The 72,089-nt window shown below is 36.3% G+C and overlaps 2 protein-coding genes across 2 annotated transcripts; one reads left to right on the top strand and one right to left on the bottom strand.

The window, feature by feature from the left end:
* Positions 1–17,947: 17,947 nt before the first annotated feature.
* Positions 17,948–21,412, bottom strand: LOC149805016 (uncharacterized). Its single transcript, XM_089946538.1, has 2 exons — positions 19,298–21,412; positions 17,948–18,810 (listed from the first exon to the last, which is right to left on the bottom strand). The coding sequence occupies exons 1-2, from the start codon at positions 19,353–19,355 to the stop codon at positions 18,308–18,310; spliced, it is 561 nt and encodes a 186-aa protein (XP_089802664.1). The 5' UTR covers positions 19,356–21,412; the 3' UTR covers positions 17,948–18,307.
* Positions 21,413–21,562: 150 nt separating this feature from the next.
* Positions 21,563–61,685, top strand: LOC149805015 (galectin-4-like). The gene is made up of 8 exons (XM_089946528.1): positions 21,563–21,732; positions 31,593–31,675; positions 42,162–42,369; positions 44,855–44,977; positions 54,071–54,145; positions 55,205–55,293; positions 56,834–57,053; positions 60,489–61,685. The coding sequence occupies exons 1-8, from the start codon at positions 21,709–21,711 to the stop codon at positions 60,603–60,605; spliced, it is 939 nt and encodes a 312-aa protein (XP_089802654.1). The 5' UTR covers positions 21,563–21,708; the 3' UTR covers positions 60,606–61,685.
* Positions 61,686–72,089: the final 10,404 nt, after the last annotated feature.

The following is a 72,089-nucleotide window of genomic DNA, read 5'->3' as shown; positions in this document are numbered from 1 at the left end:
TGATATATCGATCAGTAACAGTGTAGCTTTGGATGCTGATAAATCGATCAGTAACAGTGTAGCTTTGGGTGCTGATAAATCGATCAGTAACAGTGTAGCTTTGGGTGCTGATATATCGATCAGTAACCGTGTAGCTTTGGATGTTGATCAGTACCAGTATAGCTTTGGGGGTGGGGTGATTTCTTGATCAGTATCAGTCTAGCCTGGGTGATAGCTGGGGTGGGGGCTGATTTATTGATCGGTACTAGTATAGTTTTGGAGGCTGATGTATTGAATTAAGAATTTTGCTAAGTATGTCTTCATTTTCTATTGAACTTTCTGCAAGCCTTTTATATCTCAAACAGTACAGTCTTCTACACTGATTGTGCCCTTTATCCGCCGTCTTACACGTTAAGTTTGAATTCGTCAATATCGGTTCCTGGCTCAATGAATGAACATGCCTTGACTATGTCACTCGTTTTACTCTTCAGGGACAGACAAGGCCAAGTGTTGGTGGATGGGGAGTTCCAAAATTTCAAAAGGGCCCCGACTTAAAAGGCACCAAAGCAAAACCCCATGTGTCAATTTAATCAAATTGTGCACAATAACCAATAAACATGCTCAAAAATAAACCGATGGTCAAATTTCAAATGACAAGTGATGGTACGTTTGTGTGTGAATAAGTTATTTATTCAGCAGGGATGGGGGTGTCCCTCCCTCCAATCAAGACATGCTCTTTCTTTGTGTAGTCCACAATGGGACCTGCCTATCTGATGACCAACAATGACACGGTGTTAATGACCATGATATTACCATCATTCAAATGCATTCCTAATACCATTTTACCTTTTCAGTGCACTACACCTGGTTGTTTTCTACTGTATTATGATTCAGATACTCTGCATCAAGAATTCCAAAGTATTTATACCCCGATTTCATCTTGCCTTCGTTCAATCTCTGGTCATTCGCAAGCTTCACGTAAACTGTTTCCATTCCTTTACCGCGCTTGATATTCAAACTTGCACAGACTAAAACTGGATTTCACTTTCTGCGGATGGGAATCTATTTAAATTATTTATACCGATGGTAAGTGAGTGAATTAGTAACCAATTACTATAAAACTATCTCGGTAACTATGTGTCTATCAAGCTGGCTAAGTAATGAATCCAGGCGCAAATAAAGTTTACTAAGTATTTAAATAAGATTAACAGAAAAGCAAACAAGACAATAAATTAATAAATAGGTTTTAAATACAAAAATAAAATAAAATATAAAGACATGTAAGTAGCGTAATGAACATAAAACGATGAAGTGAGCAATCTCGCAAACAAAACTAAAAAAATAAATAAACAAGAAAACAATAACTCGACTCCTAAACGAAGAAACACTAAAAAATGATCAATTATCATTTATGAATACAGAAAAAACAAGATAATTTAAGACGTTAGCAAGGAAATGATGGAAGAGCGTGGTAAGGAATGTGTGATAATGTGACCTTGAATGCAAGGTTCAATAAAAAAAAGTATATAAGTAGTATATAGGGCCACCCTAGCGTCAATGGACTTACCACGCAAAAACGGTCCATGCACTCTGGCGTCAAGGGGAATTTAACAGGGGGAATTTTAACATGGATGGAACTGTAGAGCGTCAAGGGGGATTGAACATGGAAATTGAACAGGACCGGTGCTTTAGCGTCAATGGGACTTTAACGTTAAAATATGGGGTTTGTACTTTGGCGTCAATGGGAATTGAACATGGGAATGTCACCTGGGGATCAATGGGAATTAAACATTGGTGACGTCATAGGTTTATAGGGTCAAAACCTTTTATAGGGTGAAATGTATTTGTAGGGACAAAGGGTTGATAGGGACAAACAGAGACATACAGAAACAAACAAATACACATCCAAACACACAGAGAAGAGGACAGAAATATTCTAAAGAAAGACTCACAGACAGAATAGAAACTCTAAAAAGAAAAGTCTGTTGTATGGGTTCAAAACATTTATTCAAGTATATACATGGGCACTCTGGCCTGTGCTTTGGTCTAAGCACTATCCATTTAATACATAAACATTTGGACATAAAACAAACCTATTTACGAGTTGTTTAGTTATTGACTCTAGTAAACTGATGTTTAAAATTAACGTTCACTCCTTTCTAAAATCACTTCATATGCAACAAATTTACATTAAATGTTCGTTTATAAGAAAAACTAAAACAAAACAAGTAACAAACAATCAAATAAGAGAAAGTTCATGTTTGTCTCTCTATCCGTCACACACGTTGTTTAAAATCTGGTCAACTACCACTTATGTCCCAGCATAGATGTTTCCCATCACGTACTCCCTTTCAGTCGTAAATCTGCTGTTACGTCCATCGTGCTAGGTACACTTATCGGTAAGCAGATCAAGAGCAGTCATCGTCTTCTTCCCATGGAGGTACAACATATGCCATATGAATAGTCACTTTTCCATCGGTGATGTCCAATGTTTCTCTCATCGACTGCACGTCTTCAATAGCCCTCAAAAGTTTGGAAGAAGTTATTTCTGCAGGTGTGCTAAATTCGAGACATACAGGCGAGTTCAAACTGTCGTGATACATAGATAGGCTCAAACGACCTCGATATTTGGCTTGGCAATGACATTTGAGTTCCTCTAACACTGAGTCAAGTAGATCCGTAATGAAACCTGATACTTCCTCGGCTGGAACGTCAGACGCAAAGTCTTTAAATTTCACCGTGTAGAAGGTAAGTTGTCGTTCTAAATTTTCTCGAGGTCGCAGTCTGAGACATTTGGATGCTAAAATACTCCTTTAGGTCTATTGACTCATTTCCCTTCTTGAACGCACTTTGCTGTGACGGTATGGTGGTGAAAGAGGTCAATGATGTTTGTTCCTTCTCTTTTTCTTTCTGCGTAGAGTTATTCATCTTTCTCGTCGCTTGTCCTCCCAATGAAGTGTCGTTCTTGGAAGTTGTCCCTTTTTATATGCTGACCAATATCAATGTGACCGTACGGCAACGGAAAGTGATTGAGAAGACTCACTCGCATCTGGTACACGATTTGATAGACTTTTTCCAGGGATCGACTGACGATTTGGTGAGTGGGTAAACGTACAATCTTGTTCGGTTGGTGAGTGGTCACTTTAAAGTTTCCATCCTCTCCAGATTGCAAAGCTTCTTTCAATACCCCAAAGTTGACCACTCGACTGGTACGATAATTCAGAGTCAGTCCTTTCACGTTACACTCCGTGTGCACTTCTCTTTGTTTGTCCTGGCATTGGTAGCCGTAATTTTTAGGACTGCCACTCGCGAAACTTAGAATCTTGTCGTCGGGGTGTTCGTCTGTCCAGGCTCCTAAACGGTCTCCTTCGATGTTAGGGTTTTGCTGACCCGGTCGATCGATGTAGATGCAACTGTCCGTGTCAAAGTACAGGACACGATCCCCTAACAGTTCTAAAGCTTCGTACAATTTTAAGCTAGCATGGGCTGTCACATAAGCCGCAATGATGACATTTCCAAATTCGTCGGCTTTTACAAAGTTCAGATCTTATTCGTAATTGACTAAGATCAAATCCTCGCGAACAACGTCCACGTGTTTCATGAATTTGGTTTTGTCGTGAATCATCTGGAAGTAGCGGGAAGGTTCTGTCAAATATTCCGTCTTGGGTAACACGACCGTTGTGCCATTTTACCCCACAAGCAATTTAACATCACTTTGGCAAACGATCGCCTGCCTTCGTTTTTCTCGATGTGGTCTAAAGAGATGCCTTCTTGTGCCCAGTATTTCTCTTTAAATGTCTTTTGATCTTCGGGAGTGTGACACCAGGAAGGATAGCCACTGGTTTCTTGCTTTAGTTTCAAAAAGGCATCCACGTAGTCTGCGAAAATGCCTTTCTGAATGGGGTCACCCTTGTGGTATTGTTCTGTCTTGGGAAAGTGGTAAATTTCGTACACTTCTAACAGTTGATATCCCATGTCCAGAACTTTGAACAATTCTATGCTGACCCAGGTTCCCATCAAGGCGCGTTCTTCCTGGGTGTGCTAGCAAGGTTGATCTTGGTTGCACGTTTCGGCACAAGTACGGCACAAAGGAAACATCAGTTTGCCTTGACAATGGTGAGGTAACACGGGATGGTACAAGTCCGTGGGAGGCAAAACTTTGCACTTGATGAAGCCTTCATATTGTCGAATGTTTTTCAGGTCGATGTATTCCGTTAGCAATTGCGGGTGTCCTGCAGGAAAGTACAATATTTGCACACGTAGGGATACAGCGAACACACGTCCAAGTATTTGATTTCTTCTCCTTTCTCTTCGTCGGCTTGGTACAGCAAACAGGTGGCATTGGTCCTTCCTCCGTACAAACTATCCCTCGGGTTCAGGGGGTCCACCCACTGGTAACTTTCCACGACACGTTTAAATTTAGGATCGGTTTTCAAACGGTGATCGTATTCGTGTTCACTCATTTCCACCACTTGGTATCCTTGCTGTTCTAACTTTAGGCGTCGCTGACAAGTGTCCTGGTACAAGTCTTCCATGGTTCGTTGTAAAAACTGATTTTTAGTGCCACGGTCAGGGTAACAGACGGGACATCCGTGAAATAAACAACCGTTAAACTCGTACACGATCTTGGGGTTTTCTAAGTCCCAGCCATCGACCGAATGCGTTCCGATGGTCTTTTCGCCTCCTCCGTTGCGGGCATGCTGAATCCATTTGTCTTCCTTGTCACACAAGTAATGTAACCAGCGTAGGGCTTTGACCGAGTATTGACGTTTGACATAGTTGGTCGTTTGAGGCCTGATGATAGCAACGGTGTTTTCAGGCATGAATCGTTGCCGGTACACTAAGGAACACGCTTTGGCAATGGTGCAAGCTTCTTTCAAAGGATCGACCCCTCCGTGTTCCATGAACAGTTCTCGAAATTTTCCACAGCAACGCCGTAAAATGTCCACGTCGGAACGAAAATACTTTAGCATTTCTTCCTCAAAGTCAAAAGGGTCTGAGGCGTGAGCCTGGTACCAAGCGTAGAAAGCTTCTCGTTGTTCGGTACGCATGTTGTCAGGGTCGTAATAGTGAGCCTCAGGCAAATGGGGTAGAACGGCGTGTTGATTGGCTTGCGTATTGAAAAAGTGAGGAAAGTACCCTTTAGCCATTTCTGTCATTCCAAACGTTTTAGGCATTCGACTCAAAGGCATGGCCAAATAGCTCATCGAATCTTTAAACTGTACTTGTCCCACTTGCATGAAAATGATTTTGGCTCCGTTCAAAGTGACTTTTGGACGTTCGGTGCCATGTTCTGTATAGTATCTGAGAAGAAACTGTCCATCGTATCCGGAGAAATTGTGAGCCATCACCGTGGCATGGCGATGACAATCTCGGTAACGTTCGATGTCCTCTTGGCTCCATGTCTTGTCGATGGGGTCTAAGACCCATCAGGCGAAATCGGCTAGCGTGTTCGGTCCCCGAAAGATTTTTTCACGTCCTCCAGGAATCTTGCTGCAGTGAGGGCAATAACTGAAGATAGCTTCTTGAATGCACTTCTCGCACGCTCGATGAGCCACGCAGAAATTAGGAATGTGAATACCGGTCTCTTGCATGCATTCGAAATCGAAAAAGATGAAATTGCCTTTCTTCTTCTTCTTGTGACCATCATCTTTCTCTTGTTGGGGTTGGTATTTTTGCATGTAGCATTGGTGTTCCAAGTCCACGATTCGGTGACAAATGTGACATTTTTTCTTTCCTCGATATACGTGTGCCTTGGCACTGTTGGTACATATGCCTTGTCCACACGTAGGGCACAATCTCAGGAGTTGACAAGTACATTTCTGCTGTGAACCTTGCGTCTTCAGATGTTGTTGGTAACAGGCAGGGCTGACAAACGTGCGCAGACAAGCTGGACAATGCACACGTTCTTGCCCTTCGTTCAGACAGGGTTGAGAGGCCAAACATCATGAGCATTTCGATCCACAATGCTTGTGTTGCTCTCAATTGTTATAGCCATAGTCACATTTCTCACAGTAATATCTGCATCCCAGGAATCCGGTTATGGCGGTAATGGTATCGAAATGTTCATCGTGATAATAGACATGAATGTATTTTCCGTCCTTAAAGTCTTGGCCTCGAAACAACAAAGTTCCGCGCACTTCTTGACGGTGCACTTTCAAGGTGTATCGTGGAGGTAGGGCATCTTGCAATTTTTGCATCTCAGGAATGCCACAGGGTGTGTCTTTGGACAGTCCGGCTTGTTGTAACAGGAGTTCTGCTTCATTTCGTTGTTTGGCTCGGTCGGATTGTTGAATAGTTTTCCAGGTTCTTTTCCATTCTACCGTGTCGTTCTTATTCGCATAGGTTCGTCCCACCACGATGGCACGGGCTAAACACATCTGGTCTTGAGGGTTGTTAATTCGGAAGGGGACTTGTTTTGGTGTTGCGAAGGTCGTCCACCAATAAGACCTTTTTGCGTCCAGTCCCTTGAGGAGGAGAGACGTGGGTCACGGACAGTGTGGCTTTTCCATCGGTGATGTCAAACTGGTCATTGGATTGTTGCACGTGTTGAATCTTGTCCATGACTTTGGAAGGGGTCAATTCTGTAGGGCTGCTAAACTCGATCCAAACAGGGGATTTCAAACCGTCGTGTTCTATGGAAAGTCTCAAGCGATCGTATTCTTTCGGTTGACATTGTCTCTTTAGTGTGGTGAGCAAAGAATCCCACACCTCGGTGATGAACCCTTCTGCTTTCTCCAACGGTACGTCGGACTTGAAATCTTTAAACTTCACCGTGTATTTGTAAGCCGTGGTTCTAAATTTTCTAGAGGGGCGCTTTTCCGTCTCTCGAATGTGGTAATACTTTGCGGGTGATACTGGTGGACTTTGGTTTGGAGTAGGCTCTCTATGTCTGGTCGCAGACGTGGAAGGTATTGGTTCAGGTTCGCTCATGTCTTCTATTTGAGCGAACACTTCATTTCATGTGTGAGGCGATACGTCACTTCGCTGCCTCTTACGTTCTTCTTCTGTCTCACTGAAATCGTGCGATCGTTTCATCTCCATTGCTGAATGAGAAATGATTTAACCAAGTTCATTCTCTCCATATATACCCTCTCTACCTCTTGTTGTCACAATGACTTGGTATATTTCACAAGGGCAAGTGAAAGCCAAGCATATAGGAACCCAACGACAGCGGTGCGTCTTAAACACCTCAGGCATCTTGACGACCCTTCGATTCAAACCCTACCACGAAAGAAAACAGCTGCAAGAAAAAAATCCAGACAGTTGGTGTCTTCAAGAGAGCTAGAGACGGTGGCACTGTGTCGCTGGGACACGTACGTACTCCAGAAAACTAAGCCATTCGACAACAATGTCTCCTTCTTTCAGTCACTTCTACTTTGTCGCTGACTACGATTCTACCAACCCTGTTTTAACACACGTTTTTCTTCATCTGATATTTTTAAAAATATACTAAACTCATTTTTAAAAGAACTACCCTTTTTCGACAGCAGTGACGGCATCTCCTCCTGCTGTTACCACTGTTGCTGCACAAAGGTGATCTTTCCTTAAGATCAAAATATGAGACAGAGCAAGTAAGTTGTGAAGTTGAGCGGAGGTGTCCAAACAACAACTGTCAAACCCCTATGTTCCATTTCTGTTTGTGATAATAACTTCTGATACTTCACATTTTCTAAAGTGGAAATCTTTACAAACCGTACAAAAGTTATATGACTTCGGCTTCTGACAGTTGCACAGATTCTTCACTTTATAAGTGTATCCAATTTTTACCATTTTCCAAAACACACACACACACTTGCAACGTGACCAGAAATCTGTACTTCTTTATTTGTGGATATCCCACAGACCCGTCCTAGCATATAAAGCTGGTTAAGAACTGTAGGAATATCACCTCATTTTTTCAGAAATATCAAAGCTTTTATGTGTATCTTCCCTGTTCCACCCTTTATTAGTGCTTAGGTATGTTCCCTAAAGACACAAACAATCTGGAATAAAATTAAATTTTGAATTAATGTTTCTTTCTGTTTATACCTTTTTTTCAAGTTGTTGGTGCATGGCAGATTACATCCAAATACCTTCTCAGAGTGAGAGGCATTTCTACACATGTCATTGCCTTTGTTAAATTCGGTTTTGTTGGTTAATCATTGTTAATCTTTAATTTTATATTTAGACTTTTTTTATAGAAGATGCAAGATTATTTATTGTTGTAACGGTATTTATGTTGTTTAGTCTGTTGCTGCGAAAGAAAATATCTATAGCAAAGTGCTTAAGTTTGTTCATTTTTTTTATTTCAAGCTCTACAAAAGGTACCGAGTTTGTCTTGCAAAGGGATTGAAAGTTACGCGGACGTGAAGGAAAACATCTTTGTTACTACAGTTTGCTGTCTTTGTGTTCGTTCTAATCATTCTTGTCTTATATCTTTGTGTTTTTTAGATAATTGAGACAACCATACATTCTATGTGAAATATGTTCTTTGTCCTATAATACTGCAAGAACATATTTCACATAGAATGTATGGTTGTCTCAGTTATCTTTGTCCTATAATACCGCAAGAATAACGGAACCAAAAATGGTGTCCTACGTTTTCTTTCTTCTTTACCATTCTTTCTTTCTCTCTCCACTGTAATGTTAAGTCTATCTGTCCATCTCTCAAAACACTCCAGACTAAAGTACTGCCCGTTCTACTGTCACCCAAGGCAGTTACACTTGTATGCGTGTGCGTGCGTGTGTTAGCTTTCGTTTACACACATATCGTTTGTACGAACATTTAATAACAAAGAAATAGCACCATTGACGTAAACCATTTAATGTAACCGTGTAGGTGTATGTCATCGTTCTAAATTTTCCTACAATTCACTTATGGGTCTACTAGATTGTGTAAAATGATCTTCATGAGGTATCAAACAAATTTATTTCTTCTCTGGTCGTGTTGTTTCTGTCATCCTACTGGATTTACCACCGTAGTTCTCTCAATTTTTTGATGCACTAAGGGCGGAGAAAAAAAAATACAGCACCATAACGCTCCTTGTTCTATCCACAGTCTAAACTGAGAAAACATTGTTACATTTTTATTTTTTTCTGAACCCATGTTTTGGCTTTAGAATTCAGAGTTAACCATGGGCAGGGTTATACAGTGCAGTGCCACTCGCGTCATTCTTGAACACTGTTACATTTTTTTCCGAACATGTATTTTGGTTTTAGATTTCAGAGTTAACCATAGGCAGGGTTATACAGTGCAATGTCACTCGCGTCATTCTCGAAAAAGCATTGTGCTTGTTTCCTTTCTTGAGAAACGGTAGATCTAATGATAGAATTGTTTCCGTGACACATTGCAGTGCCAAAATAAAGAGAAAGCTACGATGCCTGATTTGTACAAGTTCGTCAACTCAAAATTTTATTTCATCCAACGATTTACTGATTTACAATTTGTAAGGATGTAAGTGTTTGAAAAAAAAATGACATGACAAACGGAACAGTTCACAGAAATAAGGTGACTATTGATCACAATTTTGGAGAGGTATCTTCAAACAGGCACAGATACCCTTAAGATTTCAATCAAAACTACAATGACGGAGAGAGAGAGAGAGAACGTATTTCCTACTTTAAACATATCACGACACGTACGTTTGTTTTTATGGTATATTTTCCTTACGAAAGTTTCAAAGAAACACTCATTCCACTTACGTAAAATAAGATAAGAATTCTTTATTTCAGACTACATAGTCCATGCATCTAAATTAAAATATAGATATAAAGTAAAATCATTGAAAAGATAAAAGAACATATAAAACATAACATAATCACATCCATAAAAATACACCATTAAAAAATATCACAAGAGTGAACTGAAGACGCATGTGATTAAAAATTGACCACAGAATGGTAGATCCAAACAAGTCGTGATGTATTTCGTAATATGACTAACATAATTTCCATGAGTCGCCCATGGCGTGATCGTTTGTGTGTTAGTTTTATTGTTTGTGAAGTGACTAGTGGTCAGGTACAGGTAAACGCTTCTGATCATCTCGCGGTGCGAATAACAACTGAAACCAATTTGAAGCTAAGGCGGTGGAAAATATCGGTTAGCCAGTGAAGTCACTTACAATGTGTAACACATTGTTTGGTTGTAAATTCAGGGCAAGTAGTGTAGCGGCCAGCCGCAGAATAAAAAAAAAAAAAGTCCGATCTTGTCCCTGTGCGAAAAGGTACTGTAGTCAATTCGAAGCGAACACGGTCAGAAAATAAGTCTAGCCAATGAAATCGTTTATGATGAGTGATGCATTGTTTTTTTCTAAGGTAGTGTGGCAAAATAATGCCAACGCAAGAGCGTTGTTACCGTTTCAGTGCAGACAGATTGGAGTCTAAACTTACAATCCCATTCTTGCGTATTGTACGATTTCTTCTTGCCACATCAAATATTAAACGACCAGAGTACTGGTTCGCGTTTTGAAACTGACAAACATTTTTAATCTTCCTCAAACATTTTGACAATCACACTCACATCAATAGAGACAGAAGTGTTACAGTACCGGGTGTTAGTTTTTGTTGTTTTTTTTTGTTTTTTTTGCCCCCCCCCCCCACTTCAACCTAGTGAATTTGGGGTTTGCATGAAGTAAATAAACTAAAGTACAGTGAACCTCAAGGATGATAACCCAAGCTGTATGTCCATCGATGCATGTATTTACATCGGAAGAAATATTATCTAAAAAATATAAAGATATAAGACAAGAATGATTAGAACGAACACAAAGACAGCAAACTGTAGTAACAAAGATGTTTTCCTTCACGTCCGCGTAACTTAAAGTTTCAATCCCTTTGCAAGACAAACTCGGTACCTTTTGTAGAGCTTGAAATTAAACAAAATGAACAAATTTAAGCACTTTGCTATAGATATTTTCTTTCGCAACAACAGACTAAACAACATAAATACCGTTACAACGATAAATAATCTTGCATCTTCTATAAAAAACAAAAGAAATACGTCAAAATATAGAATTAAAGATTAACGATGATTAACCAACAAAACCGAATTTAACAAAGGCAATGACATGTGTAGAAATGCCTCTCACTCTGAGAAGGTATTTGGATGTAATCTACCATGCACCAACAACTTGAAAAAAATGTATAAACAGAAAGAAACCTTAGTTCAAAATTTAATTTTATTCCAGATTGTTTGTGTCTTTAGGGAACATACCTAAGCACTAATAAAGGGTGGAACAGGGAAGATACACATAAAAGCTTTGATATTTCTGAAAAAATGAGGTGATATTCCTACAGTTCTTAACCAGCTTTATATGCTAGGACGGGTCTGTGGGATATCCACAAATAAAGAAGTACAGATTTCTGGTCACGCTGCAAGTGTGTGTGTGTGTGTGTGTGTGTGTTTTGGAAAATGGTAAAAATTGGATACACAGTTTTCTCGTGACACTTATAAAGTGAAGAGTCTGTGCAACTGTCAGAAGCCGAAGTCATATAACTTTTGTACGGTTTGTAAAGATTTCCACTTTAGAAAATGTGAAGTATCAGAAGTTATTATCACAAACAGAAATGGAACATAGGGGTTTGATAGTTGTTGTTTGGACACCTCCGCTCAACTTCACAACTTACTTGCTCTGTCTCATATTTTGATCTTAAGGAAAGATCACCTTTGTGCAGCAACAGTGGTAACAGCAGGAGGAGACGCCGTCACTGCTGTCGAAAAAAGGTAGTTCTTTTAAAAATGAGTTTAGTATATTTTTTAAAAATATCAGATGAAGAAAAAATTGTTAAAACAGGGTTGGTAGAATCGTAGTCAGCGACAAAGTAGAAGTGACTGAGAGAAGGAGACATCGTTGTCGAATGGCTTAGTTTTCTGGAGTACGTACGTGTCCCAGCGACACAGTGCCACCGTCTCTAGCTCTCTTGAAGACACCAACTGTCTGGGTTTTTTTCTTCCAACTGTTTTCTTTCGTGGTAGGGTTTGAATCGAAGGGTCGTCAAGATGCATGAGGTGTTTAAGACGCACTGCTGTCGTTGGGTTCCTATATGCTTGGCTTTCACTTGCCCTTGTGAAATATACCAAGTCATTGTGACAACAAGAGGTAGAGAGGGTATATATGGAGAGAATGAACTTGGTTAAATCATTTTTCAATCAGCAATGGAGATGAAACGATCGCACGATTTCAGTGAGAGAGAAGAAGAACGTAAGAGGCAGCGAAGTTACGTATCGCCTCACACATGAAATGAAGTGTTCGCTCAAATAGAAGACATGAGCGAACCTGAACCAATACCTTCCACGCCTGCGACCAGACATAGAGAGCCTACTCCAAACCAAAGTCCACCAGTATCACCCGCAAAGTATTACCACATTCGAGAGACGGAAAAGCGCCCCTCTAGAAAATTTAGAACCACGGCTTACAAATACACGGTGAAGTTTAAAGATTTCAAGTCCGACGTACCGTTGGAGAAAGCAGAAGGGTTCATCACCGAGGTGTGGGATTCTTTGCTCACCACACTAAAGAGACAATGTCAACCGAAAGAATACGATCGCTTGAGACTTTCCATAGAACACGACGGTTTGAAATCCCCTGTTTGGATCGAGTTTAGCAGCCCTACAGAATTGACCCCTTCCAAAGTCATGGACAAGATTCAACACGTGCAACAATCCAATGACCAGTTTGACATCACCGATGGAAAAGCCACACTGTCCGTGACCCACGTCTCTCCTCCTCAAGGGACTGGACGCAAAAAGGTCTTATTGGTGGACGACCTTCGCAACACCAAAACAAGTCCCCTTCCGAATTAACAACCCTCAAGACCAGATGTGTTTAGCCCGTGCCATCGTGGTGGGACGAACCTATGCGAATAAGAACGACACGGTAGAATGGAAAAGAACCTGGAAAACTATTCAACAATCCGACCGAGCCAAACAACGAAATGAAGCAGAACTCCTGTTACAACAAGCCGGACTGTCCAAAGACACACCCTGTGGCATTCCTGAGATGCAAAAATTGCAAGATGCCCTACCTCCACGATACACCTTGAAAGTGCACCGTCAAGAAGTGCGCGGAACTTTGTTGTTTCGAGGCCAAGACTTTAAGGACGGAAAATACATTCATGTCTATTATCACGATGAACATTTCGATACCATTACCGCCATAACCGGATTCCTGGGATGCAGATATTACTGTGAGAAATGTGACTATGGCTATAACAATTGAGAGCAACACAAGCATTGTGGATCGAAATGCTCATGATGTTTGGCCTCTCAACCCTGTCTGAACGAAGGGCAAGAACGAGTGCATTGTCCAGCTTGTCTGCGCACGTTTGTCAGCCCTGCCTGTTACCAACAACATCTGAAGACGCAAGGTTCACTGCAGAAATGTACTTGTCAACTCCTGAGACTGTGCCCTACGTGTGGACAAGGCATATGTACCAACAGTGCCAAGGCACACGTATATCGAGGAAAGAAAAAATGTCACATTTGTCACCGAATCGTGGACTTGGAACACCAAAGCTACATGCAAACATACCAACCCCAACAAGAGAAAGATGATGGTCACAAGAAGAAGAAGAAAGGCAATTTCATCTAATTCGATTTCGAATGCATGCAAGAGACCGGTATTCACATTCCTAATTTCTGCATGGCTCATCGAGCGTGCGAGAAGTGTATTCAAGAAGCTATCTTCAGTTATTGCCCTCACTGCAGCAAGATTCCTGGAGGACGTGAAAAAATCTTTCGGGGACCGAACACGCTAGCCGATTTCGCCTGATGGGTCTTAGACCCCATCGACAAGACATGGAGCCAAGAGGACATCGAACGTTACCGAGATTGTCATCGCCATGCCACGGTGATGGTTCACAATTTCTCCGGATACAATGGACAGTTTCTTCTCAGATACTATACAGAACATGGCACCGAACGTCCAAAAGTCACTTTGAACGGAGCCAAAATCATTTTCATGCAAGTGGGACAAGTACAGTTTAAAGATTCGATGAGCTATTTGGCCATGCCTTTGAGTCGAATGCCTAAAACGTTTGGAATGACAGAAATGGCTAAAGGGTACTTTCCTCACTTTTTCAATACGCAAGCCAATCAACACGCCGTTCTACCCCATTTGCCTGAGGCTCACTATTACGACCCCGACAACATGCGTACCGAACAACGAGAAGCTTTCTACGCTTGGTACCAGGCTCACGCCTTGGACCCTTTTCACTTTGAGGAAGAAATGCTAAAGTATTGTCGTTCCGACGTGGACATTTTACGGCGTTGCTGTGGAAAATTTCGAGAACTGTTCATGGAACACGGAGGGGTCGATCCTTTGAAAGAAGCTTGCACCATTGCCAAAGCGTGTTCCTTAGTGTACCGGCAACGATTCATGCCTGAAAACACCGTTGCTATCATCAGGCCTCAAACGACCAACTATGTCAAACGTCAATACTCGGTCAAAGCCCTACGCTGGTTACATTACTTGTGTGACAAGGAAGACAAATAGATTCAGCATGCCCGCAACGGAGGAGGCGAAAAGACCATCGGAACGCATTCGGTCGATGGCTGGGACTTAGAAAACCCCAAGATCGTATACGAGTTTAACGGTTGCTTATTTCACGGATGTCCCGTCTGTTACACTGACCATGGCACTAAAAATCAGTTTTTACAACGAACCATGGAAGACTTGTACCAGGACACTTGTCAGCGACGCCTAAAGTTAGAACAGCAAGGATACCAAGTGGTGGAAATGAGTGAACACGAATACGATCACCGTTTGAAAACCGATCCCGAATTTAAACGTGTCGTGGAAAGTTACCAGTGGGTGGACCCCCTGAACCCGAGGGATAGTTTGTACGGAGGAAGGACCAATGCCACCTGTTTGCTGTACCAAGCCGACGAAGAGAAAGGAGAAGAAATCAAATACTTGGACGTGTGTTCGCTGTATCCCTACGTGTGCAAATATTGTCACTTTCTTGCAGGACACCCGCAATTGCTAACGGAATACATCGACCTGAAAAACATTCGACAATACGAAGGCTTCATCAAGTGCAACGTTTGCCTCCCACGGACTTGTACCATCCCGTGTTACCTCACCATTGTCAAGGCAAACTGATGTTTCCTTTGTGCCGTACTTGTGCCGAAACATGCAACCAAGATCAACCTTGCTAGCACACCCAGGAAGAACGCGCCTTAACGGGAACCTGGGTCAGCGTAGAATTGTTCAAAGCTCTGGACATGGGATATCAACTGTTAGAAGTGTACGAAATTTACCACTTTCCCAAGACAGAACAATACCACAAGGGTGACCCCATTCAGAAAGGCATTTTCGCAGACTATGTGGATGCCTTTTTGAAACTAAATCAAGAAGCCAGCGGCTATCCTTCCTGGTGTCACACTCCCGAAGATCAAAAGACATTTAAAGAGAAATACTGGGCACAAGAAGGCATCTCTTTAGACCACATCGAGAAAAACGAAGGCAGGCGATCGTTTGCCAAAGTGATGTTAAATTGCTTGTGGGGTAAAATGGCACAACGGTTGTGTTTACCCAAGGCGGAGTATTTGACAGAACCTTCCCGCTACTTCCAGATGATTCACGACAAAACCAAATTCATGAAACACGTGGACGTTGTTCGCGAGGATTTGATCTTAATCAATTACGAATAAGATCTGAACTTTGTAAAAGCCGACGAATTTGGAAATGTCATCATTGCGGCTTATGTGACAGCCCATGCTAGCTTAAAATTGTACGAAGCTTTAGAACTGTTAGGGGATCGTGTCCTGTACTTTGACACGGACAGTTGCATCTACATCGATCGACCGGGTCAGCAACACCCTAACATCGAAGAAGACCCTTTAGGAGCCTGGACAGACGAACACCCCGACGACAAGATTCTAAGTTTCGCGAGTGGCGGTCCTAAAAATTACGGCTACAAATACCGGGACAAACAAGGAGAAGTGCCCACGGAGTGCAAAGTGAAAGGACTGACTCTGAATTATCGTACCAGTCGAGTGGTCAACTTTGGGGCATTGAAAGAAGCCTTGCAATCTGGAGAGGATGGAAACTTTAAAGTGACCACTCACCAACCGAACAAGATTGTACGTTTACCCACTCACCAAATCGTCAGTCGATCCCTGGAAAAAGTCTATCAAATCGTGTACCAGAAGCGAGTGAGACTTCCCAATCACATTAAATTGCCGTACGGTCACATCGATATTGGTCAGCATATAAAAAGGGACAACTTCTAAGAACGACACTTCATTGGGAGGACAAGCGACGAGAAAGATGAATAACTCTACGCAGAAAGAAAAAAGAGAAGGAACAAACATCATTGACCTCTTTCACCACCATACCGTCACAGCAAAGTGCGTTCAAGAAGGGAAAGGATTCAATAGACCTAAAGGAGTATTTTAGCATCCAAATGACTCAGACTGCGACCTCGAGAAAATTTAGAACGACAACTTACACCTACACGGTGAAATTTAAAGACTTTGCGTCTGACGTTCCAGCCGAGGAAGTATCAAGTTTCATTACGGATCTACTTGACTCACTGTTAGAGGAACTCAAATGTCATTGCCAAGTCAAAGATCGAGGTTGTTTGAGCCTATCTATGTATCACGACAGTTTGAACTCGCCTGTATGTCTCGAATTTAGCACACCTGCAGAAATAACTTCTTCCAAACTTTTGAGGGCTATTGAAGACGTGCAGTCGATGAGAGAAACATTGGACATCACCGATGGAAAAGTGACTGTTCATATGGCATATGTTGTATCTCCATGGGAAGAAGACGATGACTGCTCTTGATCTGCTTACCGATAAGTGTACCTAGCACGATGGACGTAACAGCAGATTTACGACTGAAAGGGAGTACGTGATGGGAAACATCTATGCTGGGACACTGGTAGCTGACCAGATTTTAAACAACGTGTGTGACGGATAGAGAGACAAACATTAACTTTCTCTTATTTGATTGTTTGTTACTTGTTTTATTTTAGCTTTTTCTTATAAACGAACATTTAATGTAAATTTGTTGCATATGAAGTGATTTTAGAAAGGAGTGAACGTTAATTTTAAACATTAGTTTACTAGAGTCAATAACTAAACAACTCGTAAATAGGTTTGTTTTATGTCCAAATGTTTATGTATTAAATGGATAGTGCTTAGACCAAAGCACAGGCCAGAGTGCCCATGTATATACTTGAATAAATGTTTTGAACCCATACAACAGACTTTTCTTTTTAGAGTTTCTATTCTGTCTGTGAGTCTTTCTTTAGAATATTTCTGTCCTCTTCTCTGTGTGTTTGGATGTGTATTTGTTTGTTTCTGTATGTCTCTGTTTGTCCCTATCAACCCTTTGTCCCTACAAATACATTTCACCCTATAAAAGGTTTTGACCCTATAAACCTATGACGTCACCAATGTTTAATTCCCATTGATCCCCAGGTGACATTCCCATGTTCAATTCCCATTGACGCCAAAGTACAAACCCCATATTTTAACGTTAAAGTCCCATTGACGCTAAAGCACCGGTCCTGTTCAATTTCCATGTTCAATTCCCCTCGACGCTCTACAGTTCCATCCATGTTAAAATTCCCCATGTTAAATTCCCCTTGACGCCAGAGTGCATGGACCGTTTTTGCATGGCAAGTCCATTGACGCTAGGGTGGCCCTATATACTACTTATATATATATGTGTGTGTGTGTGTGTGTTGTTTAAATTGCTTCTCATATCTATTAAGTAAAATGATATGCAACACTAATTGTATAAGCGAGGACGTTCGCATCTTACTATGCAGTGCTCCACCGAAACGAGTATGTACAAGGAGAGCAAATCTCTTGAAATCTTTTTAAGGGCTATTGGTAATACGCATTGGCTTAATGGGTGGGCGTGGTATAGTGAAATATCACGTATGGTACGTACTGACTTTAAAGTTATATATTAATAACTGAAAAATACCTCGTCATCTCAATGTTCAAGAGAAAACGGTTCTACGGAAAATATTTATTGTGAGCAAAAATATGCAATTTAATATTGTATTTTAAGCGCAATGTATCACGACATTGATCCCTCAATTCATTTAGCTCCTTGCTTTGTGATGTGGTTGAAGTTGATGCCATATTAAGATTGGTAGATCTCTTGGTGCGTTTTAGCTTATCTTCCCGTTTTCTGTGTTCAGATTCAATACGACGAAGAGCTACTCTGAATTCGTCAAATGTCTTGAGTGAATCAAACTTATGTCCAGGCACATCCGTAAGTATCTGTTTAAGTCCTGTCCACAAAATAGCCCTTAGCATATAATTTGTCTCACTGGTCATCACTAACCCTTTTTGGACGGCTTTTTTTAACAAATCTTCCAGCCTAAATCTCCATGTAGCAATATCTTCGTTCTCTTTCTGGCGAGCACTGTATAAGTCCGCTAACAAAGACTCTTTCAAATCTACATTGCCACACACACTGTCCAGCTTTGATAATTCCTTTATAGATGCTGTTGGACCCAATCGCATAGCAATGCGTCCAGCTTCTCTCAATGAACGTCGGATTGCACAAGATACCCTGTGGATAATTGCCTTGTTGTAAGCATGTAACTTCATATCTCCATAATTCATACGATGTTTCACTTTTGTCTCCTGAAAATACTGATATCCTTAATTCATGTGGTATTGTGACCCATATAGGACCACTGGCCACGGACGCCATTGCATGTGATGCTGTCAGTTCTTCCTTAATAGGATATGTACCCAACGAAGACGTGAAGTCTGCCATCCACTTTGCGAAATCTTCAGGCGTGTCTACCTTGGGCTTGACCTTTAACGCCTTAAACGCCCTACTATACTTCGAACTTCGTCCTCTGAACTCCATATCTATAAAAAAAAAAAAAAAAAAAAAAAATGACGAAATGCACGAACTTCTGTGCAATATCTATAAGCAAGAATATTTGAAGAAAGAAAAAAAAGGATCACTCTGTAAGAAGAATTGTCTTGTCAATAGTGAACATAAAACTGGAGAAAAATACAGTCTATGGGAAAATAGGTTCCAGAAGAATCAAGTGAACCAGAACTACCTGTATTCTAACTCTGGTATAAAATAGATTTTAAGAAAAAAACAAATTTCCAAAGTAGCATATTTCCTGAAAATGTACTAATGATTAGAAAAAAATGAATGAGAACAAAATTAAAGTTCAGGAAGGAAATTCCATTAATATGAGCATCTGTTACGATGGGTTGCTATATGATGGACCTAAGATATAAATGAACCAAAAAATATGTATATAGCACGTTCAAATATTCACAGATGTTTCTGTAATAAATGCATATTATTTCAACTTGCACTGATGATAACCATTCTTACCTACTTCAAAGAATAATTTGGTCCATTTTAAATGAACAAACAAATTATACAGTGTCATAATGGGTCAAAACACATATATATCAGTCTATATAAGCATAGGATAAATATCACTGTCAATCACAAGGTTCAGATGATCCAAAGAGTATCAATGAAAATGCTTAACAAAACATTTCTTGAATCCCATGAATGAAACAAAATAAACACAGCCGGAGTTCTATTTGTATTCTTCTATGATGTTTTTATAAATTGATATGGCTGGAGCACCCACATGTATACATCCAGTGACAGCGTGATACTGAAGAAATTGCATCTCCGCCTATTCTTGTTTAACCCACTTGGTCCAGTCCTTCTTCCATCATACACATATACACAACCTCGGCTTCAACACAATACGTCCCACGGTGGGCGCCAACTGTTACAGCACTTGCCTTCTACGCACTGAATGATACAAGTCTAGCATTTTGTTCATGATTGGATTTATTGTGTATTGAGGTTGATAAGTGGAGACTGATGCATTTCTCCTGCTTTGTTACATACACCCTTATCATATGGGACAAAGGCCTATTCACATTTCCTTGCAAGCAAAAGAATCATCAGGCACATTAATGCAATGCCTTGACAAGCTCCCTTCAGAAGCTCAAATGGACTGACCACTAATATGCTGCTCATACTACGTTGTTTATACAGACAAGTAGCAAACTAACCAATCAGAAAGTTGTTTACAACTCGTCAAACAATAGAACAACCCAGCATGAACAGTAATCAGGGTAGCTTCATTACTCAATGAACAAAACTCAACAGGTAATCCTGGTTCAAGGTTACCTAAGCGGCTAAATATATGTAAAATGAGAATAGCACAATAATTGCAACTGATGACTTTATTTCACTCATTAATAAACATTAACTGCATAAAATAATAAAATACCTACTTCTGCCTAATTAAAACATGAATATATCAAATTATAAAATATATGCTCCTGCCACAGCCTTCATAAAAGGGAAATTACCAGACCAAAGTCGTATATTTCGTTCATGTTGCCCTCAACCCATTATTAGGATATCATGAAAGTGATTAGAGATTAAACTCAAGATTAATACAATTTTGGAAACGAATTATGAATTAAGCAATTTAAAAAAAAAAAAAAAGGCATGAGCAGAGAATATGAATGTTCTAACTCTTCGTTTTGGGGAACATCATAATGCTTGGGACCAACATTATGCCATTATTATTATTATCAAAATACATAGAGAATTGTGTTATTGTCTTCATCATAAAATGCTGCATATGGCCGTTACAGGCCTTCGTAACTTGTTTTAGGAACTACTGTCAAGGTCGTTCAGTCCTGACCAGAATCCGTTTTATTTGCAAACAGTATGTGTAGAAAAACGGCTCATATTCAATTTCTCCAAGTTTTATTCAAATTTCACGTCCCCTTGCCACTGCATGGATTTTTCATAGGTGTAAGTGGTATTTCATATTCACTATATACATACTCCATATTGCTTTACACTGAATCAAAGTCTGTGGACAAAAAGGTATGGAATAGTTTTAGTTATAAATTTATTCGTTCACACACTCACTGCTAAATGATACATGATACTTAACTGAAACATATGCAACTTCACTACTACATAACTTTCTAGCCATTTATTCATAATCATAGTACCATCCCCCACCCACCTCACTGAATTGCACATTACCAATAACCTTTAAGTATCGCACGCTTCGAAAGCACCTTTTACTGGTAACTGCAAGATTTACTGGTAACACCATGTTACACAGAATCATGCTATCATTATACCTGCCAACGTGAGTAAACCAAAACGCGTCAAGAAGAGAAAATACGATACTTTCCATTGTTAGAAAGGCCGAGTCATCTGTAATTTGACACTCTGAACACACCCGGATATAAGCGGTAGGAGGCCATGGAGCAATTTTAAAAGCTGCTCCCTGCCCCTTCTCCCCAATGTTAACTTCCATTTCACTGACTTGCATATGCACTGTGTTGTTGATTATCTATCAATTTTAGCTCCAGGTTTAAATTACACATTCTTTATTTCATTAGCATCTACTTTCATTAGAGATAGTATAGCTGCATGAAGTAGACAGATGAAAATTCTAAATTTGCTGCTTTTTCAATGTAAGATATGATAACCTTAACCTAGATTTATGTCACAAGTTCCGCAACCCATTCCCCCCTCATTTACTAGAAATAAACTCGTCTGTATACACAACAGCGATGTCGACCTAATTTATGATATGGGCTTACATACACGTTGAACACTTTTCGACCGCGCTCGCTATCTGGGATACTCAACCAACAGAGGTGGTGGCTATATACAGCTTTTGTCCTTAGATTTAGCATCGCGTACAGTCCATAACGTATTCAGTTTAAGCGAAAGCACGAAAAATGGCTGGCACGGTTAATAACCCAGTAAGTATTCCTTGAAATATGCATCATAGTTCCGTCAGTCTGCAATGGAAATGTTTTTTCTTTTGGTAGACACGCCTCGCTCGATATGATGATTCTTCTTTCAATTTCGAACATCAGTTTCCTGGAAAGTGTAAATTTGTATTGATCAGTATCTCATTTTATAATTGCACTTTAAATTTCTCTGGATGTATGAAAGTACTTTGTTTTTTGAATAGATTGAAAGTAAAAGTGTGTGTGTGTGTGTGATTTGGATTTTAACTTCGCTTTAACAATTTTTCAGTCATATCGCTACGATGTCTGCAGTGTGGCAGTTTATAGCGATATCTAGCCTGGGGCATCATGCCGCAGACGTATATCATGATGTTCCACCAAGTCACATTATCTTGACACCAGGCCGACCAGTCCCAACACTAACCTCTTAATGCTGAGCGCCCAGCGAGGCAGCTGTCAGTACCACTGTTATTTCTTTGTTGTTACTCGGCCAGAGTTAGAACCCATGACCTTCCGCATACGAGACGGACGCTCTAAGCACTAGGCCACCCGAGCGGTCAAGTATAATGATGAATGGACGCATGCAGTTGAGAGACAACCGCCATCATTAAACTTGTATCTATATGAAAATCATCTTGGCCTCTATTTCTTTGCATGCCCGTTGCTCGATATATTTCAGAAGAATAAGGAAGATTGTGCACTTGTGCAGAGCTAAGCATCACATATTTTTCAGCGCCATTCAGAAATATTGAATTTAAAACAACAAAAGCTATGAAAAAGTTGGGGTTTTTTTTATATATACTCAATTTGGCCTCCAAAATCTGTCCAATCTGATCAAGTCTCAACTTTCATGTCTGGAATTTTCCAGCAAGTTTTGTACAAATTAGGCATCCAACAATTTAAATCTTCTGCATATCACTCTGAGAGCCAATAGGGATTAGAAAGATTTAATCAGACTTTAAAAAATATGATTCGATCATATTGTTTGATACGGGTAAAGATTGAGATGAAGGCATTCATTTATTATTGTTTGCTGTTAGGGAATTAGTTCGAGAATCTTTAGGCTTCAGTCCCTTTGAACTGGTTTTTGGATAAACTGTGCGTGGACATTTGAAGTTGTTGAAAGAGAAACTTGTTTCTAATGAAGATATTGAAATTAATCTTCTCGATTGTGTTTCCAATTTGAAGTAAAAGTTATCAGACTCTTCTGAGGTTGCAAGAGGGAATTTACACTCTACTCAGTCAAAAATGAAATTAAGGTATGGTAAAACCTCAAAGGAAAGGAATGTTCAGCCTGGTGGTTAGAGTTCTGGCTCTCTTGCCCATACCACAAAATCCTCTTCAGGCCAAATAGTATGGTCCCTACACAGTTGACAGGAAAATAAATGATTTAAATTATGTCATAAATACGCCTGGGAGGCGAGAATAAAAACATCTTTGCCACATAAACATGTTCAAGTAGTATATTGAAAGAAAAAGCTAGGTTAAACGTGCAATTATTTTAGTTGTACCCGTCCCACTCACTGGAGATTTAAGTAAATGAATATCATCGGATTCTAGAGATATTAGAGTGACATATCTTCGGAATTCAGAAATTATGAAAGATCTGGACCAGAAGCTTTCACATTTGCAACATCAGGAAAGAAATGAACTTAAACAGTTGTCATTTGAATATGAGCACTTATTTCCAGATGTTCTTACAATAACAAACAAAATTTTCCATGACGTTGAAATTGTGAATTCCTAACCTGTGAAACAACCACCCGCACAGGATGAACATCTCAAACAGGAATGTGTGAAAAAAGAAATTCAATATTTGCTGGAGAATGATTTCATAGAGACCAGTAAAAGTGGAGTTCACCATGCATACTTGTTCCGAAACCAGATAAAACTTTCCGTATGTGCACTGATTATAGGCAGGTGAATAGTGTGACAAAAACAGATTGATTTCCATTACCAGCAATCGATAACTGTATTGATAAGATCATAAATGCCAAGTATGGCACCAAAGTTGACCGTCTGAATGGATTTTGGCTAATTCACCTAACGGAAAGAGCAAAGAAAATTTCGGCATTCGTGACTCCAGATGAACTTATCAATATAAAGTGATGCCGTTTGGCATGAAAAGGTTGCCAAGTACTTTTCAACGTCTCGTGAATATGATTACCTCTGGTCTAGATAATTGTTATGCTTACATTGATGATGTCATCATCTACAACGACATCTAGGAAGAACATTTAGCAACAAGTCGGAAATTCTTTTACAGACTCACAGATGCAAGTTTGACATGTAATTTATCCAAAAGTGAGTTCTGCCGTGCTAGTGTAACTTTTCTGGGACATATCGTGGGACATGGACAAGTTAAACTTATAGATGCTAAGATCAAGGCTGTCTCTGAATTCCCTGTGCCAATTAGTAAAAAGCAACTGATGCGATATTTAGGTATACCTGAGTATTATTTTATAATTTTACTGTAATTGCTGAACCCCTGACAGATTTATTGAGTAAGAGAAACAAGTTTCTTTTGACTGAAAAATATCAAGAGGCTTTTGATAAGTTAAAGTAATACTTAAAAGCATGCCAGTTCTTACAGCTACATGTTTCAGTCAATCATTTAAACTGTCTGTTGATGCATGTTGTAAGCTGGTGTCACGCTTAATTTGGTTTTGTTTATCTAGAGGTTGACCGCCCTCGATATTATTGCCCAGTTCGAGTAAGTATAAATATAAGTGGTGAAACTTATAAGTGGAATAGAGATCTGAGCAGATATATAGAACAAACCAACACGAGCCCCCGTACATATAAACAAACAAGTTAATTAATTACATAAAACAACTGTGAGAATTAATTACATCAGGAATATACTCTGTTCTTAGATATAAATCTTTCACCGAATTACAATTTAAAAAAAACAACAAAACAAATATATTTAAAAAATGAAGCCGATCTGTTTACTGATAGATTTAGTTCATTATGGGGGGCCCCGAGTGGCCGAGCGGTGTGAAGCACTCTCCGTTACCGACCACTGCCATCTCACCTCTGTCTGCTTGGGTTCGAGTCTCGGATTCGGCCAGTGTGGGTATGTGAGAAAGCTTGCCATTAGCTTCTCGAGTGTCGGTGGTTCTTTCCGGGGATTTCCCGGGATCTTCCTTCACCATTAATACTGGTCGCCATGTATAGCATATCATGTGCTGAAAAATGGCGTTAAACCCTACAACAACAACCAGTTCATCATTGGATCGAGTGAACAATCGAAGTCAATGCCTTGTGCAACTGCATAACCTGTATCTCCGTTCACTCCACTTCCACTGTTCCTTCCACTTTTTTTGGTCTTGCCTCTTTCGGTCCTCACTCTGTGCGTAGCACGTAGATTTACAGATACATCACAGGATAGGTCTCAGAATACGTCTCAGAAATATTATGTCGCACCATACGTCGCAGAATTAATACATCGCACCAAACCTCGCTTCTACCACCAATTTGTGCGTCGGTTTTTCTCGAATACAGTTTTTACGAGCGAATTTCTCTCGGTGTCTTCTTTACACTGGTTTTTCCATTGCAGAAAAGCTTAGACTGATAAAAATTTTCAATGTGGGCGATATTAAAACTAGGCAATTTAGTGTGGGAAACACGCCCCTTATTTAGCGTAACCAATCAGAATCAAATATGTCTGCCGCCTTTTTCCAGAGGCGCCAAAGTCGGGGTCAACTTGACCTTCTACATGGCGACCACGGGATACTGGAAATTCTCAATTTGTGACAGTTTTACCATAAAATCAAAGTTTACCGTGTCCCTAATAGTCCGTCTGGCTGCTATATAAACAAATGCTTAATTAAGAATGAAACTCCTCCCTCGAAAAGACAGTACTGATCATGGCAGTATGGCGATTTGATACGCGCCTGTCCCCATCAATCTAATTAATTGTTCTCTGGTATCAACTAATGTGTTCTTCATAGATCGCCAGAAATTTGCCCCTTCACACAAGTGATGTTGGGATTGGAGCAGTATTGATTCAAGAAGACAAAAATGGTGTTGATCATCCAGTGTGCTATTTTTCTAAGAAATTAAATAAGCACCAAAGAAATTACTCAGCAAACAAGAAGGAATGTTTGGCTTTGATATTGACATTACAACATTTTTAAGTTTACATTGGTTCAGTTCCTTCTTCGATTATTGTGTTTAATGGCCATAACCCCCTTAATTTCATCGGCAAAATAAAAAATAAAATCAAAGACAACTAAGGTGTAGTTTTTTGTTACAGGAATATGATAGTGACATTAGGCACATCAAGGAAAAATATAATTTAATAGCAGATGCACTTTCCCGTGTATAGAAATGTATAATTTATAAGCTTTTTTATTAAACAATCTGGTGTGTAATTAATCTATGGTAAAAAGAAAGCGTTATCATATAAATCTTTCTATTTTTATGAGGAGAGTATTATGCATATTTGATTTAAATTATATTTGATTTAATTGAATTGTCTGTTTTTAAGCTTCAAATTGTTTTTTAAATTCCAATGTAATTTTGTTTTCTGGAATTTGATATTTTCCAGAAATTAGTTTGACCTGACTGTTTTGTTGTAAACACCTTAAAAAAAGAATTTTTTTCTTCTTTATGCTACCTAGTTCCTGACCTTGATTAGTAACAGTTGTGTAATAACTTCTATTTTTATTCATTCTTAATGGGTGATTTAAAGAGTGAAATAGGCTGACCTGGGAGTCCGTGATTTAAAGCTTTTATTTTTTCTTCAAAGTGATCACGTGACCCTCATACAGGTATCTATTTTGCGTCTTACTTAGCCTTTATAATCGTTTTCTTGAAATGAATCAGGCAGTTGGGCATTTTACCTTTGACACTGAAAAGTGTTTATACTGTTGTGTCCAATTTGAGTTACATTTTAAGTTTTCTTCAAAATATTTGGATTCTAAAACATTAATTCTTTTTCCCTGTAATATTTAAGTGTTCTTACAGAATTCTTGGACACGGATATTTATTGAAATTTTATTCGGAATTCCAACACCGGAATATAATTGTTTGTGGATCAACGTGGAACTGTTGACATATTAGTACTACGCTGGCCAGAACACACGTCATCGTCTTCCATTTTTGATTTTGGACGGGACTCAAATTCATTAGAACAATATATTTCTGTAATCAATAATTTTTCATTTTTGGATTATTCTTGGATTATTTTTGGATTTGATTCTTAACACCGTAAGTTCTTTTTTCCAATTTTACCTTGTTTTCCTGGGAAATAAATTATTTGTTAACATTTATGAAGCTTGTTGTCTTCACTCTTTTCTTGTTACTGTTTATTAGAGCCTAAACTTGTAACAAGATGCTCTCATTAATCTGACTACTAGTATCCTATACCGAAGTTTTGATATGCTGTCAATAAACTGGCTACAGTTTTCCTATACCGTGTGCACTTTGAGTGAAATGTGCACGATGGAGTCTTAAAACATTCTTTTGTGCATTTAAAATAACGTGCAATCCCAACTGCCAATTCAAAGAAAATTGTTGCAAGTACGGGGATGGTAACCTGCATATTGTAAGAGACTGTCATAACTGTTATTGCTGGCAGACTGTACCTTTTTGGTTTTGTTCCAGGGAATTGGAATATTTATATGACGTTATGGTTGTTTTGTTAGAATGCTTAGTTTGTTTAAAGTTATATATGGACCTAAATTTCTTATGTATCGGAATTTATGGACCTAAATTACTTATGTATCGGAATTTATGGACCTAAATTACTTATGTATCGGAATTTATGGACCTAAATTACTTGTGTATCAGACTTTATGGACCTAAATTACCTGTTTATATGACTTTATGGACCTAAATTACGTGTGTATCTGACTTTATGGACCTAAATTACTTGTTTATCAGAATTTATGGACCTAAATTACTTGTATATTAGAATTTATGGACCTAAATTACTTGTGTATCAGAATTTATGGACCTAAATTACTTGTGTATCAGAATGTATGGACCTAAATTACTTGTGTATCAGAATTTCAGTGGGACATACGGCCAAACTGGCGGTATACAATTTTTTCTTTAAATAGCATGACCCTTATAAGTTGTCGCTGTTCAGAAGTTGGCCGCTGAATTGGATTTATCATGTCGATCTTGGAGCTTGTGTTGCGATATCTATTTTCTAAGTTGTTCTTTTTTGTTTCAGTTCGATTTCTTTGCTTAGACTGATGTGGGTCCCATTCGTTACTAATGCTTTCTACTAAATGCGCGAGGGTTTTTATTGCAGTTAAAATTTCCATCGTATTTCACCTTTTCTTTTATGTAGTGGTCAGTTCTTCACAAAACCTTTGTTGAGGAGGGAGCTAAAAACTGTTGCCTGTACCCGAGTAGGAACTCCACTAAATTACATTGTCTCCGGACGCCTCTAACCCTCGCGCTGTCACTGACTTTACTAGAGTTGATCGTCTTCTCTTTTGGTTTTGGATGACTGAACTTCTAAATTTATTTTAAACAGTCACGTTGATTTATTTGCAGTGGTATCATTTATGTGTTTGTCCAATTTAGGCTCTTATTATATTCGTACGCCAAAGTAGTTAGTGAAAATTAGTTTGATTAGATGTTGGTTATGGAGGTCATTACTGATTTAATGGATTTATCTTTTGTATAAAACTTAAAAAGAGTATTTTGTCAGAATGAAACGATACAAGCCAGTCACTTTCCCACCTGGCTGTAGTAGTAATATCCAAATGTAGTTTGATGTTGTCATGCTGTTTAGAAGTCGGAGAATGTCTTTGACATTTAAAATTGTATCAAGTATTAAATCTAAAGTATGTGGACTATGTCCTTTGTCTGGTACAGTAATGGTGTCTGGTACTGTAATGGTGTCTGGTACAGTAATGGTGTCTGGTACAGTAATGGTGTCTGGTACTGTAATGGTATCATCTTCTATAGTGAACACCATCTGAAGATTGATTTCTAAAAAATAGTGTCCTTCTAGTGTGGGTATGAACAAATTGTAACTGTAAATTCTATATTTTGCTTGTACCCATTACAGATATTTTAACACAATGTAAAGTTATACGTTTTCAAACACTTATCAAGGTATACATTTCAAATTTACGAGCAAAATGTGTATCGCGAACATACTTTACATGTTTGTACATTACGTAAATTTTGTGTGCATTTGCGCAAGACGTTTGATTGAAGAAACGATGATGATGATGATGATGATGATGATGAGAGAGAGAGAGAGAGAGAGAGAGAGATTTACTGGTTTGCTATCATCCATTTGAAAATGAGGCAGGTCAAACATTGGACCATTCACCGACATACGCACACGACATAGAGCTTGTCATGCTGTCGACAGGGTACCTTCCTGCAGGATGAGAGAGAGAGAGAGAGGTACTAAAATTCACTAAAACACACCCAAAATACACCCAAATATGCTCAGATACCCAATTATTAGTAATGCATAACCAAAATACACCCAAATACACTTATATAAAGCGTAACCAAAATACACCCAAATACGCTGATATACCCAATTGTTAAGCAGTAAAGCGTAACCAAAATACACCCAAATACACTGACATACCCAATTGTTCACCAGTAAAACGTAACATACTTTTTGAAAATAGCCCTTCTTATAGAGACTATAACAATGGATATTAATTTGACTTTATCAATATAAAACTATAGACATTAATTTTACTTTATATGTAAAGATTTAGCAATAAATATGGAACGTCTTTGCTCCGTAGAAGTCTTTTGCTAACAAAAAAAAATTGTCAGTATGAACCTTTGCAGGAGGAGTGGTGTAAACAAGATTTTTAAGTTGGCCGATGAAAGATCGGCAGCTTTTTTCAATTTAGAACCAACAATACTTGATAAGTCTGTCAGATGAAACCTCATGTCGATATGGGTTTCATTTTAAGATTTATAATCATAAAATGGTTTTATGATTAGTCCTAAATGAAAACGGCGCAGATCAAAGGACTTACTATGATGACTAGTTGGTCCTGTCTGAAAATGAGACCGATCTTGCATCTAAAATGCTCCCTTTCCCTCCTCCCAGCCATGCCATCTCTAAAGTTTTGTTATTATTGACGTGTATCAGACATGGTTACAACACTCGGCATTTAAACAGAAAAACAACAACAAACGGTCTTTTGGATTCATGAAAACAGCGCCAGGCCCTTCAACGGACTTTTGTTGAATGGGTTGCTATAACCAGTTGAAATATATCATTTGTTTGCACCACGAGCAATATTAAGAAATACTCGGCCATAGTTTTCTTGTTGGTACCTTATTTGTTTCCTCATTTTTGCATTGTATGGTATTGGTCACTGGCCAATCAATAAGGCCCACTGGTTATCTGACATTGGGATACCCCTGCTCTTTGTTCGTGTAATGAAGTTTGGTTACGAATATTGAATTTGTTAAGCATCCCATTTTTAACTCGTACTGCATCAATTAAATAAAATAGAGCGAACAGTCGGACTAGACTTGACCATAGAAGGGCGAATATAATACAGAAATGCGAAACATGGATATCACTCCGCCTCTGACCTAAATACGTGTATCAGCAAAATGATAAACAAGCTGTTCCGTTGCAGACGCAGCGAGTTAAAAAAAAATCTTTTGAATATGGCTGTTAACTGACTCGCTAGATTTGTACTGACGGTAAGCTAAATGTTCTGACAACTTTTACTGACGTTGATTATTATGCGCTATTTCTTTTCGAGCATATATACTATTCGCCGCTTTTGTTTTCGATTTTAATGCAGTGAAAGAATGGTTAGTTGAGAACTGTATTACAAATTAATGCATTGTTATTATGTATTTCTTCATTGTAATGCAAAGGCTCTTGTTTAAGCTCAGTGGAACTTCCTGTATAATTGTATCTGGAGACGTGCCGCCCCTATACGTATATTTTGTTTTAGTCTCGTGGTATATTGATTGCGTTTTCAACAATTATAAATCAGTAAGTGCCTTGCTCAGTCACACACCGGTGAAAGCGATCCGGACTTATCAGTGGTTAGAAACAAACCTTCAACCTTCTAGTCTCGAGTTAATGCCTTAACCATTGAACCACAGGGGTCCTATACGGCTGGGTTCTTATCTGTGGCTATAAGTAAATGAATATGTCCATAAATTGGAATTCCACTTTTATTTCTTTTAACATGTTACCTAATTCACTTAAACCCTAAGGAAATGAATATCAACTGTGCAAATCCGCTTTTATATGGACGTATTAACACAAAGATAAACACTAAAAGGTCAGAATAAGCAAGGTGTTTCCGACCTACTACGTGAATATGTACATTAATTTAAATTTACTGTAAAACGTTATTTGGTTACTTAATAAAACCTTGGGCTGTTCACCCCTAATACAATAGACCACACCACCTCACTTCCCTGATTGTAAGCGAAACTCCAGAATTCTACGTCTCGAAGTGATTGAAGTACATAACGATAAAACTACTTCCTCAATGTTTCATGTAGGGTTGACTCTAAATAGGAAGTTACTGTTCGAGTTTTTTTCTTACGTGTCAGTGTCATGCTGTGTAAGACGAGTATCAGTCTCATCGAAAACCTTGGAATTGTTTTTACCAGATCGATAAGATTTTGGGGGGTGTGGGTGGGTGGGTTTGTCACAGATAGAATCACACTGTCGACTTAAATGCGGCCCTAAATGCCTAATGATGTTTGCGTTAACAAATGTTTGGGAAAATTCAATCGACTTGTAGTAATGTTATGTTTGTATTTTACCTAATCAGTGGATACACGTTACTAGACGGTTAAAACTAAGTTGCTTATTCGTATTCATTCACCGTAATTGGTTTGCAACTTTGATCAACTGTTTATCAACACTTTCTTTATTTCAGCAAACGCCATACGTTGGTCCAATTAGCTTACAGGTTGGCAGCCAGATTCACGTTCAGGGAGTTCCTGAACAACATCATACACAGTAAATATCGTATTTTCGTTTATTTGAATGTTAATGTTACATTATGTAGTGTTTTATTGTAATACAACTAAGGTATGCCATTTAGTGACCAGGTAAATGAAGCAAATATCATTGTCCTAGAAACAAAAGTAATGAATTCGTTTTGTTTGTTAGATATGTTAAACACCATTTGTCAGCACATGGCTATACGTGGCGGCAGTATATTTGGTGGGGGATGCAGCCAGGAAACTCTGGGAAGAACCACCGACCCACGGAAAATTACTGGCAAGCTTTCTCGCATACCCATGTTGGCTGAGTCCTTGACTCAAACCCACGTAAACAGAGGTGAGATATCAGTGATCTACAAAGGTGAGCGCCTTAGATCATTCGGCCACCAGGCGCCCGAAAGTTAGACACAAGTTGACCTTAAATAGTACGAACGTTTTGGGTAACACAGGAAATAAAAATGATTAATTTGTTAAAATAACAGCGTTATCTTTACTTCCCTACTATGTTCTCCTCTCTCTTTCCTTGTTCCTGAGTCAAGGTTATATTACAGAACTGGACCTCTTTCCGTATTCTTTTTTTAATGTAGTGAAACCAACTTTTTAGTTTTCTACGTTTTATTTTTTTTTAAATTTCCTCTTTGTTGGCTTTTCTTATTTAGATGGGACGTTACCTGGATTGTAGACGTCATGTCACATTTTTTATACGTACCGTTTTTTTAACCGTTATGTTTCTGAATGTTGTTTTTTTTTTCACCGTCTCACGTCGTGATCATTACAATTCGTACGATGTGAATGCGTTATCTTGTCCATGTTCTGGTTCATTGTTTTCCCATATGTCACATTTAGGAAATTTGGTTAAAACATTTCATGTTTCTCGATATTGTTGGATATCTATTGTGCTTCCAACAATTATTTTAACGGAATGTTTTCTTCGTTTGGTTCCTCACTGTCCATTCCACTTTGCGAGTGCATCAATTTGTATTTTTATCCACTAATGTATTTTCATTATAGTCTGGTATCCTGGCCTCATACGATGCTCTCCACTTGAGAGCCAGGCTCGCACCATCGAATGAGATTTATTTAAAGTGTCACTAAGAGTATTATCATTTTTAGCCATTATGTGTGAGTTGGGGTGGGGGTGGCGGGGTACGGTGAGATGTTGCGAAATTGTATGTTTGTGCTTTTGCGCGCGAGTGTTAGACACTTGCTGTACGTCTCTGAAAATCCTCGGAGCTACACGAATAATATTGTAATATACTCTTGTACCGTCACACTTGAGCAGGATTTCTAATAGGACATAGACAACCCTAAGATTCCTGCATATTTTGGCCAGTTGTTGTTGTGGGGTTTAACGCCATTTTTCAGCACACGATAGGCTATGCATGGCCCCCAGTATTAATTGGGGAGGAAGAACCCGGGAAATCCCTGGGAAGAACCACCGACCCACGAGAACCTACTGGCAAGCTTTCTCACATACCCACATTGGCTGAATCCGAGACTCGAACCGGCGCAGACAGATGTCAGATGGCAGTGATCCGTAACGGAGATCGCTTTAGACCACTCGGCCACTCGGGGCCCCTATTTTGGCCAGTGATATGTACATTTAACGTTATAGGTAAATAGAAGGTTAAAATTGTTGATATTGCTTTTCCATATAGAAATTTATGTCATGAAGTCGAAATATACATCGCCAGACTAAAAGAAAAGGACAATATTATTAACTTCCAAGTTAAGTTATGTTAAAGAAAATGAAAAAAAAAAAACAAAAAAAAAACGCTCTAGGTCTATTGTCATGTTAACATTGCTTAGCTAATAAATCTGATTATATCTGTGTTAAAATGAAATGGTGAAACTGTAAAGATCCGAAAACTTGCATTGTATAATTAAGTATCTATTGTGTTACCATCCGAATCTCACCCACCTCGACCCACTATCGTTTTGATTGATGCATTTTCAAATACAGGTTTGCAGGATGCTAGGAAAGTTTGTATATTCAAAATTATTGAACCACAGTGTAAATTAACAATTAAACGATCGAGAGAAAAAAAATCATTCAAATAAAACATTTCGGACACAGTTAAATCGGAACCAAACTGTTGTGCAATCTCTTACCGTACACCCCCCCCCCCTTTTCAACTTTGCACGTGAAAGATGTGTACGTCATAGTGACACTTTCAACAACACCTGGTACGTCTTTAATCAACTTAGTTGTTAATAATGCACTGGAAAAGAAGGTGACGTGACAGCTGGAAATAACTGATTTAATGATTTTTTTTTTTAATTATCATTTTTTTTTTGGCTTCCGCTATCTTGAATTTCTCCATTAGTATCGGCCATTCCATGGTACGTGCCTGGCCTTGCGTACTGAGCATTATGGGAGGCCTCGGTACCTGTTGAGCAGTTGTATATACTTCGTATGAACAATGTCAACTTGTAAGTGATTAACCACGTAACATGCATGGCCTCGTGAAAGTACATTAGTTCTGAAATATCGCTGGTCCAGGGACTCACGGCTGCTTTTTCTTTCTTTCTTTGTTTTCATGCAGTAGTAGGGGAAATAGCCAATGTCTGAAATACGGCCCAATGCTGGAGTATTGTTGTTGTTGTTAAAGAAACGCAGTAGTGCGGAAAATGTCCCAACTCTGTTCACACTATCGTCCAGGAACTTGGGGAAATCTTTTTCTATTCCAAGCAGTAGTACGAAAAGTGATTTAGCTCGTTGTATACAATTTACCTGTCGTACATGTATGACTGATAGTTAAATTGTAAGCAACGATATAAGCCCCTTTGATTCAGCAAATTACTAATGCCACAGGGAGAGTGCTCTCCGTTTGCACGCATTTGTATGAAAAAATGGTCTAGCTATGAAAAATCACTATGATCCAGAGAACTCGAGGCTTTTTTTTCCCCTCACGTATTAGTCTGGTAAAGTTGTCCTGTTCTGAAACAGAGCTAAAACAAACCCCGATTGCCTGACACCCGGGGCCCCTCTAATTTTAGTTCGGGCCCGACTTGTATTCCGAGTGAAGTGCCCGTCGGGCTTGTAGAAATATATTAGTTTACCTTAGGTAAACTTTGATCACGCTGATGAAATGAGTAAATGTACTTTCAAGTTGTTGACATACATACCATAACACGGCGCAATATAAAGCCGATTACCATTGTCCTACGGGAAACTGAGATCTGATTTTAATAAAATTAAATCTGTGCTAAAAATACGATTTTGTACTCCCAAACCCCCTGACACGGTCTTATTTCGAGAAAATACAATTTCCACTTAAAAATCCAATTAAAAAAAACTAAGTAAACTCTCTCTCTATGCCCCTTGCATGTAGTACATATAAACAGTAATCTGTAGTAATTGTAACTGGTATACAATTATTCCTTGTGCCGTTTAAATAGCGGAAATTAAAGGAAAAATGTCAAGTATAGGATGCAAGTTTCACATTAACAATAAGTAGTGCGATGTACTGAACGTTGCAGTGGGTGAACCCATTGTGCTAATTTGCATAGGTTGGATCAGAAAGTGGAACAACCCATTATAGGTAAATCAAGGAGATGATGTTTTATCGTCAGCAATAGCAATGGCACATACAAAGCTCGGATGAACAACCCTATAGACTACACTAGGGAATTTTAAAATACCCCAACAAAACTATAAATGTTTGTTTAAAAATCCTTTTATAAAACAAACAAACAACTCACCTTTGGGGGAAACATATACACATAGAAAACATTTTTTGAAACGGGGGCGGGTGGCATCTGTCTGGTGACCCCCCCCCCAAAAAAAAAAGTACAAAGCAAACCGCAAGAAAGTAAACCAGAGCAAGCCACTGATGATAATAACAAGAATGACAACAACAAGAACGAGATGATAGAATCGTAAAGAAGAAACACAAAATTATATTTACTGAAATAGAGGAATTACAGAGGTATGAGTACTATACACATTTCAAAGTAACACGGGAACCACGAGAAAAAATGGCGACCATCAGAGCGGACAAGCCAGTCAGAGAACTTGACAAATATTTCCAGACAAGACGGGTAGAAATAAATGAAGAATCCTTTCTGGAATGTACGTATAGAAAAGGCACACAGGAAATAGATATGACCAGGATACCTAGAGAAAGAATACCAGGGACGATGGCAGTAATGGTTGCAATAAAAGTTCAAAACCCGGAATGTTTGCAACGAATATACTCAATCAACCGGAAAGGGTACGAAGGATATATTGTACGCCCAAGAGGAACCCAGCCTATATTACCTTTTGGAGAATTCAATATTGCGGGAGACAGTTACTATCAAAGAGCCTACACCTATCTTACGCAAAATAAAAATAAAAACTGGAGAACTACGCATTTCAGACATACCACAAGAGACACCATTGGAAGCGACTTTTGAGAAGTTCGAGACAAAACTGAAAATGAAAGTGATATCTTCAAGGCTAGCAACCATTCCAGTTACATCAATCTACAATGGAACGAGAATCTTGGAAATAGCAGGGAGTAAACTACCAGAGGTGAAACGAGCGTTTGTTCTACACGGCTTCTTGGACAAAACTTGGTATAAGGGGTGTATTTTATCATCGAAAATGCAGCAAATGCGAACAGACAGGACACACACTTCATAAATGTCCAAATAACCAGGAAAACAACATAGCAAGCAGCACAGAAAGCAGAAATAATAGTCAGAGAAGACCGAGAATACCTAGGACAAATCAGCAGCAACAACAACAGAAAGAGAAAGAGCAAGGAGAAACACAAACATCAAATCAATTACACCAACAACAATCTGGGAACCAACAACCAGAACAAGAAACACTTAACCACAACGCAGCTGCGGAGAGAACAAACGCATCACCCACAACAATAACTGCAAGGAAACTAAAATCAGCAACAATATGCTGGACAGAAGAACCAACAAAGACAACAAGAACAACAGAAACAGCAACAGCAAAAAAAAAAAAAAAAAAAAAAAAAAATACATAAGAAACAAATAACTAACCGGAAAGCACAAGCCCCAATCACAACAACAACAACAACAGAGATTGGAGCGACAAATGTAACAACAAGAACAACAGCAGCAGGACAAGTGAAAGAGAACAGAGACATAATTAATAACCAGAAGCAAATAAGAGTACATGAAAATCTACAAGATCTGGAACAACAGTTATCAAAAAGAAGTGAAACATTAGACTCAAAAAGAGAAAGGGACAGAATCAAGAGAAGAGAAAAAATACGACAGTTAAAAGAAGAGGAAGAATCGAGAATGGCAGAGGAATTCTTTTTACAACTTGATGAATGTTTAGAATAGAAAAAATTAAAATAAAGAAAATAAAAAATAAAAAATAAAACAAAAATAAATAAATAAAAATATTACAAAATATATAAAATATAACACAATATACCATATAACCAAATATACAATATAGCAAACATTTACAAGTAGGGTAGGAGGGCCTCTCTAACTGGTCTGAAAAGATCAAACGGGTGAGAGCACCCTCCACAAAAAAGGGAAGATGGATTCTTGTACAAGAACAAAAGTTATTACATAGTATTGCCTTGAATGATAATGTCTAAGCCGCTATGAATTTTACAAGTTTGTGAACAGATATATATATATATATATATATATATATATATATATATATATATATAATGCAAATCATAACAATTTCATTTATGAAATAGAGTTCAAGTGTAATTCATTTTTATTACAGGTATATTCGAATTCTAGCTAATGCAACGTTCTGTGACAATATTAAAAAAGGGGAAATATTGGGCTTGCTGAAATTGTGTCAACTTTTCAAAAGCCAGGTAGAGAGACTAACATATAAAATAGTGAGATTGGGACAGAAAATAAGGAGCGTTGTACGTGGCATTTTTTAAGTGCATGTTTCAATAAATATTGACCGATCTTCCAGGTCCAATAAGGGTGAAATTCTCAAAGCACGCCCTAGAGGAGCCCGCATAAACTTAATTTTTTTGGGGGTGGGGATGGGATGGGGGTGGCACGTTGTGATCAGCATTGAAATGTTATGGATGTGGGCCAAAACATGTTTAAAAGTGCAATTGGGAGAGGCGACTATTGCCGTACCCCTTACCCAAATGTACGTTCTTTTGGGACACGCTATTTCTCCCTGTGAGCCGCGTTATTTTCCCCCAGGACAAGCCCCCATTTTCATATTCTGGTCAGCTGTGACTAAACTGCAGAATAGCTCTAAAAGTTAAACTGAAGTACACAAGCATAAGACAAGTGTGACTAATTAACAATTAATCCTCATCATTGCATTTATCTTGCGATTTGGACTGCCCTTCTGATATACTTTCAAAGAAACCATGTGCTACAGTTTGTGTATATAAGCCTTAGCAATTGATTGGCAAATAAATTTGTTATAACTTCGATGCCTAGGACTTAATTTTAGCAGTTCAATTCTGTAGACACAAGCTACCGTTCGTATGGCAACTGTTTTCCCCAAATTTTATATTCCACCTTATTTCCTTAGGTTTAACACTTTAGTCAGTAACACTGTTTGCTAAATAAAATATTTACTCTGAATTAGTTCTTTGGGGGTACATATACTGCGTGGTATATTAACGTTTACATATACAGTAGAGGAATGCCAGGTGTTTACTGGCCGAGTTTCCTTGGCGGAAATGGAGATGCTATTTTGTTTGCAGAGAAAATTACTGAGCATTCACAGTGATCATTCATGGGATTGAAACTAATTGGTGACAGTTTTTTAAAAATATTTTTGTTCCTATTGTACTGTTGTAGGGGTTTAATATGAAATTAGCGTGAATAAATGTTTAATCTTAACATTCTATTTGCTGAAGAAGAAAAAAACTTCGTAGTGTGATATAATTTCTTCACAGCAGTATTTATAAGTGATAAAATGAAATATGGCAACTGTGGATTGCATACGATATATCTATGTATGTTTTTTGTGTGTTGAGAAATGAAAATTGAACGACAATGTAATAATCGGGAGTTCTCTGCGAAAAATCGGGAGATATTAGATCGGGAGGTAGGTGTGGAAATACCTCCAAAATCGGGAGGTTTTTCTTCCGGCTTGAGAGTTGTCATATGAACTATCCGTGCTTGTGGAATTTCAGTCAGGGCTTTTGAGTTTAATTAAGTCACCAGCCCGGGGTCTGTGTCTAAAAAATTGTTTCTTTGAGTTGTGTGAAGCATAACTATGGGTTCAGATACTCGATGGTGATTTTTATGTTTACGCATAGTACGGAAATTGATCAAGCTCTGAAATATCTATACGGTGCAGGAACATGGTCCAGCTCTGAAATAGTATAGTCCAGGGACTGGAGTGTGTGCTAGTTCTAATGGTCATAGACAAGAAGAGTATATGTGATGGTCTATTGCCTGTCGTTCCTCGTCCATCCGTTAGCAGGAATTTGTTGTCACCGCTGTTCCTAAACTACTTGGTGGATTGCCAGATTTTTTCTCGCACATATGTATCCTATAAGTGACCGCAACAGAAAATGGTGCTGCTCAGATTTCTAATATGGCTGCCACAATATCTATCTTGCAAATTTGGAGTATGTGCATTTGGTTATAGCGCTCCGTTTTAAGGAATTCTTATATTTTTGTGATTACTTGTTAGATTGTTGGAATTCTGTCCGTTGAAAAATATCTCTCAGCCAAGGATAATTAGCCAGTTACTTGGAGCAGATATCACGGAGTGAAGTGTACGTGAGTTTCCATAATGCCATGGTTAACTTTTGGTGGATTCAGGTCAGGTGTTCACTGGTCCCTATTAAAATATAGTTGTTTATATTGAATGTCTGACTCCAGGTGCAGTATTTATGACTGTAGACTGGTAAATTACACAATGGAATAAACGAGAAGAGACTGTTCTGTGGTCGGCAGGCACCGTTTATTGTTGTCATGGTGATATATGTGATGCAAAGTTACATGCGAATTGTGGCTTAAAACCATGATTTGACTGGTCTAAGGTGTCGTAGGAAAAGTAGTTCCTTCTGTTAGTTGGTTGAGTTTTACGGCGTGAAATGGTGATGGCACGTTACAGAAAGTTAATGAAGAGAAACCATGCAGTTGTGCGGTTGATAGAGAATTGGGAAGTTGTGAGATCTGTGGTCTGGTATTAATTAAAATTATGTATAGAGTGGACACGTTGGACTTTCCAGTTTACAACAGTTGTTGTATAAAGGTCTTTGGAATTGGGAAAACTTATGACTTCTAGCGGAATCGGACAGGATTTAACCCCTGGATTGCTATAATATGACTTCACTTATTGAGATATAGATATCCAAACAATGACTGGGATTTGAAGTAATCGCCTTTTGGATGGCATTTTCTTGCTTTTCCAATTTTATAATTTGATCGTAAACATTTATCTGTCAGAATAATACAAAGATAATAATTTAACACTTTTTGTTTTAAATTTTTAACACTCTTTGCTTTAATTTCTTTTATGAAGTATCTTGTCTTGATTAATGGTCCAATTATTTTTTAAACAAGGAAAAGGTTCGAATGCAATATCACTTTACAGCTGGACAGCAGCGAGTGAAATGGGATGTTCTACTGTATACCAGAGACATATGTGTTATATATGTCTCTGCATATTCCAAAAACTTTAATATTTTGTGATGTGATAAGACACAGGTACTCGATGCGGGCTTGATGTTGAAAAAAGCAATAATCTGAAGGAAGTAAAATCATACGCAGTGACAAAATTACCTCAGATTACCCCCCCCCCCCATTACCCCTATGCATGTCTTGTATAGTAGTCTATTATAATATGAAAGTCATGGTCCTTTGTCAGAACGGGACATGGGGGTACTCTGATGTAATTTTGTCACTTTTTGTGTTTAGATGATGTTCTTGGACTTTGTACAGTCATGAAAGATGATACAAGCATTGATTTGAAAAGTATTGATCACCTTTCCAAAGACGACTTCAACTGTAACATGTATATACCACTTGGCTTATATTCTGCTACACGATTTATCCATCATCATGGTCATAATGACAAACACAACCATCTTATTCCTAAATATATGTGCAGAACGCCTTTATTAGGTATGTGTATAACAGATGTAATAGTCAAGAGTAGAACAGCTTTAATATATTCATGTAGAATGGCTTGAATGGATATATGTATAAAGGCTTTAATAGAAATGTGTAGAACGGCTTTAATGGATGCGTGTAGAATGGCTTTAATAGATTATGTGTATAACGGATTTGACAGATATGTGTAGAACGGTTTTAATAGATGTGTTTTTGAACAGTTTTAATAGATATGTGTAAAACGGCTTCAATTTATATGGGTAGAACGGCTTCAGTAGATATATGCAGATCGTCTTTAATAGATATGTGTGGAACGGCTTTAACAGCTGTGTGTAGAAAGGCTTTAATGGATATGTATAGAATGGCTTTTTTAGATATGTGTAGAACAGCATTAATAGCTACGCGTAGAATGACTTGAATAGAAATGTGTAGAAAAGGCTTTAATGGATGTTTGCAGAACGGCTTGAATAGGTATGTACAGAACGGCTTTACTGTCTCGTGACATCTTCAGTTTTTGTTATCTCTACCTGCCTATTTTGTTGCAATGTTTAATGTTCTATGGTTTATAAATGTTATTCCAATTACTGTTGGTCAAACAAAAGGGTCTTAACTTAATTGAAATTATCTAGAACCAGTTAATAGAATTGCTATATAAATAAAATAACTTGGTCTGTCCCATGCAACGTTAATCAGAGCAACATCTGCTTTTTCTATCAAACCAGAGTGTATACCTGTTTCTGAATGTAGACAGATTAAACAGTGGGTCAGGGAAGACATATTAAACATTGGATCAGGGAAGACAGATTAAACTGGGTCAGGGAAGACAGATTAGACTGGGTCAGGGAAGACAGATTAAACATTGGATTAGGGAAGACAGATTAAACTGGGTCAGGGAAGACAGATTAAACATTGGGTCAGGGAAGACAGATTAAACTGGGTCAGGGAAGCATATGCGGACAAATTAGTTTTTTTTTTTTTAAAGAATTAAAACTTTAATGTTATATACACAGCGACCTAGTGTTTCGTCTTGTGATGCGTCATGTACAAGATTCAATTTTATGAATACAATTCAAAATCATTGTCCCTGCAACACATCTCAGTTTTATTTTCACAATAAATGACAAAAATGCTGTGATTGATTCCAAGAATCCAAAATATTCAGTCGGACTGAGCAAAATGTTCTTTCTCTGCCTTAAATGAATCCTTTTCATTTACAAAGAGAATGCTTTCCAATCATTTATATCTGATTTGATAATAAGATTGATGGCATAATAAGTCTGCATCCCCATGTAGTATTGTATTATATAATTTGTTGTAAAATTTCATTTTGTATGAGCCCTTATTGCTCATTAACCTAAAGGTATGTTGTTGTTGCTTCTTTGTGTTTTATTTTTGTCTTTTTAAGACATTTTAAAATGTGCAAGTTAGTAATTACTTGATCTGTTTTTAAGCTTTATCATAGCTCTTCAAAGTGGGCCGAGCATAAATCCACGGAGTGACACGCCTTTTGTGTTCAATCCTCGCTTTAATGAGAATCAGGTGGTGAGGAACACACAGTCAGGAAATTCCTGGGGCACTGAAGAGAGACACGGGGGATTTCCCTTCCAAAAGCGCCAGAGGTGTGATGTTCGAATCCTGGTCAAAAATGACCAGTACGAGGTACATGTATCGAGTCATTATGTATTTCCAGGATGATATAAACAATTTCAGAGTCATCTATCTTTCTGAAGTCCTTCTAAACTGTATCTGAGTTCTGTATTCAATGATCTCTCTTCACATTCCTAGATCTAATTATGATTAAATTTTGGGGTTAAATGTTATTCTTCCAGCTTATACGGGTCATATGTGGTATTTTGGTCCCAATTATGTCAGCTATAGAAGTCATTTTGTCATACCCATCAATGGTGATTCTTCACTTTATTTTGATTCTCATGGGTCAATATATTTTGCAACTTCCGCAGATAATATATGCAATAAAATGATTGTTAAAGTGCCTGGACATCCGTAGATGAGGCCAACCAAAACTGGATTGAATACAACGATAGCTTTGAATATAAGAAGAAAAAAATGTATCACGGTAACTCTTTTACTGGTAATGACTAGAGCAGATGGGTACGATTTACACTCATTTCTTTTTCTGCATGCTGTCAGCAAACTTGAAGACATTGCATAAACAAATTGTCCTCTTGTTTAATACCATGAATTGTTAATTTTCACCATAGAATCATGTGTAAAGTAGGCCATAAGCCTAAGTTAGTTGTTGAATCATTGTCCGTATTAGCTGATATAATACTACTTCCGTTTTTAGTCTCATTTTTTCGGTGTACTGTATAAAGACATTGTGTCCTTATTCGGAAACATAAACAGGTTGCAGTAAATAAGGACAATATCCAGATATAGTATAGTGAGCCTAATTTGGAAAAATAATTGTCACAAGAATCTCTTCTTATTTGTTACCGATAACCAAGTATGGATTGGTAAACATACCAAATTTATTGCTTTGTATAGCTTTAATAACATTATAATAATAAGCTAACCATCCTGAAGTCTACTTAAGTAGCAGAGTTGTACTCTGTTCTTTTTACTTTTACAATAAAATAGGACCAGTCTGCATGATTGACAAAGTTGAAGCTATGATATTGTAGACTCGTTTATTACCCAGCAGCCACTTATTTTATATGGAATTAGTTTTGTCATGGCAAACAGATCACTCAGAAATCAGGAACGAACAGACTGGGGTAAAATTACTTGAGCATTGCATAATAGAACAAAAATTAATATTGTATTTAAGATTAATGAAAGCAACTACCTGACCAGCTTGATATACTCTTTAAATGGATACATTGATTTGTATAACATAGTTGTGCATTTTGACAAAGTAGACATAATTATTGCACTTTGATGGCAAGGCTCATGATAGAGGTCATACAGATGAAACTGGCAAACAGTAATGTAGATTATAATTGCTGTAGGCTTTATAGAAATTTTCCATAGAAAATATTTTGATTTGTCCACAGTTTTTGTCAGTGTAAAACCACTTTAGTGCTGGTTAATATTCAATATATTAGCTGATCTTAAACAGATGTTTATGACCAGTGTATTATTAGTTAAAACAAGTCTGATCTTGATGTTAATATATGGTCTGATCTGATGATACACTGCACACTGACACTGGAATTAATCATGATGGAATTTGATCTTTTTTTTCTTTTCTTTTTTGTTGGTACATCCTGTATTATCAGTTTTAACAAGGGGAAGAATATTTTATAATAATAAAAAAAATCAGACATCACACTGACATAATATGTGTATGACATAATTGAGAAGTGTATTGTCAGTGACATCACTTGGAAGATACACTGACATAATTGTTTGCAGTGACACTATGCATAAAATATATATTGTTGGTATGGAAACAGTTGTATTCAGTCAACAAACTGCTTAGAAATGGCTAGAAAGTATTTCAAAACAGTTACAAAGACAGGTTAAATTGCTCATCAGCTACTGAATTTGTTTGAATCATGCATGCGACTTCTATAATGATGAAGTACAAATAAAGTATTTAAATTTTATTGGGAAAATTTGAAATTTCAGATGTCATCTGACATAAAATAAATTATAAAAATAAATATTAATCAGTCTGATTAAAATCAGATTTCCTATGTGAAACTCGGACAATGACTTCTTATAGGCATATCAACTAAAACTATTAAATGCTACTCCCCCTACCCCCCTAACCACCCTACCAAAAACAAAACAAATTAACATCATTACTTGCATCACTTATCCAAAATTGAAGAAAAACAATTTTATTACAACACATTTTGGAGGGGCATACATAGTTTTGTATTATATACCATAGATGTCATTATAAAAGGTCAAAGCCAGATAAAGGTCAATTAGTGTATTTTAGCTGTGCTTTGTTCACAGTGTAACTTGATCATTTTAAAAAGATACTTCAGCTCAATTTTACAGATCTTTACAAATGTCATTTCAGTGTTTTCAAGGGTCATTTTTTAAAACATTCCAAATATAATATTAATAATAATATGACATAATTGTATCACACATTAAAGTGTTGCTATTGTTACATTATTGTGTCATCATTGTATTGTTATTTTTGCTCTTAAATTTTTTCTCACAGGTTTTTGTCAATGGACAGCATTATACAAACTATAGGCACAGGACGCCATTTGCATATGTGACTCATCTAATTGTGGAAGGAGGCATCAGAATAAACCAAATCCGGTTTGAAAGCCCCTCTTTGGTAGGCAAATATTTTTTTGTATGAATACCTGCATGAAAAAAGAGAATACAGTCTTGTTCCTTTAAATTTTGTCAATGGTACAAGGGAGTAAAGATTCTTGGTGATGATTAATTATAGGTAGAAGGGTCAGGTATACATTGAAGTTTGCTGTTTAATTTCTTTTGATATCTTGCTTCCCAATTATTCTCATGTTCTGTCTATGTAATTAATCTGCAGCCATGGATTTCCACTACTATGGGCATTCTTATTCCATTCATACATTTCCAATTTTAAAGGGGGAAAACATTCCAAATGTGTAATGCACTAAACATCATTATAGAGTATGCAGAAAAAGTTGCTGTCATTTTGAATACAAGCTGATCAAAATACCTAATCCTAGTATTTAATAAAAAATTTTTTACAAGTTATACAAACCATCTTTACATATTGTACATCGTTACTAAAATGTTGATTATTTAAGTAAGTGAACCAAAATGGAGTGTCTCATGTACTTTCAATAATGTTTTAGCCCAGCCTTACAAACATACAGATGACACATTTATGGGAAAAGTCATTGAGCTTTCAGTCTAAAGAAAGACAGCCTGCTTCCAGTACAATAGCATGCATGATCTTTTGATTGTTTTGGGTTCCAATTTACATCAGATTTATTATTCATAATGTATGAGTGTACCAAGTTATATAACTCATCAGGCAATATTTCTTGAGAAATGATGCTTAATATAAAGCTGAATAGAGATTGTTGAGTGTAAAATATAGGTCACAGTAACCTGCTTCTTTGAAAAGGTGTAGTGTGCATCAACAAATCTTCACATTTGGTTACATATCTCAGCAGGGTAATATGTCTGAGAAACTTAAGAAGTATTCATGCAGATCACTGAATAATGAAATATAGGTCATGTTAACTTAGTTCTGTTTGAAGGATGTTGTAGTCTTTATGACACACTTGCAAAACTAGTTTCATTATTCTGAAGGCTCTCGTGCCTGATAGTGGGCTAATACAAACAATAGCTAAGTTTGATGCCAGGTTAACAGATGGATCTAAAGACAGACGATCAGAAAGACAGAACAGCAGATATCATAAATTCACATGCCATCTAGCAGTCCTACTGAAAGGGATCAAAATATATACAATTGATACAACTTAAAACAATCTTTCTTTTACAGAAACAAAATATTACATTGGTATATCTTTTTTAAAACATTTTTTCATGTCAATATGAGCACTTTTTTATTTGAAAAATTAATTTGGTTATTGATGGAAAAGCAAGAGTTATTATTTCTTGCATTAGGGTGATATGGAAGTGAACATATGAACATTTGTGGCAATGATTTTCACTTTCCGTGAAGCCAAAATTTGCTTATGAATACATGTATTAATTTATTTCAGTATACCCCACCCCCAGACATTATGAATAGAATTTGTTAATAGTCTTAAAAATGCCAGAAAGCGTTGTATTTTGGAAGAATGTTTAAGCATCATTATTTTGTATTGTATGAATATATAGTAAAACATGTCTTGTGAGACCACTGCTTTGAAAGACCACCTGTCTTCAGAGATCAGGTTATCTTTGCACAGGTTTATTGGTTATGTAGTGTTATTACCTGTCATGAGAGACCACCTGTCTTCAGAGACCATTACTTTTTGCAGAAGGGGTGGTCTTTCAAGACAGGTTCTACTGTGATTTGAAACTATTTGCCAGTGCTTGGTAAATTTGTATGCCGATGTGAAGTGTATAAATTATTGCTACAGCATGGTACCTCTCACCTGACACTTTGGTTCAGTGTAATATACATGTATTAGTCAGATTTCTTTTCATGCCTTTTACATCTGTTAGCTTTTGTTTATAAAATCTATTTTTTTTGCCATTGTTTTCATATATAAATATTGATACTTTGTAACGAGTAATCTTTTTGTAAATTAAGTAATATGGTACTTCTGATACTTTACACTGATCTGGTTTATTTATTGAAGTATAGTGTATGGATTATTTATTGAAGTATAGTGTATGGTTATTGATGGAAGTATAGTGTATGGTTTATTGATGGAAGTATGTGAATGGTTTATTGATGGAAGTATAGTGTATGGTTTATTGATGGAAGTATAGTGTATGGTTTATTGATGGAAGTATAGTGTATGGTTATTGATGGAAGTATAGTGTATGGTTTATTGATGGAAGTATAGTGTATGGTTTATTAATGGAAGTATAGTGTATGGGTTATTGATGGAAGTATGTGAATGGTTTATTGATGGAAGCATGTGTATGGTTTATTGATGGAAGTATAGTGTGTGGTTTATTGATGGAAGTATAGTGTATGGTTTATTGATGGAAGTTTAGTGTATGGTTTATTGATGGAAGTATGTGTATGGTTTATTGATGGAAGTATAGTGTGTGGTTTATTGATGGAAGTATAGTGTATGGTTTATTGATGGAAGTATAGTGTATGGTTTATTAATGGAAGTATAGTGTATGGGTTATTGATGGAAGTATGTGAATGGTTTATTGATGGAAGCATGTGTATGGTTTATTGATGGAAGTATAGTGTGTGGTTTATTGATGGAAGTATAGTGTATGGTTTATTGATGGAAGTTTAGTGTATGGTTTATTGATGGAAGTATGCATATGGTTTATTGATGGAAGTATAGTGTGTGGTTTATTGATGGAAGTATAGTGTATGGTTTATTGATGGAAGTATAGTGTATGGTTTATTGATGGAAGTATGTCTATGGTTTATTGATGGAAGTATGTGAATGGTTTATTGATGGAAGTATAGTGTATGGTTTATTGATGGAAGTATGTGAATGGTTTATTGATGGAAGTATGTGAATGGTTTATTGATGGAAGTATAGTGTGTGGTTTATTGATTGAAGTATAGTGTATGGTTTATTGATTGAAGTATAGTGTATGGTTTATTGATGGAAGTATAGTGTGTGGTTTATTGATGGAAGTATAGTGTATGGTTTATTGATGGAAGTATGGTGTATGGTTTATTGATGGAAGTATGTGAATGGTTTATTGATGGAAGTATGTTTATGGTTTATTGATGGAAGTATAGTGTATGGTTATTGATGGAAGTATAGTGTATGGTTTATTGATGGAAGTATAGTGTATGGTTTATTGATGGAAGTATGTGAATGGTTTATTGATGGAAGTATAGTGTATGGTTTATTGATGGAAGTATAGTGTATGGTTTATTGATGGAAGTATAGTGTATGGTTATTGATGGAAGTATAGTGTATGGTTTATTGATGGAAGTATAGTGTATGGTTTATTAATGGAAGTATAGTGTATGGTTTATTGATGGAAGTATGTGAATGGTTTATTGATGGAAGTATGTGTATGGTTTATTGATGGAAGTATAGTGTGTGGTTTATTGATGGAAGTATAGTGTATGGTTTATTGATGGAAGTATAGTGTATGGTTTATTGATGGAAGTATGTGTATGGTTTATTGATGGAAGTATAGTGTGTGGTTTATTGATGGAAGTATAGTGTATGGTTTATTGATGGAAGTATAGTGTATGGTTTATTGATGGAAGTATGTGTATGGTTTATTGATGGAGGTATAGTGTGTGGTTTATTGATGGAAGTATAGTGTATGGTTTATTGATGGAAGTATAGTGTATGGTTTATTGATGGAAGTATGTGAATGGTTTATTGATGGAAGTATGTGAATGGTTTATTGATGGAAGTATAGTGTGTGGTTTATTGATTGAAGTATAGTGTATGGTTTATTGATTGAAGTATAGTGTATGGTTTATTGATGGAAGTATAGTGTGTGGTTTATTGATGGAAGTATAGTGTATGGTTTATTAATGGAAGTATGGTGTATGGTTTATTGATGGAAGTATGTGAATGGTTTATTGATGGAAGTATGTTTATGGTTTATTGATGGAATTATAGTGTATGGTTATTGATGGAAGTATAGTGTATGGTTTATTGATGGAAGTATGTGTATGGTTTATTGACGGAAGTATAGTGTGTGGTTATTGATGGAAGTATAGTGTATGGTTTATTGATGGAAGTATAGTGTATGGTTTATTGATGGAAGTATAGTGTATGGTTTATTGATGGAAGTATAGTGTATGGTTTATTGATGGAAGTATGTGTATGGTTTATTGATGGAAGTATGTGTATGGTTTATTGACGGAAGTATAGTGTGTGGTTATTGATGGAAGTATAGTATATGGTTTATTGATGGAAGTATAGTGTATTGTTTTTTTGATTGAAGTATAGTACATGGTTTATTGATTGAAGTATGGTGTATGGTTTATTGATTGAAGTATAGTGTATGATTTCTTGATGGAAGTATGTGAATGGTTTATTGATGGAAGTATGTGTATGGTTTATTGATGGAAGTATAGTGTATGGTTTATTGATTGAAGTATAGTGTATGGTTTACTGGTTGAATTATAGGGTATGGTTTATTGATGGAAGTATCGTTGATGGTTTATTAATGGAAGTATAGGGTATGGTTTATTGATTGAAGTATAGTGTATGATTTATTGATTGAAGTATAGTGTATGGTTTATTGATGGAAGTACAGTGTATGGTTTATTGATGGAAGTATAGTGTATGGTTTATTGGTTGAAGTAGAGTATGATTTATTGATTGAAGTATAGTGTGTGGTTTATTGATTGAAGTATAGTGTATGGTTTATTGATGGAAGTATAGTGTATGGTTTATTGATGGAAGTATGTGTATGGTTTATTGACGGAAGTATAGTGTGTGGTTATTGATGGAAGTATAGTATATGGTTTATTGATGGAAGTATAGTGTATTGTTTTCTTGATTGAAGTATAGTACATGGTTTATTGATTGAAGTATGGTGTATGGTTTATTGATTGAAGTATAGTGTATGATTTATTGATTGAAGTATAGTGTATGGTTTATTGATGGAAGTACAGTGTATGGTTTATTGATGGAAGTATAGTGTATGGTTTATTGGTTGAAGTAGAGTATGATTTATTGATTGAAGTATAGTGTATGGTTTATTGATGGAAGTATAGTGTATGGTTTATTGATGGAAGTATAGTGTATGGTTTATTGATGGAAGTATGTGTATGGTTTATTGACGGAAGTATAGTGTGTGGTTATTGATGGAAGTATAGTATATGGTTTATTGATGGAAGTATAGTGTATTGTTTTTTTGATTGAAGTATAGTACATGGTTTATTGATTGAAGTATGGTGTATGGTTTATTGATTGAAGTATAGTGTATGATTTCTTGATGGAAGTATGTGAATGGTTTATTGATGGAAGTATGTGTATGGTTTATTGATGGAAGTATAGTGTATGGTTTATTGATTGAAGTATAGTGTATGGTTTACTGGTTGAATTATAGGGTATGGTTTATTGATGGAAGTATCGTTGATGGTTTATTAATGGAAGTATAGGGTATGGTTTATTGATTGAAGTATAGTGTATGATTTATTGATTGAAGTATAGTGTATGGTTTATTGATGGAAGTACAGTGTATGGTTTATTGATGGAAGTATAGTGTATGGTTTATTGGTTGAAGTAGAGTATGATTTATTGATTGAAGTATAGTGTGTGGTTTATTGATTGAAGTATAGTGTATGGTTTATCGTTTGAAGTATACTGTATGGTTTATTGATGGAAGTATAGTGTATAGTTATTGATGGAAGTATAGTGTATGGTTTATTGATGGAAGTATAGTGTGTGGTTTATTGATGGAAGTATATTGTATGGTTTATTGATGGAAGTATAGTGTATGGTTTATTGATGGAAGTATGTGAATGGTTTATTGATGGAAGTATGTGAATGGTTTATTGATGGAAGTATAGTGTGTGGTTTATTGATGGAAGTATAGTGTATGGTTTATTGATGGAAGTATAGTGTATGGTTTATTGATGGAAGTATGTGAATGGTTTATTGATGGAAGTATGTTTATGGTTTATTGATGGAAGTATAGTGTATGGTTATTGATGGAAGTACAGTGTATGGTTTATTGATGGAAGTATGTGTATGGTTTATTGATGGAAGTATAGTGTATGGTTATTGATGGAAGTATAGTGTATGGTTTATTGATGGAAGTATAGTGTATGGTTTATTGATGGAAATATAGTGTAATGTTTTTTTGATTGAAGTATAGTACATGGTTTATTGATTGAAGTATGGTGTATGGTTTATTGATTGAAGTATAGTGTATGATTTCTTGATGGAAGTATGTGAATAGTTTATTGATGGAAGTATGTGTATGGTTTATTGATGGAAGTATAGTGTATAGTTTATTGATTGAAGTATAGTGTATGGTTTACTGGTTGAATTATAGTGTATGGTTTATTGATGGAAGTATCGTTGATGGTTTATTAATGGAAGTATAGGGTATGGTTTATTGATTGAAGTATAGTGTATGATTTATTGATTGAAGTATAGTGTATGGTTTATTGATGGAAGTACAGTGTGTGGTTTATTGATGGAAGTATAGTGTATGGTTTATTGGTTGAAGTAGAGTATAATTTATTGATTGAAGTATAGTGTGTGGTTTATTGATTGAAGTATAGTGTATGGTTTATCGTTTGAAGTATACTGTATGGTTTATTAATGGAAGTATAGTGTATGGTTATTGATGGAAGTATTGTGTATGGTTTATTGATGGAAGTATAGTGTGTGGTTTATTGATGGAAGTATATTGTATGGTTTATTGATGGAAGTATAGTGTATGGTTTATTGATGGAAGTATGTGAATGGTTTATTGATGGAAGTATGTGAATGGTTTATTGATGGAAGTATAGTGTGTGGTTTATTGATTGAAGTATAGTGTATGGTTTATTGATGGAAGTATAGTGTATGGTTTATTGATGGAAGTATAGTGTGTGGTTTATTGATGGAAGTATAGTGTATGGTTTATTGATGGAAGTATAGTGTATGGTTTATTGATGGAAGTATGTGAATGGTTTATTAATGGAAGTATGTTTATGGTTTATTGATGGAAGTATAGTGTATGGTTATTGATGGAAGTATAGTGTATGGTTTATTGATGGAAGTATGTGTATGGTTTATTGATGGAAGTATAATGTATGGTTATTGATGGAAGTATAGTGTATGGTTTATTGATGGAAGTATGTGTATGGTTTATTGATGGAAGTATAGTGTATGGTTATTGATGGAAGTATAGTGTATGGTTTATTGATGGAAGTATGTGTATGGTTTATTGATGGAAGTATGTGTATGGTTTATTGATGGAAGTATAATGTATGGTTATTGATGGAAGTATAGTGTATGGTTTATTGATGGAAGTATAGTGTATGGTTTATTGATGGAAGTATAGAGTATGGTTTATTGATGGAAGTATAGTGTATTGTTTTTTTCATTGAAGTATAGTACATGGTTTATTGATTGAAGTATGGTGTATGGTTTATTGATTGAAGTATAGTGTATGATTTCTTGATGGAAGTATGTGAATGGTTTATTGATGGAAGTATGTGTATGGTTTATTGATTGAAGTATAGTGTATGGTTTACTGGTTGAATTATAGTGCATGGTTTATTGATGGAAGTATCGTAGATGGTTTATTAATGGAATTATAGGGTATGGTTTATTGATTGAAGTATAGTGTATGATTTATTGATTGAAGTATAGTGTATGGTTTATTGATGGAAGTACAGTGTATGGTTTATTGATGGAAGTATAGTGTATGATTTATTGATTGAAGTATAGTGTGTGGTTTATTGATTGAAGTATAGTGTATGGTTTATCGTTTGAAGTATACTGTATGGTTTATTGATGGAAGTATAGTGTATGGTTATTGATGGAAGTATAGTGTATGGTTTATTGATGGAAGTATAGTGTGTGGTTTATTGATGGAAGTATATTGTATGGTTTATTGATGGAAGTATAGTGTATGGTTTATTGATGGAAGTATGTGAATGGTTTATTGATGGAAGTATATGAATGGTTTATTGATGGAAGTATAGTGTGTGGTTTATTGATTGAAGTATAGTGTATGGTTTATTGATGGAAGTATAGTGTATGGTTTATTGATGGAAGTATGTGAATGGTTTATTGATGGAAGTACATGTATAGTGTATGGTTTATTGATGGAAGTATGTGAATGGTTTATTGATGGAAGTATATGAATGGTTTATTGATGGAAGTATGTTTATGGTTTATTGATGGAAGTATAGTGTATGGTTATTGATGGAAGTATGTGTATGGTTTATTGATGAAAGTATAGTGTGTGGTTTATTGATGGAAGTATAGTGTATGGTTTATTGATGGAAGTATAGTGTGTGGTTTATTGATGGAAGTATAGTGTGTGGTTTATTGATGGAAGTATAGTGTATGGTTTATTGATGGAAGTATAGTGTATGGTTTATTGATGGAAGTATGTGAATGGTTTATTGATGGAAGTATAGTGTATTGTTTTTTTGATTGAAGTATAGTACATGGTTTATTGATTGAAGTATGGTGTATGGTTTATTGATTGAAGTATAGTGTATGATTTCTTGATGGAAGTATGTGAATGGTTTATTGATGGAAGTATGTGTATGTTTTATTGATTGAAGTATAGTGTATGGTTTACTGGTTGAATTATAGTGCATGGTTTATTGATGGAAGTATCGTAGATGGTTTATTAATGGAATTATAGGGTATGGTTTATTGATTGAAGTATAGTGTATGGTTTATTGATTGAAGTATAGTGTATGATTTATTGATTGAAGTATAGTGTATGGTTTATTGATGGAAGTACAGTGTATGGTTTATTGATGGAAGTATAGTGTATGGTTTATTGATTGAAGTATAGTGTGTGGTTTATTGATTGAAGTATAGTGTATGGTTTATCGTTTGAAGTATACTGTATGGTTTATTGATGGAAGTATAGTGTATGGTTATTGATGGAAGTATAGTGTATTGTTTATTGATGGAAATATAGTCTATTTCATCATATACTCATTGATATATTTTAGTGAATTTACTTTCCATCACAGCATATTCATGAAACTCATTACATGAAAACATTATTAACTGCTCATCAGGACTATTTTGTTTAGACTTTATATAAATGCAAATCAGACCAAACGTTATCAGTATGCTATAGTTATGTGAACAAAATATCTTTTTCATTTCAGTATCCTGGAGCAGCAATGACCTACCCATCCCAACCGGCTCCAATATCCTACCCTGGAGCACCCATTTATAACCCTGTGAGTACCTTCTCCCTCAGTCACTTACCTTCCCCAGACCAACACCAAATAATACATTTATATTATACTGATTAGAAGCACTTGATCCAGGGCTGCCTCCATAATTATATTTATAAAATATGAAAGAGTGAATAATGTTCTTTTTGATAATTTTACCATAACATTTTGCACATGGTTCGGAAAATTATATGAGTTGCCCATGGTGTATGTGTAAAATGATAAAATATCCATAATATTCTTCAGAGGTATGAAGGATGGGATGGTTACTAACTGCATATGTCACCTTAATTTGTTTTACTTTGCATTGGTTTTGAGTGTACATTGCTGCAGGAGGATTATTTATATTTTGCTGTATCAGTATTAATTTCAGTAAAAGCAATAAAAATACTTTACATTCTTTTAAGTGACTAACATTACAGAAATATGTTATTTGATATGTTAAGGTTCAACAATGATACACCACAAATTAAAGTTCATATCTGTAATGTGCATTTGCTGCTGTCAAATTTTAGATAATAACACACACAGGCTGAAAGGGATAGAATGATGTGCCACACAATCCTTTTAAAAACACTTTGTTAGTGCTTACTTTTACTATACATATTGGTTAGTTTGACTGTTGGGATTTAGAAAAAATTGTTTTAAAGGAGTAATCAGGGTATGAAATCTAAGGTATCAGTACACAGTGCAATAATCTGTAAGATCATATGCTTGACTACCCCCAGTCATCATTTCCTTTTCTAATTATCTCTACTCCAAAAAGCACCCACCTATGCTCACATTCACTTCCTTCAGAGTATTTGATGCAGATTATGGGAATTTATAGTAAAATGAAAGATTTTTTCCCCCCACACATGCCTTGCTTGCAAAAGTAACTTCCAGGAAATTACTTCAGTATTTTTTTCATAAAAAATAGAGACAAAATGTAATATAAATTGGCTATTGACCTTACTCATGTGTGACTCCTTTCATAAATGAGAAAACAATCATGTCTGAACTTAAAATTTGTGTAATTATATGATTTTTTTTAATGAAACTTCAATTTGTTTGATGTTTCAGCCCACACCCTTTGTGCAAAATATCCCAGGTGGCATCCGTTCTGGTAAATTGATCTTCATAAGTGGAATTCCAAGCCCCAACCCTACAAGGTTAGTAGATATACATAGGTATGACCACCACAGCAGCAGGCATTAAAATATTATTATCGCTACTCCTCCTGCATGAATGGTCATATTAGCATGGGGTTTTCCGTAAATGAACAAGGTGCCGACCTAAAGTCTGATATGGCTGCTACAGTGTCAGGCTTGAAATGCTTTTTATCACTACTCCTGAATGAATGATCATATCATCATGCGGTTTTCTCTAAAAGACTTATAAGATTTTATTGACCTTAAATTAAAATAGCGCAGATCTGGTGTCCGATATGTGGCAATCTTGAAAATCTTGTTTTAGCTATGCCTCTTAACACATTAACCCCTAGCGACGACTAACGGGGCAGGAGGTAATAGCCTACTGCCGAGCTTTGTAGCGCCATGGTCATGCATGATACACTAAAGTGGTTGGTATTATAGAAAGGTAGACAGATGTAGCTCTACAATGATACCAAATAATCTGGAATATCTAGTTGCACTACAAAATACAGATAAAAAATACTAATTTTTTGACCCGACTTTTTTCTACCCAAAATTCGCCCGTGGTAGGAATCTGATTTTGTGTCTGGATTTTGGACTTTTTGGTCTCAGATAAGGCAAACTGGTATGAACTGCAAACAGACAGATGAGCCTTTGCAAAAAGTAGGATAAGATGGGCATTTGGAATAAAGCTTGGTCTCCATACAAAAATAATGGCTCTGTTTAGCAACAAAAAAAAAATAAAAAAAAAATAAAAATCCAACTTTTACCCTTCTGCTCATGCGCAAGTCAAATAGCCAATGAAAAACGATATTTCTAACACAATAGGCAGTGTGTTATTGAAAGATCACCGGGAATTGGGTGTTTTCGGATCTATTCAGAAATAGCTTTCAAAATGTGTTTCCTACTCGATTTTCAGGCGAAAATGACAAAAAGCTCCAGGGGTTAATGTGTTAAAGGTAAGTAATTTTGACGTGTTTTCATATTATGGTCCTAAATGAAACCGACTAGCCCTAAGTATGGCCACCATTGTGGATATATTGAGAATATTGTTATCCTACTCCTGAATTGATGGCTTTATCAGCTTGGGGTTTTCACTGACTCAGTTCTTTTGATACCTACATGGTCATAAATAAAAGCGGTGTTAGTTGTATACCAAATATGGCTGTCATGAAAATCAATCCTCACCTGAATGGATGATCATTGTCACATGCAGTTTTGACCAAAAGAATTATAATGATGTCTGTTTTGTCCTAAATGAAATTGATGCCAATATAACAGCCAATATGTCCACCACAGCAGCTAGTTTGCTAATCTTGTTATTACAGAAGAATATCAGAGAGGGTTTGAACACTCAGCAGCTAAAAGGAAGCAATAGCTGTGTCTTGACCGGAAATTCTTTTTGCCATTTAAGGGATTCAAAGTTTTATCTTAAAAAATGAATTCAGTGCTTTAAAAAATAGAGAATTAAAACCTGTTTAGTTTCAGTTTCAGCTCCAATGATATATGAACTTTGCATTAATATAATAGTTCAAGTTTTCATTTATTTTGTTTACAGGTTTTCTGTTTATCTTCAAACTGGGATGAGCTATGAGCCAACTCACATTGGGCTGGTGTTCGATGCACGCTTTAATTTCAATGCTGACAGAAATGTCATAGTACGTAACCACCGGGAGCATGGTAACTGGGGAACAGAGGAAAGAGCCGTGTCATATTTCCCCTTCATTCCAAATTCACCATTTGAGATGATAATATTGGTTGAAGGTCACCAGTTCAAGGTACTAAATCATTCCAAATACACCCTTTAAAGTTCACCAGTTCAAGGTACTTAATCATTCAAAATGCACCCTTTGAAAGGCACCAGTTCAAGGTACTAAATCATTTCAAATGCAACCTTTGAAAGGCACCAATTCAGTGTACTAAATTGTTCCAGATGCACCTTTTGAAGGGCATCGGTTCAGGGTACTAAATCATTCCAATGCAACCTTTGAAAGGCACCAATTCAAGGCACTAAATTGTTCCAAATGCACCTTTTGAAGGGCATTGGTTCAAGGTACTAAATCCTTTGAAAGGCACCAGTTCAAGGTACTAAATCATTTCAAATGCAACCTTTGAAAGGCACCAGTTCAAGGTACTAAATCATTTCAAATGCAACCTTTGAAAGGCACCAGTTCAAGGTACTAAATCATTTCAAATGCAACCTTTGAAAGGCACCAGTTCAAGGTACTAAATCATTTCAGATGCACTCATTGAAAGGCACCAATTCAAGGTACTAAATCATTTCAAAAGGCACCCTTTGAATGGGCATTAGTTCAATGTACTAAATCATTCAAAAGGCACCCTTTGAATGGGCATTAGTTCAATGTACTAAATCATTCAAAAGGCACCCTTTGAATGGGCATTAGTTCAAGGATCTAAATCATTAAAAATGCACCCTTTGAATGGCATCAGTTCAAGGTACTGAATCATTAAAAAGGCACCCTTTGAAGGGCATTAGTTCAAGGATCTAAATCATTAAAAATGCATCCTTTGACGGGCACAAGTTCAAGGTACTAAATCATTCAAAAGGCACCCTTTGAAGGGCATTAGTTCAAGGATCTAAATCATTAAAAATGCACCCTTTGAATGGCATCAGTTCAAGGTACTGAATCATTAAAAATGCATCCTTTGAAGGGCACCAGTTCAGGGTACTAAATCATTTAAAAATGCACCCTTTGAAGGGCACCAGTTCAAGGTACTAAATCGTTCCAAATGCACCCTTTGAAGGGCACCAGTTCAAGGTACTAAATCATTCAAAATGCACCCTTTGAAGTTCACTAGTTCAGGGTACTAAATCATTCAAAATGCACCCTTTGAAGGGCACCAGTTCTAGGTACTAAATCACTCCAAATACACCCTTTGAAGGGCATCAGTTCAAGGTACTAAATTGTTCAAAATGCATCATTTGAAGGGCATCAGTTCAAGGTATTAAATCATTCAAAATGCACCCTTTGAAAGGCACCAGTTCAAGGTACTAAATCACTCCAAATGTACCCTTTGAAGGGCATCAGTTCAAGGTACTAAATCATTAGTTTGCCCACCCCTGATTTAAATATTTCATACCCATCATTTAAATAAATACTGTCATGACTAGAAAAGATTATTTGCCACTGGTTAATAAAATCCAGATCATGGTCTTGGGTAAAGAGACTTACATGATGCTATTTAAATAAGTAAGAGTGTGAAAAACCTGGGCAGTTCACTATAGTGTTTGGTTAGTCCATATAGATCCATTAAACAATACTTTAAAGTACATTGATTTCAGACTGGTTTCTGATTTAATTATTATTGTAGTGAAATCTTCATCTTATTGTCTACAGTCCATGTTACATTCTGACAGTTCATGCTACATTACAATAGCTTTCACTACAGTCTAAGTTACATTCTGACAAGGGGCCCCGAGTGGCCGAGTGGTCTAAAGCTCTCTCCATTACGGATCACTGCCATCTCACCTCTTTCTGCATGGGTTCAAATCTCAGATTCAGCCAATGTAGGTATGTGAGAAAGCTTGCCAGTAGCTTCTTGTGGGTCGGTGATTCTTTCTGGGGTTTTCCTGGGTTCTTCCTCCACCATTAATACTGGCCGCCATGTATAGCCTATCGTGTGCTGAAAAATGGCGTTAAACCCTACAACAACAACAACAACAACATTCTGACAGTCCATGTTACATTCTGACAGCTTTCACTGCAGTCCATGTTACAGTCCATGTTACATTCTGACAGCTTTCACTGCAGTCCATGTTACATTCTGACAGTCTATGTTACATTCTGACAGCTTTCACTGCAGTCCATGTTACAGTCCATGTTGCATTCTGACAGCCTTCACTACAGTCCATGTTACATTCTGACAGCTTTCACTACCAATAGCAGATATAAAACAGTCACATTATTATACACAGATGGATTTTCAGGTTTTGTAATATTTATTGATAGTAGTTGTATTGTATAACCCTTTACCTCATAGAGCATAGTGACAAAGTGCAGCTCGCTATAAATAGAACACATGTTACCTAGTCGACTGCATACGCATAGCCTGCCTGTGAACTGTTAAGCAATGTAGTGTATGTTACGTTTAACAGCAATTTTAACCATTTTACATTTTTGGTACACATCTATTATATGTGGAACAATTTAAGAGTAAAGTCCGATTGTTATAGCTGTGTAATTATTTATCACGGAAGAATTTGTTATGTGCTTTAAAATCTGGAGAGAACTCGTTCACCGTCATGTCAGTGTAGGAGCGTCAAAAGTCGCTTCGATGCAACTTTTGTAGAGGCGTCCAAAGACGGTTGTATGAGGTAAAGGGTTAATGTAAACTCATTTGAAATTTTCGTAAGTTTAGACTGATAAATACAACCGGTAATATTAATACCTTTGTGTCTGCCTGGTTCTGTCAGTTTTGTGCTTGATTGGTACTTGTTTAAATGTATAGTGTATAGAAAATCAAAAGTAAAAATAATTAGACCTCTCAATCATGACCCAATGCAAATGCTTGAGAGCAGATAAATAATTATATTTACTTTTGATTTTCTATGCACTAAAAAGCATCAGGGAGATTGGTATACATTTATACTTAAATAATATATAATAAATATGTTACCATTCATTGTAAAGAAAAGTGATACATGATTAACTGTTGTATTCTTTTTCTTGTATTTCATCAGTGGATTTAGTGTCAGTGCTGAATTAATCTCTTTTACTTAGCAGACTGATCATATGCTTATAATTTTTCCCCCTTGTGTATTTTAATACACAAACACACACACATATATTCCTAATGAAACCCACAGCCTTTTTCTTTTTTTGTCCTTTCAAGGATAGGTCAGTTAAATATATTCTTCAAGAGCATTGAAAATAAAAAATCTAGAAATATTTTAATTGAGGTTGAAAATACTTTATTTAGTACAAAGATATTCTAGAGACAAAAAAAATCCAAATGGAAAAACAGTCACTGATATGTGGCAGTTATATGCTATAAATCAGCTGTAACGAATAATAAAAGTACATGTCGCTGGTTTCATTTTAGATTGATTTTAAACATGCCATGAATGGAAAGTGCCAGTAAATTAATTTTTAAAAAAAAGTATTATTTGAGAAAAAATTTAAATCATTAAAATGAACAGGAGTAACAATACTCAGTCTGATTCTCTTGTTCTTTTAAAATTCTTCATGTAGGTTGCTGTGAATAATCAACATTTCCTGGAGTTTCGCCACCGACTTCAGCCGCTGTCTCGTATTGACACTCTGAGGATTGATGGAAGTGTGACGCTGACCCAGATCCGCCTCCAGTAGAGTGATGCATCAAGGTGTGTCAGATGTACCTACTTAGATTTGGGTACTTTGCAAAAATGTCAGAAACATTTCCAAAGATTCTTGTGAACCGAATATCAGAGAATTGTTTCATTTTAAGAATTGAATATCATTCTTTTGTTTGAAAGTACAATGTTAAGAACTAGTATTTCTCCACAAATATAATTCTGCTTTAGTTGGTATTTGTATTGTTATCGCTGATCATAACACATGTTTGTTGTCAAAATTACAGTCCATTGTAATTATAACACTGTCAATGGCAGCCAAAGAGTATAACACTGTCAGTGGCAGCCAAAGAGTATAACACTGTCAATGGCAGCCAAAGAGTATAACACTGTCAATGGCAGCCAAAGAGTATACTGCTTTATGGTGGGACTGTCTTACAATGAAGGAAATTAATCAATACTCCCTCATTAAAACACTTTTCATGGGAGCTATATAGTATAATGCCTTATAATGAAATCATCTTATAATGAGGCATGTAATAAATATAGTTTACTTCTAAAAGAATGGGATCCATAACCAGTCTGCCTTACAACAGAAATGAAGGACATTATATTGAGGGAATGCTGCAGTTAGAAATTGAAGTAATTGTACTGTTGTGAATAATCTATAAATATTCATGCTTGTGTCATGCACATTAAATGAGAAGTAGGACTTCACTTTCTTTTAATAAAATTCGACTTCATGCCGTTGAACAAGTTATTTTACTGTTACAGGTTTACATCAATAAACCAATACCATATTTACTTGCTTATAAATCACATCAAACTGCAAATGCAGGAAGATCAGGGTCGGTGTTGCTTGTTCTATTGATTACTCCTAACGAAGTTTATAGATCCATATCTGCCAGTGCTTTATGCAATGGCAGATCTGAGTTTGTGCTGTTTGCAGTTGAACTGGAGTTAGAAGGAAGTATACATGGTATTTCATAGAAGAATTGAATTTCTGCTTTTATGCATCTATAGGTTTAGTCATCATGCGTGGTTTTAGTCTCTGTTGAAATGTAGCCATTAAGTCGAATGTCTGAGACAAATATTAAAATTAATTTCATTAACTGACCATGTGAGTGTTTTTGTTTTGTCAGATAAATGAGCATAAGTGAAATCAAAAGAATGAATAAAATTAGATATAGGCTTCTGTAAGATGTACTATGTGTAAAATCATTATAGAGTCAATGGACATTTAAATACATAGTGCTATTTTTGGTGTACCATCTCTTCTTTATTCTAGTGAGTCACAACATAATTAACTTTTATAAATGAGTTTTATATATCAAGTGGAGTTATACATTTAAGCAGATGTTATCAAGAAAGTATAAAAAGGTGTGGGTCCTTAAGCAAGAATTATATTTCTATATTCATTTGCTTCTTGCTTCTAGGGATATATGTTGATATCTACTTAATACCTTGTATGATTTTGTATGTTTCTTGTGTTATGCTCTTAAAATAAGAGAAAAGAGTGAAAAACAACAAGCTTGGTAAAATTTAGCAAATGATTTATTTCCCTTGAATACAAAGTGAAAATGAGAAAAATGATTCTATGGTATTGCAAATTAAATCCCAAAATTAATCCAAGAATTAGATCAGACTTGTAGTCAAAGTAAAATAAAGTCCTGAATAAAACTTGGTATATGTCACGATGAAATCCAAAAACTGAAGGTGATGATGCGTCTGTTATAGCTTGCAGAGTACAGTCTTTTGTTGAATCACAGTAATATAATTCCAGTTTTGAATTCATGGTAAATTCCACTGATAGTTTCTATCCAAAATTTTTATTAGAGCATTTTTGTATTTCCAGAGAAAATAATCACTTGAATTCAATAATTTGAAGAAAATGATTCCAGTCCAAATTAAAAAAAAGTACTGGTCACAACATGTCATACAACTTGATTGTGCTAAGACTTCAAGCATGAATGAACAAGTCTCCACAATTACAAGATTATATAGTTCCCTACTTGACCTCAGGTCACAATTAGCATTTCCTATGGATAAAAACATTACCTGATGGAAAACAATCCTGATGTTTACAAAATCAAAACCATAACCTGGATTACACTCAGGAAATTCCAAAACTTAGACCCAAATAAACATAATTACTTCTTCTGTTAATAATGATCCTGATATTAAGCCAATGCACAGAGAGAATACTTAAGCTATGTATTAATTTTTTTACACAAAGTGAAATAAAAATGTCAATCAGCTCAAGCATAATTCAACACAATCTTGGACAAATAGAGTAAAACTAAGAAATTTAATGACATGGGTGTAAAGTTAAGAGCAAATATGTATTGCCTTTTAATATGGGAATATGGTGCAAGGTAATATGCAATTATCTTCTGAGATTATTTCCTGTTTTAAAATTTCAGTTTTAACTGGTTTATTATATTTTGAGGAAAGAAAGAAAAAAGAGACATAGAGTATTAGTTCTATTATTGGTATAAAGTATAAATTTTACCATAGTAACTATTTCTCTGCAGCATTCACCAGACAACAATGTGGCTATTTAGGATCAAAGAAAGACCATAGATATTCATTTTTAGATTATATCAAACATATGTTCTTGCAACACAGTTTATATTCTACTCAAAAATGTTCGAATCACAACATATGATCCACAATTGAAAATGCAACTATATGTATTGTTCCTTTAATGTATATACTCGAATACAAGTCAAGTTCAACTTAAAACAAAATAGATCCTGACCTGACATTGCATAATGCACAAGCAGGTGGATCTGTGTTGTTTGTTTTAATGATTACTCTTAACAAACTGCAGAGATCCAGATCTGCTAGCACATTATTTGATGGCAGATCTTGGTCTGTGCAGTTTGCAGTTGGATTTGAAGTATTAGAGTATATATGCTACTTGATTTGATTTTACTATACAAACATACTTATATTAAGATACAAACGTACTTATATTACTGTACAAACATACTTATATTCCTAGATTTCTTTTGCCTTCTGCTATGAGTTACCACCTGTCATTTGCGACCACAATCATCATGGACAGATTGATTTTATAATATAAATGTGCTGATATGAGTAGTGATCTACTAATATAAGAAGTAGCCATGATTTTCAGCTATGAATGGCTGCATTGCAAAAACTGGCATAAACACAACTGACCTTCATTTAATCCTTTGTAACCACAACCACTTTGAAGGGTTTGCAGGCAGATTGTTTTAAATAACTCGGCTATGAATTACCCCGATTGCAAGAACACAGATAAACAAAACTGACCTTTTTATTTCATCATTTTTATACACTACCACTTCAGATGGTTTGTTCTAAACAAAACAAAAGCTAAGTCTGACTACCAGTTTCTAAAACCTCCTGGTCATGCAGGTAGCCTCATATACTACAAACCTTAAACCAGACATAAGTACATCACTAACCACCATTGTTGTGGTAAAGTAATATTAATTCTCATTACAGCTAAGCCTTCCGAGTCTAACCACCATTGTTGTGGCAAAGTAATGTTAATTCTCATTACAGTTAAGCATTCCAAGTCTCTGAAGGGAATGATGTATATAGTCAATCCAGCAGTTTGTATTGTTTTGGCATCATTGTTCAAATAGCTGAAAGTATAAAATAAAAGGTTTTCACACATAATACATGTATTGGATTTCCTGAAAGAAACAGTCTGCATTATGCAGTTTTAATGGGTTTTATTTATCACAATTTTTAACATATTTTACAAAACCATTGCTTCTGTATATTATATATATACTAAGATCATGCCTGTGCCCAAGTTACATTTGGACCAAAAAAATCCACTGTAGTTTATGCATTGGCAGATTATCTAAACTCTTTGATGATGCAGATTGACAGCTACTGATCATAATTAATGAATTAATTAGACAATCAGATGACTCGTTAATTCAATATCAAGTTAGTTGCTATTTAATAGAGTGTTTGAATGATTGATTGATTGATTGATTGAACGATTGATTCATCAATTATATGTGAAGGGCTTTTACATCTTGCAGGTTATTATCAGGAAATGAATCAGAAAGTAGATACAGAATAATCTTTTGCTTTATATTCCTTGAATTATAGGACTGTTAACAAGATGTACATTTCATGATGATTTGAAGATTTTCCTGTCAAAAATGAACCAGTTGAAAATCAGGCCATAATAACAGGTTTATTCACTCCAAAAAAAATCATAGAGTATCAAACAAAACAATTAAGGCTAAAATTATCAATCTGCTTTGTATTGTGAACAATACAAGAAGCCAAAACCCAAATGTTTACCATATATATTACACTTATAAGACAAGTCCAGCTGTAAACTTCACAGACCCAGATCTGCTGGTTCATAATGCGCTGGCATATCTGGGTCTGTGCAGTTTGTTAGGAAGAATCAGTAGAATAAACAGCATAAACTCTGATCTGCATGCACATTATGCTCCAGCACGTCAAGATCTTCGTTGTTTGCAGTTTAACTCAACTTGCTTGTAAGCAAGTATAGATGGTATAAAGTATGATTTAATGTATATAAAGATGAAAAAAAAGTTTAGATTTACAATGACAGGATGGAGTATTTTCTAGGCTCATTGTACTAGATGTGTGTGTGTGTATATATATACACGCACATCCATGCATTACAGCATTTTTGTAGAATAAACAATTTATGAATTTAGGCATAGTAAAATACAGTAATATTTCTGAATATACAAGGTAATACAAGCTACAAAACTATGCAAAGATTCAAATAAAAGAAATGGCAGTGAGAACATTTTTCAGTCAAGAGATCGTTCATTTCAAGCTTACAAGCTTTAGTAGTTCAAGTGAATGTCTGGTAATGAGCAATAGGAATTTCAGTAGCATTAATACACCCATGAGAAACATCTGTGTCATACCTTTTGTCATTACCTGATATATCCTAACATACTTGATCATTGCTAAGGATTTCTCCATCTTTACCTGAAAGAGTATTTGGAACTTGGTCTCAGAAGGGCCAATTGTTCAGAGAGACTGGATAACACACTCGCTAGAGCATCTGATTGTCACACCTCTCAAAATATAAGAGTTGATATACTTCTTTCTTAGTGGCAAATAAACTTGGCATTCTCAAACAAAGTGATACTCATCTTCCAGCAAGTTGTAATAATTACAGATTCTTTGATTAGTGGGGTACTATGTCATCTCTTCCATCTCCCTAATTTAGCATGGGCAGACATCCTTATTTTTGAAAGGGATTTTCTACATTTTGTCACTGTTACTATATCTAAATACTCTTTATAGCCAAAAAGTTGTGACAAATTTCTATATAATCTAGCACTTGAGGATTCACTGATTCTTGATTGCCAATTTTGAATATCTGGTCAGATTGCCATTGTTTAACTAAAGATAAGAAAACCTTCATGTTCCAAACAGCTTGATTTATCCACACTTCCACCAGGCAGAGACATTTTAATAAATTCAGACTAACAACGACCAATTTCTTTCCAGGATGGCTTTCAGTGTCAGTAAGCATTAGGATATATATTACATATAAATATTTTCTATTATCTGAGGAGATAATAATAGTCCAGTATTTCGAAATGCATTATTATCTATAAATCTGTAAGGGTGTTCTCCCCAATTCATCATATGCCAAATCATTTTGGGTAGACTTTTTAACCCCAAGATCTTTGTACAAATTTAAGTGCAATAAATTAACAGCATTTCCTTCAATGAATCTCCATAATTCTGATCCATACTTAAGAATTAGTGTAATTATTTATTAATTGCAAATATTGCCTTTGAAGCTTGTTCACCAAAAGTTTGTTGAGCAAGTGTGAATGAACACTTTGTTGTAAAGACAATTCCAAGAAATACAAACTTGTTAACAACCTCTAACTGTAAGCCTTTATAGAAGAATACAGAATCATCTGATATTCTTCCTCCCTTCTGGAAATGCATAATTTTGTTTTATTTTTATTACCTTTAGGGCACCACTAATCACAATATGTACTCAGAGCACCTAGAGCAAGTAAATTATAATTTCGTTGCACTCATGATGGGTGTTGGTGTGTATTTTGCATACAAGTTTTTATAGATAACAATAGCTAGATTAATAGCTTGGCTCTCGGCTCAATGGATGGACATGTGTTGTCCCAACTCTTCTAGCTTTTCTTTGTCTTGTCCATGATGGGACCTGCCTATCTGAAGACCAATAATGACGATGTGTTAATGACCGTGAAGTGATTACCACCATTCAAATGCATTTGTAATACTTTACCTTTTCAATGCACTCCACTTAATTTTGTTTTCCACTGAATGAAGACTCATACCCTCAGCATGAAGAATAAAAAAATGCCAGGTCGTCGAGGTGAGCAGACTTACATTTTGTGCGCTCTAAAGCAAACTTGGAATACCAGCTGATAATAACTCAACTACAGAAAGGTATTACACTTTTTATCTAGAGCAATTGCACTAGATCCAACATTCCTTTTCATTTGTTTTCATTTGATGTTGTTTTTTTGTCCCAATAGGGAACCTTAATTTGTTTCAATTTTTCAAATTTCAGTTTGCATTTTCATTAATGTTTACCTAATCTTGAACTATTTTTTGTATTTGAAGTGTGTGCAGATCAAACTGCACAAAATCTAGAATAGTGCTCACCGCCATTTTGTGAGTAATTACCTAGTGAATTAGTAGCTACTGTTTGATAGTGGTGTGAGATAATCCCATAGCTAGGACAGTTAGTGGAATTACTGAAATTATCTCATTGCAAATGGAATTAGAAACAGAACTCTTGCCTAACTATGTGCAGTCGGGGGGAACCAAGCTAAGTACCTACTTTAAGACTAAAGTAGAGGATGGAGTGCTCATGGCATTCCACCCTCCGGGGTGTCAAACGATAGATTTTGGAAATGTAGCCAGCGCGCCTAGGCAAGCTGAAGTTCTGACTGCCCTTAAAGTAATGGGGATTGATATAGACAAAGTAGATGGCCTGCAGAATGCAGGCTATAACAAGTACGTCATTTATCCTGAGGACTTCGACAACCCCTTGATAGAGGCAGCCGAAATTGAAATAAAGGGAAATAAGGCAAATATATACAAAACTGAACCTCTAGCCAGAGAGATAGAGGCCAAGACAATACATGTCTCCATCTCAGGCCTCCCTCTGGAAGTAGAGACCATAGAAGTTATCAACAAAGTTGAGTGGAAACTAAAACTAAAGAAAGCAAATATGGCCACAATATGGGGATACGGGAACGTTAAGACAGGTGTACGAATCCTCACTGTGGCAAACGAAGATGCCCCAAAAATTCTGACATTATTTTATGTAATGGGATTCAGGCTGAAAAGCTGGTTCCGGGGGTGCGAGAACTAAAGGAAGTGCCCTAAATGTCAGCAGACAAGGCATAACCCCAAAGAGTGCACAAACCAGCAGGAACAAACAACAACACCTTACGCTAGCAAAGTAGCTAGCAATCAACCAATACCCAACAGTAACTTTAACACACAACTAAGTAGATTAATACAGGAAATAAGAAACGAGGGGGTAGACAAAACTGATATCTCAGTAAACAACGAACTCGTGAACTTACCAGAAACAGACGTAACAGAAATAAGGGACAATTCACCAACCCCAGAATGGGAGAAAATCAAAGTCCCAATAAAACTGGGAAACTAAAAACTCCCTACAAGTGAAACCCAATTACACGGACTAATAGGTTCTCTCACCTACAAGAGGAGGAAAACTCCCTGGGATTCGAAAAGGGAAAAACGGAAGGTGAGGAGTCAGAAGTGAGCACGAATCACCTGACCTCTACTCCCTTACCAAAATTGAGATTGAAAAAAAGGAAAGCCTTGTCGAGGTTGGGTTTATCCCAAGAGAGAGGCAATAGTGACACAGAACGAGAAAGTCCGCAGTCAATTTATGAAATCAAGGCGGATAAGATCGGGCGGAAGAAAAATTAAGACAGGAACAAGAAAGTGACGGTGAAGATCAGAGCGAAATAGACAGCGACAGAGATAACGAATACAGTGAAAACGACATTAAGATAGGAACGGAAAACGAAACTGACTCAAAACTGACGGAACACGAAAATGAAACGGAAATGTACACAGAAAATACCACAGACCAAACGAGTATAGACAGGACAGAAGAGAATACAACGAAGGAAAAACTCAAGCATATAGTAACACAGGGGCGGGGGATCCAGTGCCCCCTCAAACAAAAACAAATAAATTATCAAATTAATTAACATACATGCTATACATAAATAACTATATTTTAAATAATAATCACTGTGTAACCGAAATGCGGCAACCTGGAAGGAAAATGAAAAATGGAAGGAAAAAACTAACGTGTTTCATCTATAAATGTTAATGGGATTAATAAAGATAAATTAATTAAATTATGTAATGAAACCAATAACGACATTCTATTTATATAAGAAACACAATGGATTGACAAAAGAGTTACTGGTTTATGTGAGGAAAAATGAATGGTATACTGATTTTAAATGATTTTAAGGGGAAAGACGTAAGAAAAGGGGTAGCAACATTTATTAAAAATAAAAGGGGCGTAAACTGGAAAAGAGAAAATGAAAGGGATTTTTTTAAAAGGGAGAATGATTCACATTATAACGGAATATGTCCACCTTTTAAATGTATACATGCCGGCTAATAAATACCACCAACAACAACTTTTAGAAAACTTAATAAAATACATGAAAAAATATACCATGGAAAATTTAATTTTAGGGGGAGATTTTAACCGGGTGGGGGAAAATATTGATAGAGTAGGGGAATTAACTACAAAGGTTTAAACCAGAGATGGAATTTTTCCTAAACAAACACAAAATGGTAGACGTATATAGGAAATTAAATTTACTTAAGAGGGAATACACATACAAAGTACAAATTATACAAAGGGAGTAGATTATATCAATTCTATTGTAACTGCTATGAAAAAAAGATATATAAAGAAGCAGGCATTACGGATTTTAAAGTTTCAGATCACAAGTTAGTATATTTAGAAAAAGAATTGAAAAATAAACATAAATGGGGTAAAGGGAACTGGAAACTGAATAACAAGATTTTGGATGAGAAAGATTTTATCGAAGAAGTTAAAGTAGAAATTAAACAATTTATAGATAAGGGAAACATGGAATTTTTAACGAAGGATAAATTAAAAACTTTATTTTTAAAAAAAGCTATTACATATTCAAAGGAAAAACAAAAAATGGAAAAAGATGCGATTATAAGACAGCTAGAAAAAATTAATACAAATGAGAGAGAAAATATACTTAAAGGGAAATTAAATCAGATATTAGATAAAGAAAACAAAGGGAGAGATAAGGGCTGGAAAATTTACCACAATATATAAAAAAGCGGAGGGCCTATATAAAAGAGAGGAGTTAAGGAGGGTGTGTGTGAAAAATGTATTGAAACTTTAAAAATTAACGAAGGAAAGGTATCCGACAGAAAGAAGAGTTTAAAACATATTGAAGAATGTTATAGTAGGTTGTATACCTCACATCATATTAATAATAACACAATAGAGGTGTACCTACAAGGAATAGATTGCAAGATGATATTATCAGAACACGAGAACTTGTGTGATGATTTCATCTCAAGAGAAGAAATTTTAAATAGTATAAATAACTTGACTAAAGGAAAATCCCCAGGTAGAGATTGACTCGCCTCGGATTTTTATCTGAAATTCCGTGGCGAGTTGTCGCCCATTTTGGATTGGTTATACAACAATATTCATTTGAGAAATGATACTATGACAGAAAGCATGAGGGAAGGGATTATAACACTAATATACAAAGGGAAAGGGATAGGGAAGATCTAAAAAATTGGAGGCCCATCTCCCTTCTAAATACGGACTACAAATTATTAAGTAAAATTTTAGCAGAAAGAATTAAAAAGGAAATTAATAAAATCATAAAAATAAGGGGCCAAAGGGGAGGGACATTCAGAATAACATTTTAAGTATTAAAACAATTATAGATTATATACAGGAATGTAGGCTAAAAGGTGCTATGGTATTTTTTGACCAGGAAAAAACATTTGACAGATTAGAACACAACTATACGCAAAAAGTCTTAGAAAACTTTGGATTTGGAAATAACTTTAAAAAGTGGACTAAAATCCTGTACAACAAAATAACCTCAAGAGTACAGGTCAATGGAGCGAACACGGGAAAATTCGACATCCAAAGATCAGTGAGGCAAGGATGCCCACTATCTATGCTATTATATGTAATAGCAAATGAAATCCTAAGTATAAGAATAAGACTGAACAGTAAAATTGAAGGTATTAAAGTTCCAAATATAAAGGATGAAATTAAGATGCTACAACATGCAAATGATTGTACTAACGTTATAAAAGACCCAAATTCCTTCAAACACCTATAAAAGGAATTTGAAAAATTTGGTAAGGCTTCAGGGTCTAAAATCAACCATGAAAAAACAGAAATATTAAAGATAGGGAACTGGTGGGGCAATCACCCCGGACAACCCCCCCCCCCCCCCCCATCTAATCAAGGACCGAGTTAAGGCATTGGGAGTCTACTTTGGGAGAAGAGATGAACAGGAAAACTGTAAAAACATGAAAAAGGAAATAGAAGAAAATGTGAATATCTGGGCACTAACGCCACTATGTATAATGGAACGGGCCCAGGTGGCCAAAACATACATACACTCTAGCATAAACTATATTTTAAAATCTTCAGAAATATAAAATGCCACTTTAAAAAATAGATAATTATATTTTTAATTATATATGGGACTATAAAACCCACTACATAGATAAAGAAACGTTATATAGAGCGAGAAAAACAAAAAAAGGGGGGGGGGATTAGCATTACCTAATTCCATTTTAATTAAATATGCCATTATTTTAAATAGATTTAAAAGATTAAAATCTGAACCCATCCTACCGTGGGAAGGGATATATATATATATATATATATATATATATATATATATATATATATATATATATATATATACGTTTTTACGATGAGGAATAGGAGGGCAATATATCAAAATAATAAATAAATAAAAAATTAGAAATACCTAGAAAGTTCAGGCATATTAAAGAATTACTAATTAAATATCGTGATAAAACAGACTTATGGAAAAGGATGAAAAAGATACATATTAATGGACAAGAGAAGATACAAAAGAAGTAGGAGTAAAGTTGAACAAGAAAATTAAGGGGTAAATTGGGAAAGAGCCTGGGGGCACTGGAACAAATTAGGATCACTTAAAATTCAAAGCCTTTGCTTCAAATACATGCACAATGCATGGTCGACAGGAGAAGTGGCAGTGGGACGGCATATGATCAGAGTATCACCAAAATTTTCACCGTATAAAAACGCCCCTTTCAGTAAATACCATACCATGACGCAATGTGAAAAAAGAAAAGAAGAAAGACTAAAGTTAAGAGGGAAAATATGCAAAAAGGACAATTACAAAAGAGAAAACATTTTATTTTTAGATGGGAA

Source organism: Sinohyriopsis cumingii, chromosome 2 (genome assembly GCF_028554795.1).
Source record: "Sinohyriopsis cumingii isolate HCF-2022 chromosome 2, ASM2855479v2, whole genome shotgun sequence".
In the NCBI taxonomy this organism is placed as follows: domain Eukaryota; kingdom Metazoa; phylum Mollusca; class Bivalvia; order Unionida; family Unionidae; genus Sinohyriopsis; species Sinohyriopsis cumingii.
Note: the sequence above shows the minus strand (reverse complement) of the source record. Positions and strands in the feature narration are given on the sequence as shown.

Coding starts and splice junctions, on each gene's coding strand:
- LOC149805016 (XM_089946538.1), bottom strand. CDS start 19,355: ATGACACTGTATAATTTGTTTGTTCATTTAAAATGGACCAAATTATTC. Junction 18,811..19,297: donor CAAATTATTCTTTGAAGTAG/GTAAGAATGGTT, acceptor TTTTTTTTATAG/ATATGGAGTTCAGAGGACGA.
- LOC149805015 (XM_089946528.1), top strand. CDS start 21,709: ATGGCTGGCACGGTTAATAACCCA. Junction 44,978..54,070: donor GGTTTGAAAGCCCCTCTTTG/GTAGGCAAATAT, acceptor TTTTCATTTCAG/TATCCTGGAGCAGCAATGAC. Junction 57,054..60,488: donor TTGAAGGTCACCAGTTCAAG/GTACTAAATCAT, acceptor TTCTTCATGTAG/GTTGCTGTGAATAATCAACA.